Source organism: Miscanthus floridulus, chromosome 1, assembly GCF_019320115.1.
Source record: "Miscanthus floridulus cultivar M001 chromosome 1, ASM1932011v1, whole genome shotgun sequence".
NCBI classification, from domain to species: Eukaryota; Viridiplantae; Streptophyta; class Magnoliopsida; order Poales; family Poaceae; genus Miscanthus; species Miscanthus floridulus.
The window spans coordinates 160,136,660-160,208,163 of NC_089580.1; the positions used below are offsets into that span (position 1 = coordinate 160,136,660).

Consider the following 71,504-nt stretch of genomic DNA (forward strand, 5'->3'; position numbering starts at 1 on the left):
TGATCCTGTCATATTCAAATGCCATTGGTTTAATCCTGAAGTAATGAGACAGACATATTCTAATCTTGGGCTAGTCGAAATTCGACAGGATTCCGTCTTACCAGGAGATGATGTCTATATTATGGCCCAACAGGCCATGCAAGTTTATTATCTCCCATATGCGTGTCAAACCAAAAGCCATCTTAAGGGTTGGGATATTGTGCACAGGGTATCGCCACACGGTAAAGTGCATGTCCCAAACGATGAAGATTACAACTTAGACCCAAACACATATGACGGAGAGTTCTTTCAAGAAGAGGGACTAGAAGGGAGGTTTGAGATAGACTTAACCGAAGCGATCGGAATGGAAGTAGACAATGAAACGGTTATTGAAGAGGACGCTGGAGATGAGGTGCAAAATGTGAAGGACTTACAAATGCTTGAGCGATTACATTTAGACAATGACAATGGCAACATTGCTCATTCGGATACACTAGTATAGAAACAAGCTATACTCCCGGTTGGGAAACCCCTTCAGTCCTGGTTTTCCAACCGGGAGCACGACTCCGGGACTAAAGGGCCCCTCCTTTAGTCCCGGATTCTCGCCCGGGACTAAAGGTCCACCTTTAGTCCCGGTTGGTAATACCAACCAGGGCTAAAGAGGCCTCCCGGCCTGGCCACGTGGGCTGGCCCTTTAGTTCCGGTTAGTATTACCAACCAGGACTAAAGGTTTTCTTTTTTTTCTTTTTTTTTGTTTCTATTTTTAATTGATGATTCGTTTTGGTTTTCGAATAGGTTTTTGAATACACATTCTACGCTGCTAATAATATACATATTCTACACGCTTATAATGTTCGAACATTTTGTACAAACTAAAGTATGAAACTAACGTATATATTATATGCATATACATATATTGTACGTTATTTTATGTACATATAATATGTATATATATATATTACAAATAAAGCTTGCATTGTATATTCTATCATATCATTGGGATAACAAATTCACTCCATCTGGTTTGGCTTCCATGTTTCGTTCATGTCATTGTAGAACTCGTCGGCGAGGTTTAAGACCTGGTCATTAAGAAATCCTGCTATGGTCTCTTGAATTGCTTTCAGTTGGTCACGTCGTATAACTTTTTCCTTCAACCATAGAGTCTTCAATAAAAGTTAAAGGAAAAGTATTAATATATATATATATGTGTGTGTGTTGGTCACGTGATTACTTATATATATGAGCAATAAAAGAAATTGTGAATATATGAATATATTTATATAACGTACTTTGAGGATCTCTTTAGGAGTTCTTTTTTAGTACGCCATGATGAACTCGCAAACATAGTATCCGCAATAGTTGGTTCCCTGTTCTTGCCTCAGAACCCGCTTTTACGAGAAAAAAGATCCGGTGAATTGAAAGCATGCATGGCGTTAATTGAATTATATATATATATATATATAAATGTAGCTAGTACTTACTTTGTGTGCGATTACATCCAGTGGCGCTTTACAATATTTCATGTTGTGTTTCTCAATGAAACTTTTCCAAACACTGCGCCCAATAAAATAAAAAATTAATTTGGCCTTTAATAATTATTGCAGTTAAGAGATCGGGGTATATATAGTTGCTAGAGAGACTAAATTACCCTTGGATAAAATCTATCATGTCTTGGTACTCTGTTTGCTCTTTTCTTAATGAGTCTAAGATGCTCAACTGACTATTGGCCATATCGATGACCATCAATATCCAGTGATTGTTGCATATGTTTTTATACACAAATATGATCAACATTAATTAGAGTCAACATATATATATGGGGGATATAGCTTAGCTAGTAAGCAAATAATTGAACAAATGTCCATATGATCGACATTAATTATTTAACACTTACTTGAAGTTGTAGGGGAAGAGTATGTCCTTGTTTTGTTGGTTCACTAAGAACCTTATGAGATTTTTCTCGAGTTCAGCTTTCCATTCAGACGGGGGATTAGGGTGTTTGAATAAGACATTTGGATCAACGAAACCAACATCATTATCCTTTCTCTTTCTGAGTTCTGTCATCTCATATCTGCATATATAAAAATATAGTGTGAGGATATATAATTTATATATATACATGTAGCTTTATATATATATGCTTTAATAGTAGAAAATAATCACACTTACAGACAATAGCAGCTAATGAGACTTTTGTCGAGAGAGTCCAGATGGCATAGTTGGTGTAATTCTAAAAACTTGACATATATAATGTCATTGCCACGGAAGTAATGTTGGTTTCTAACTCTGACAGAAACAAAGTTCTCTCCCCGTTCACACGCCGCCATGTACCACTTGTTTAGCAGGTACATTTGTGTACCCAGTTCACCTAAGGCCTCAGGGTTGTATAGACTCTTTCCATGTTCAAATTTCTTCCAAGGATCCACTTTTAGAGCAGATGGTCCTTCAGCGAGCACTTGGGTAAGGTCCAAACCAGTATCCTCATAAAACCGAACCAGGTCCACAAAATCGACGTCCAGTAAATCTAAGTTTGAACCATATTCATTATGAATGACAAGAGAGGAGACTGATTGTTGCGATTGTTGTCCGAGTTGTGCAACACCTTTCCCTGCTCTAGTCTTTTTCTACGCCGCCTCAAATGACTTGGTGAGAGAGCGGTCGTAGTCCAATTTTGGCAGGGTCTTTTGAGATTCCCGCTTTTTTTCGTCCACCTTCTTTCTTAGAAGATCTGGAGGTAGGTTGAAGTACGGTTTCTCCGGGTTCTCCCTCGCTTCTCGTTGCTTTCTTATTTTTTCGAAGAAACTGTTCACATCTTTTTGTACTGCAGCATTTAATTCCTTTTCACTTTTCTCATAAGACATTTTTTGGGAAATAATTGGATTAGAGGAGGCTTTCTTCTTTGCCGGCTGGTGGGCCAACGGCTTCATTTGCGGGGTGGACCTCTTAGGAGCTGGCTGCTTCTTGATCATCAAGAGAGGCGGGGCAGCCGTTGGAGACCTCCTTGGAGGCGTTGGAGACCTCATTGGAAGTGGCGGCGATGGCGGCGTTGCATAATCATTGCCTGAAGCACTATGATGATCTAGAGATTGAATAATTGGACTTAGGTTGGCGGAGGCCCTGCTATGTGAGTACAAAAAAGAATAATTAGGTATAAGAAATTGTTATTATTAATCATGCATGTCAATAGAAAATTAGTAAAAAATTTGTTTCATTCACTTTTGTCCGCACCTATTGTCTGGCAGTTGAGGAAGCGGCGGTGGACTAGAGACCCCAGGAATAATGATGTAGCGCTTGCGCCATAATATGAATGTCTTCTCTGCTTCTCCTAGAGTCTTCTCCCCATCACCTCCTGGAATGTCAAGAGCCAGATCACTAAAACCTTTGTTAACTCTATCCACTAAGACGCTAACATATCCAGGTGGTATTATTGCCCCATGGATTCTTGGTGTCTTGGTAGGATCTAGAGGAGAAAAAACACTAAGAGCCACCATGATTGTGGCATTCCCTTTTGGAACATGTAGCTCACATGATGTAAATGGTGCAGTGATGTCATCCACGGGGAAACGTAGCATTACGTCATCTTGATTTGGCAACTCCGTGGAAGCGCAGCTGCTTTTCAACTGATCAGGGGGGCTAATATTAATGTTGATTCCTGGATCTGATGCCTGCCTTTGGGCACTCATTGCTATTTGCACTTGCTTTATGATTTCATCCTGCATTCTAGCATGCATGTCTTTTTCACGCTCCTATGCTTGAAGCAACACCTTCCATGACTCACGAACATATTCCTCCAACCTACTAATCCGCGCTGCTTCCTCATCATTCCTTCTCCGTCGGCTTCTGTAGGTATCTCTATCGTTAGAGAAACCATGCTCCCAAGAAATGTTCTGTCCTAAACCTCTCGTTTGGCCACTGTGTTCAGCAGTCCCGATGGCATACGTCAGTTTATCCTTCTCTCTATTAGGCCTGAACGCACCAATAGCTTTAGCTTGTAGAGCATAAGAAAATCTTTGTGTTGCTCTTTTGAGTTTTGGGCCATGAACCAGCTTTTCGGTCTCTAGGTCCAGTCTTCTCCCATGAGCGAAAAACCAATTCTTTGTGCGTTTGAGCCAATTGAGTGATTCTGGCGTGATACCCTTGGCAAGAATGTCCGCTTCCATTTTTTCCCACTTGGGAATGGTAGTCGCATAGCCACCTGATCCCATGCCATGGTGGTATACCTTCTGTCGGGCATTCTCTTGGTTCCCTCTCACCCGTTTCTCACCCTCTTCTGATGTCTTGTACTGTACAAAATCATTCCAGTAGGGCCTCAACTTCGTGAGCGGGCCCCTAGTATTGAAATTGGGCGTTAGGTTCTTCTTGACGTATTTCGTGTATAGAGATTTCTTCCAAGTCTAGAATTGTGTGGCCATCTTCTTCATAGCCCACTTTTGAACTAGCTCCTTCAATTCATCATCGTTGATAGCATCATAATCATCCACTTGCAACGTGAAATGTTAAAGGATATCATCCCAAATTAAATTCTTATCAAGATCAGAGACAAAACTAACATGAGGCTCGTTGATCTTTTGCTTCCATTCATGGGCACTGATCGGAAGTCTGTCCCTTACAAGGTACCCATAGTATTGCACGAATTTTCTTGCATGTGGACCAAGTGGTTCGCCTGTCTCGATATTGAATTCCGATATTATGTAGCGCCCCTCCAATGGCTTTTTCGGGCCTCGAATATTTTTGCTTTTCGCCGTTGTGGTCGTTAATCCAAAGGGCTACGTATAAAAAAAGAATAAATAAATATCATGTGTACACATAATAGATGATAGATATTCAAATATATATATATATAATATTCAAATATATATATAAATATATATACCTCGCCAGTATTTTCTTACACAATATTTTCTTGATTATTTTAAAGAGCCAGGTATTGACTCCCGTCATCTACATCCTGCTGGTCACCATCGGCAAATTGAGTGCCGGTGTTGATAATATCCATCATTTCTTCATCCATGTTGTCTCTTGGGGCAGCCATCTAGCTTTTACACCACTAGATATATCTATAAAAAATAAAAACCATATATCTATAAAATATTAGAGAGAGGGAGGAGGAAGGCGCAACCTCGGAGGTGCCTCTGTTGGGTAGAGGCATGGACAGGAAGACGCCAAGGTGGAGGAGGCCGGCGAAGGCTTCGAAAGGCGAGGGGAGGTCCGCTACAGGCGCCGCGGGGGCACGCGCACCTTGCGCTACGGCGACCTTGGTGGGAGGAGCGCTGACGGCGGCCGGCAGCGTGTCACTGGCGGGGGCTGCGTCGGAGGAAGGGCAATAACGGAGGCAGGGACGCGGGAGGAAGAAGACGTACGGAAGAAGGTGGCGACCTCGAGGAGAAGGGGCACGACCGGTGGGGCGGCTGGCGTGGGGGGTGTTGGGGGCGCCAGAAGCTGGGTCGGTATGACCATCATCTAGCTTTCTTCTTTTCCAAATGTGAAGCACTTGATCCATCTTTTTGTGACCATCACTTTCACTATGACCATCATCTAGCTCCATCACTTCATTGGACCACCTTTTCTAACTCACACACTTAGATTTACTTTATAAACAAAACAAAAACCTATAAGCTTGATTTATTTTAAATGAGGAAAATAATATGATTTACCAATTCAGATTAGTCAATTTATATTTTCATTTGAAAAGCCGAGTTAAACTAATTATATTTTAATTATACACATGCATGTATTATTTAATCCATTCAAATTTTAACAGCATAAAAGAGAAAAGCATGTGAGTATCTAAACGACTATATCATATATGCAACGTGCTTAAACTAATGAAGTGTAATTAAAACACATTTGAGTTAGCAACTAATCATATTAATGTTTTTATGTAAAATATCGAGGTAATAAACCAATATTGATTTTAGTTATAAAACTAGTTACAAGTATATTAATCAAATTAATATTTAACAATATATGAAAAAATAAATGACATGAAAAGCATTAATACTACTGTGTAGAGCGCGTCAATACGAAACTAACGCAAAAAGAACTACTCAAATCGGAGAGTAAACGGCTGACATTATATGATAATCGTAAATAAGTTGTCTTCTACTTTGATCTTCTTCGATGGTATGCACGTACAGGACAGGGCCACCATGGCCATGGGGACGGAGCTCTAGCCGTGGGGAGGAACAGGCAGGGCTGAGGCAGCGTGCGGCTGCTGCCTGCGGCGCGACATCGGCGCACGCAGGCATGGCCCCACCGTAGCTGGGTTGGGCCCGTCCGGGTGCCATGGCTGGCCGGCGCTGCTACCTGCGCGTGCGCAGCGTAGGGGAACGTGCGAAGGGGCATGCTAGGACGCGGGGAAGGGGAGCTACGGGGCTACAGGTGTGGCCAGGGGCGCATAGCTGAGACAGAGTACAAGATGGCCGGAGACGACGACGATGAAGAAGAGCGTCTATGGAAGAGCTCACCGGAAAAGAATCACATACTTGGGACGAGGGTGGGGTCGGAGAGGCCGATGTTGCGGACGGTGAGGCCACGGGCGACGGTGACGAGGGCAGCGGCGGTGGCAGTGGCGATGGGCGACGAAGACAAAGAGTGAGGAGGAAGAAGAAACGGCCGCCTTATATAGGGGAGGGACCTTTAGTCCCGGCTCCTGTAAACGCCCGGTACGAAAAGACCTTTAGTCCCGGCTGGTAATACAAACCGGGACTAAAGGTGTATTTTGGCAGGCCGCAAAAAATGCAGCCCACTTTTAGTCCCGGGTGGTAGATCTACCCGGAACTAAAGTTGGGCTGTAGTTTCACTTCCCGCCCGTTTCAAGCTCCATTTGTTTTTTTATATATTTCTTTCTATAAAATGTTAAAGTCTTGTTAATTGTACAGTAAATTAAATACAAGGTATACACTTGTTTTAAAAGAATATGGATTTACTTTTGCTTTATTGCACACAGGAAAATTGTGTGACCTAAAGTTTTTGTTTTTTCTTATAAATATTGAAACATAATGTCATTAATAATTACCATTTCATTAATGCAAAAATGTAGTGTTTAATTTAAATCATTAAAACTTTTGTTTTCGATTGGAAATTTGTTTTTACATCATTTTAACGTAAATCTTTTTATTTTTTCATCACTCATTGTCCAAAAGCGACATGGAAATCCCACCATCAAACACAAATTTAATCTGAACATAGAAAAAAAAGGAAACACCTAATAAATATCTCTGAATTCACAATTATTACATAATACCTCTAATACACACTATTAAACATCACTATATATATCAAGCGGACACAGTAGTGAACTTCTTCTTAACGTATATCCCTTGGTTATGATCGCGCCGTAACCATGGAGTGTCCTCATCATTTAGCTGGATGCTTGGGTCTTTGTTCACTATGAAGAGTGGAATTCGGTCATCCTTTTCATAATCTTCTGATATGTCTGACTTGTCTTCAATTCCGACGATGTTTCTTTTCCCTGAAAGAACTATGTGGCGCTTTGGCTCATTGATTGGGTCGTTGTTGGTTTTCCCTCTCTTCAGTTTTGTAGACATGTCCTTGATATAGAACACCTGATTCACATCCTTGGCAAGGATGAATGGTTCGTCTTTGTACCCAATATTTTTGAGGTCCACGGTTGTCATTCCAAACTGGTTGTCGACTGCTACCCCGCCTCCAGTCGTCTTTACCCATTGGCACTTGAACAAAGGTACCTTAAAAGTAAGTGTATAGTTTAGTTCCCATATCTCCTCTATGTGGTCATAATATGTTTGCTTATTTCCATTAGGGTCGGTGGCATCTATGCGGACACCACTGTTTTGGTTGGTGCTCCTTTTATCTTGAGCTACTGTGTAAAATATATTCCCATTTATCTCATACCCTTTGTATGTGAGGATATGCCACGATGGCTGCCTAGCCAACAAATACAGTTGCTCATCAATACTCTCATCACCCTAACATTCTTTTCACAACCAGTCGCTGAAAGTTTCTATGTGCTAAAGCGTAATCCAAGCTTCAGACTTCCCTAGAAACTCGGATCGGAGCAACTCTTTATGTGTCTCGATATACGGATCCACCAAGGAGGAGTTTTACAGAACTATGTAGTGTGCTTTATTAAAATAATTGTCCTATGTACCAATATATGGTTTCTTTCCTAGTGTCCCCTTTCCACTTAGTCTCCCCTCGTGTCGCGATTCAGGAACACCAATCGGGTCAAGGTCAGGAATAAAGTCAACACAAAACTCAATGACCTCCTCTGTTCCATAGCCCTTGGCGATGCTTCCTTCTAGCCGAGCACGGTTGTGAACATATTTCTTTAGGACTCCCATGAACCTCTCAAAGGGGAACATGTTGTGCAGGAACACAGGACCGAGAATGCTAATCTCCTTGACCAGGTGAACTAGGAGGTGTGTCATGATATTAAAGAAGGAAGGAGGGAACACCAACTCAAAGCTGACAAGATATTGAACCACATCATTTTGTAGTTTAGCTAGATCCATTGGATCGATTGCCTTCTGAGAAATTACATTGAGGAATGCACATAGCTTCACGGTGGCTAGACGTACATTTGGAGGTAGAATTCCTCTTAATGCAACTGGAAGCAATTGCATCATGAGCATGTGGTAGTCATGGGACTTTAAGTTTAGGAATTTCTTCTCTGGCACATTTATTATACTCTTTATATTCGAGGAGAATCTAGATGGTACCTTGATGCTTGCTAGGCATTCAAACATGATTTCCTTCTCTTCTTTGCTAAGAGTGTAGCTGGCAGGACTTAAGTAATGGCGTCCATCATATGTCTTCTCTAGATGCAGGTTGTCTCATTCTTTCAAACATCGCAGGTCCTGTCGTGCTTCAAGTGTGTCCTTAGGCTTCTCATACACACCCATGAAGCCTAGTAGGTTCACACAAAGATTCTTCGTCAGGTGCATCACGTCGATCGCGCTATAGACCTCTAGGACTTGCCAATAGGGTAGCTCCCAAAATATGGACTTCTTCTTCCACATGGGTGCGTGACCGTCGGTGTCGTTCGGAACAGGTTCACTGCCATGAGCCTTTCCAAATACTACTTTCACATCCTTGACCATATTGAGTACATCCTCACCAGTTCGGTTGCCCAGCTTGGTCTGGTGGTCTGCCTTACCTTTAAAATGCTTGCCTTTCTTTCTTAGTTGGTGATTCGCAGGAAGAAATCGACGATGGCCAAGGTACACGACCTTTCAACATTTTTTCAAGAATATACCTTTAATGTCATCGAAACAGTGCATGCATTATATCCCTTGTTTGATTGTCCTGAAAGATTACTTAGAACAGGCCAATCATTGATTGTTACGAACAACAATGCTCGTAGGCCAAAGTGCTCCTGTTTGTGCTCATCCCACACACGTACACCTGGTCTATTCCACAAAAGTAGAAGTTCTTCAACTAGTGGCCTCAGGTACACATCGATGTCGTTGCCAGGTTGCCTTGGGCCTTGGATGAGCACTGGCATCGTAATAAACTTACGCTTCATGCATAACCAGGGAGGAAGGTTGTAGATACATAGAGTAACAGGCCAAGTGCTATGACTACTGCTCTGCTCCCCGAAAGGATTCATACCATCCGTACTTAAAGCAAACCTTAAGTTTCTTGCTTTATTTGCAAACTCCAGGAATTCTCTATCGATTGCTCTCCACTGGGACCCATCAGCAGGGTGTCTCAACATATTGTCTACCTTACGGTCTTGTTTGTGCCATCGCAACAACTTTGCATGGCCTTTGTTTCTGAACAGACGTTTCGTACGTGGTATTATAGGAGCATACCACATAATCTTGGAAGGGATTTTCTTCGTGGGACGTTCGCCCTCAACATCACCAGGGTCATCTCGCCTGATCTTATACCGCAATGCATGACATACCAGGAATGCATCTAACTTCTCGTACTCCTCACCGTGGTAGAGGATGCAGTCATTAGGACATGCATGTATCTTCTGGATTTCTAATCCCAAAGGGCAGACTACCTGTTTTGCTTCGTACATAGTGGCAGTCAATTCGTTATCCTTCAGAAGCATCTTCTTTTGGATTTTCAGTAACTTCCCAAATCCCTTGTTAGATACACCATTCTTTGCCTTCCATTGCAGTAATTTTAGTGTGGTACCCAACTTTTTCTGCCCCGCATCACAAGTTGGGTATAGCAATTTCTTGTGGTCCTCTAGCATGCGCTCGAACTTGATCTTCTCCTTTTCACTTTAGCATTCTCTTTGTGCGCCACGAAGCCTGACCAAGATCATCAGTGGGCTCATCTTCTGCCCCTACCTCTTCTTCGGCTTCCCCTATTGCAGTATCATTGAAGGCACCATATTCAGTAATAATGTCATCATCGTCCTATTATTCTTCTTCACCTTCTTCCATTACAACCCTAGTTTCTCCGTGCTTCGTCCAACAAATATAGTTTGGCATGAAACCTGACTTCAACAAGTGTGAATGAAGACTCCTTCAGCTAGCATATTCCTTCAACTTCTTACATATGGCACATGGGCAGCACATGAAACCATCGCATTTGTTTGCCTTGGCCACACGTAAGAAAGAATGCATGCCCTCAATGAACTCTTGGGAGCGGCGATCAGCATTGTACATCCAATACCGGCTCATCTGCATTACATGACATACATACCATATTAAAACCTAGAACATAATTAGTTAATTATACGACATGCATGCCACCACACAAGGTATTAATTTATGAAAGTCTCGCTACAATGTAGACAATCCCAACTACCACTAAAAAAACTAAAGCTAAAATGCACTTCAGCAGCATAAGGATTTCGTGATCAATCCCAACTAAAACAGACAGATCATGCGTTTGTTCAACATCTATGAGCTTCTTCCATAGGATCACTGCCTCATCAGCCGTCGTAGCCACCTGTGTAAGAGAGTTTTGCACGTGTTCAACATACTCTTCCTCCCAGTACCAGCCTAAACATCCAGTGCCATCCCACTGAAATTAAAACAAAAAATTAGAACTTTAATCACAATCATCATAAAAATAAGTATAAATTAACCATAATTATCAAATGCGACAAAATAACTCACATTGCGATCCGGACACTTGTAGAAGATATGGCCCTTGTTGGAACACTCCTTCCTCACCCGGTACTCCATCACAATCTTCTCCTCACACTTGCCACATGCAATGAGAGGGAGGTCCGGCCTCAGTCGCTTTGGGACCCGATGAGAGGCCGAGGACCAGGAAGCAGTTGCCATCTACTCTCTATACTCATTTTTAATATAATATAAATTTCTCATTTTATAAACAAATAAAATTAAAAAACTCTAAAATTCTCTATATCTCTAAACCATGAAGTGTGCTATGCATGCTAGAAATGAAAGTTGAATACTAGTTTTGAATAACTACTTTAACCTTCCTTCATCCAAATATGCAAACTTTAAAGTGATTTTGAGCTTAAATGGCTTACAAATAAAAAAAATCCACCATAAAAAACCACATATATCTAGTCCACAGAATAAGATATGCTACTGATGAAACATGAGAGTATAAAGTTGGTAACCTTTAGAACCGAAGAATCGATGGAGGAATCGAAGAAATCTTGTGATTACCGGCGATGAGGAAGAAGAGAGGCCGGCGATGAAACAAGAACACTGAGCTTGAAGTGGATCGGGCTCGGGGAGGAAGAAGGGGTATATAGGAGGGGACCTTTAGTTCTGGTTGGAGACAGCAACCGGGACTAAAGGTCCCTTTCTAGTCCCGGACGGAGCCTCTAGCCGGGAGTAGACTTTTACTCCCGGTTGGAGGGAGCAACCGGGAGTAAAAGTTAACCTTTAGTCCCGGTTGGTAGCTCCAACCGGGACTAAAGGTCCCCTACAGCAAAAGCCTACCGCAGTAGCCGTTGGGCAGGGACCTTTAGTCCCGGTTGGAGCTATCAACCGGGACTAAAGGTTTCTCTAGTCCCAGGCGCGAAAAATATCAGGACTAAAGCCAAATTTCGAAGTGGATCAAAAGTCATTTCTCTACTAGTGATAGTGTTGATTATTTCAACATGATTGATAGTGATGATAAGACTTATGATCCAGCTAATCCCGATCATGAAGATTATTTCTAATACATGTAATACTATGTTATTTTGTAATTACATTTTGTTTATTTTGCATCTCTTTCTAAGTACTTCTTGTTTATCTGTGCATATTGGTTTACTCTTTTTAATTGCAGGTGATTGAACAAAGATGGTGGGCGGTTGGATGAGGAAGCTAGGTGATGATACTTGTGGTTGTTAATTGTACTTCTATTTGCAATTATGGTTGTAGATGATGGAGCACTTAGATTACTTATGAACTTATTTGTGATATATTGTGAGACATGTGACGTTTGTGATATATATATGGTGTTGGTGATATATATGTGTTGTTGATGATATATATGTGTTGTTTGGTGATGTAAAAAACAAATAAAGAAGGCTGTTTTCAGTCACTTTGTCGAGTGCAATGGCCATGACACTTGGCAAAGTGACGGCCTGAGAACATGCCTGGGAACATGCTTTGCCGAGTGTAAAGGCCATTGCACTCGGCAAACATCACAGATTTACCAAGTGCCACGGGCCAGGCACTCGGCAAAGGTCGCCTCTTTGCCGAGTGCTTGACCTTGACACTCGGCAAAGCCGCCGTCACGGTGGCGCTCGCCGTCAAGGCGACTTTTCTTTGCCGAGTGTCAGATTAGCACTCGGCAGAGGCTTTGCCAAGTGCCCGATAAAGTGTACTCAACAAAGAGGCCTTTGTCGATAAACTGTTTACCGAGCGCCTTTTGCCGAGTGTATATCGGCCTACACTCGGCAAAGAAGCTGAATCCGGTAGTTGATACCTTAATCTAGACAATTGTATGCAATTAGATGGTGTTTGTTCGCCTGTGGCATAGCCCCCTGTGCGTTGTTAAGTCTGTAATTGATTGACTGTGTCACGTGTTACATATATGACACCAGCATAGCTAGATATGGGGAAATCAATTGTTTTGTCAGATATAACTTGGGTCTGCATATGGGTTTATGCAGAACAAAACAAGCAAGAAGGGTAGTATGGTGGCCTGGATAAGAGATAATGCAGGCAGGAAGTGTAGCATATGGTGTAGCACTTTCACTGTCATTTTTTTAGTTGGGAGTGATATTGATACCCCAGGGTATCTGAGTAGAAATTGATTCTGAAGGGATGTTGCGAACCGATTGTAAAGACCATTTCTTTAACAAAGATGCTTATTTCTAGAATAAAGCAGCTTTGCTAACAAAAAAAATGTTTGTATGTACTCTACCTTATTTTTATAGACTCTAGTCAAGAGGTAACGGCTAGAGTGCATTTTTAACCGACCTAACACATCATTAAGCTATTGAGCAATGATTATATCATTTCACCAGATGCCATAACGACGGTTGAACACTAGTACAGAAACAAGCTGTTCCGGTTTCTCGCCCGGGACTAAAGGGGTTGGTAATACCAACCGGGGCTAAAGAGGTCTCCCGGCCTGACCACGTGGGCCGGCCCTTTAGTCCCGGTTGGTATTACCAACCGGGACTAAAGGTTTTTTTTTTCTATTTTCAATTGATGTTTCGGTTTGGTTTTCGAATAGGTTTTCGAATACGCATTCTACGCTGCTAATAATATACGTGTTCTACACGCTTATAATGTTCAAACATTTTGTACAAACTAAAGTATGAAACTAACGTATATATTGCATGCATATACGTATATTGTATGTTATTTTATGTACATATAATATGTATATGTGTGTGTATATATATATATATATATATATTACGAATAAAGCTTGCATTGTATATTCTATCATATCCTTGGGATGACAAATTCACTCCATCTGGTTTGGCTTCCATGTTTCGTTCATGTCATTGTAGAACTCGCTACGACAAATTCACTCCATGCTAGCCGTTGGGCAGGGACCTTTAGTCCCGGTTGGAGCTACCAATCGGGACTAAAGGTTTCTCTAGTCCCGGGCGCGAAAAATACCGGGACTAAAGCTAAATTTCGGAGTGGATCAAAAGTCGTTTCTCTAATAGTGGAAGCTTGTGATCTATGCATAAACAATGAATCCGCCGTCCAAAGTAATATCAAATTGGCAACTCCCGTCTTATGCACCACTTGCTTCCGACCTTGGATGCTACTCCACAACAAGGTGAGGCTAAACCCAACACATAAAAGATCGTTAAAAATTTACCAAGAATTTGTTTATTCTGATAAAAAATCATGGCATGAAAAGTAATCTATTTAAGTCGCAATAATAGTTGAGCTACCAATTTGGCATTCTATATTCTAACAAAGTTTGTCTCCAAAAGTAAACTATTGATGACCAATAGGACTATATATATATATATATATATATATATATATATATATATATATATATATATATATATATATATATATATATAGCCAAATTTTGGAATCAAACCAAGAAGTGAAAAGAAGTTTGGTTGAGCTAGCTTGGACACTCTTAGCATAACAAATAGTGTTTGGTTTATCTGCCCATGGCAAAAAGGCCAAGGGCAATTCATTGTTAAGCATGTTTGTTTCAGTATAAGATTGTTGATTTTATTATAATTCCTAGCTGAAACAAACAGGCAAGTTTTGACCCTAAATTCATAATTCAGTTTTTCCTAGATTCCATAATCTAATAGTTTAATCAAATCAAAGTTTTACTTGACTGTGACACAATATTTAACTCTTATACCCATCACTATCACTAAATAAGGTCAAGGCAAAGCCAAATCTTGGGACCCACCTGTCCCCTCCTGACTCCTGCCTTCTAACACCACATGTGATTTGGACTCTCTTTGGGTGGCTGATAGGAGCATCTGCCCTAAAGAATGCGAGGGGGAGTCCTCACTTTATTTAACATGCATGGTGAAATAGGTACACATCGCTAGATTTTCTTTGTGTTGGATTCATATTAAATTAAGCAGTTAATTTTGGCATGCTTAAACTATAACCATTATTATATACTGATTTTCGTAGGCAAATACCTGAAAGTTGGGTACTCTACTTTGAAGTAACCCTGCAACTAACTTCTGCCTTCCCGCCGGTGACAAGGACAAGACGGTTAATTGGTGGTCCGTGTTGTGGTTGATGTAAAATAAATCGAAGCATATTTCTGTTGTTGATTGTCGACAATTAAATAACAGACATCTTATTATCTTACTATTATAGATTTTTTGAAGCTCCCATGATAATATAATCTTCATAAGATGCATAATGAAAAAGATAAATCCTAGAGATTCTCACAAAAGTTAATGTAAACCCTATTCAATATCTATATCAAAATATCTATTCAATAAACTCTATTTTAAAAAAAATATCCACACCTGCCATCACGAAAAATATAATGTAAGCCCCCTATATTTGTATCTAAATTACTCACCTCTATCGTTATGAAAAAAAACTAAATTTTCCCCTAATATGTATCAAATTACCCACTAGTGTGTATGTACCTTTAGAAAAAAAGAACTTTAATTTATAGGCTTTATGCTTTTATATGCAGAGGTTGGAAGTTGATCTAAAAGTGGTTGTATACTTGTATCTTAACTTGATGTAATTATCCTGAGTTCGATAAAATGCTTCCTTAATAGAAAAAACAAGTGGCTCTGTTAATACTAGTATGCTAGTTGTAAATATAGTTGGTTTACCCTCAAATTAGGATAAGACAATTTGGTGTGACGATAGTGGGAACTGAGGTGCTTCTCTTTCCATCGTTGAACGAGAATTGAAATCACGGATGTCTGTTCTTATTTGTTTACGTATTTGCCGCGTGATTTGATGGCCACGAGCCGAGCTCTTTATGTGATGTTGATCGATGCAACTCACCATTTGATTGGAGAGGAACCTAATCTGTCATGCCATTGATCATGGACGTCAGCTACAAAAAAAACTAATTAAGTGCAGCGTGCAAATTTGTGCGAAATAAAATATTTAAGACGGAAGATGTCGTTGGTTATCTGTTGCAGCTTGGAAACAATCAACTTTTGTCATGCTAGGAAGAACGCTAGTTATACCCAAGTAACGGCTGACGAGAGAATCTCACCAGCTAGCTAACACAGATGAATCAAGGCAATAACCATGCTTGTAAACAAATTTTGCATCTAATATATAATAAGGTGCAAGCTTATATATGACGGGTTGTTAAATAGAAGTATAGCTACACAGATGAGGGTTAGATACGAAGCACCTGCAAGTAAAGATTCTTTTTTCTTTCTTGGGCCATTACGCCATCCTGACAATGTTGCTATCCTAGAAACACTGCACTATCCTATAAAACCAACCAATAGTAATCAGTGGGCATCTTAGTCATCATGCTACCTACTCTCTCCTGGTTCTTCTCCTAAATTAAGGCCTATATCACCTCACAAGCACTCCTAGCCAAGAAGAGCACAATAATAAGCACTAGTTCCATCAAGCTAAATCGATGGTATATGAGATGACATTCTGGTGAATATATATATCTGAAGACACGCCAGCAGTGGGTTCTCCACCAGTTTTGTACCCCTGCAAAAGTAGCAAGGAATTTCCATAGCAATCAAACATCAGGAAAGCTTCACATGGAATGTTCATAGTACATAATTATTCAACTCCCATGTCCTCCAGTGATCTATCCTGAGATAAGAACATGGGAATGTCAAATGTTCCCCATGTAGTATTACTTTTCTTAGTAAATAATATGTACAGAGTTTAATTACTGGGCGTCAATCATCAGACTAGCTAGTAGAGAAAATTAATTAATAAGCTGGTTACCACCTAAGCAACACTAGCAAGCGCTTGCTTCTCCGGTTCTCCTAACCAACATGGAACTTTTTTCCCTTTTACAATGACAACAACCTTGCAGTAAAAAAAAATTGTACCACTCTCCAGTAGAGTAAGATAGCTATGGTTCTATAATGGATAGGAGTTACTCTTCCTCGTCTAGCCCCCCGCCCCTCCTATAAGTACAACCCCACAACAAAGACATGAGTGTGCAAGTGTGGTTGTCTTCTAAACTGGGTGCCTCTAGCTCTTCCTCAAGTTAGCCACTTCACTTCTCTCTCGATCGAAGTCGAAGCACAAACCTACTGCCCTCCCACCTCCCACGTAGTGTGTGTGCTACTCGATCGTGTGTCGCGCGCACACACAACCTTCCAAGAACCAAAGATTCCTTGAACCAACGTTCTTCTTCACCTAACTAGTAACCAGCAGTTCGATCGATCGATGGAGGGGAGCAGCAACAGTCCGGACAGGCAGTCGTCGGGCGGCAGCCCTGTGGAGCGCGGAAACGGTGGTAGCGGAGGCCGGGGCACCGGGGAGCCGGTGCGGTCGCGGTGGACGCCGAAGCCGGAGCAGATACTGATCCTCGAGTCCATCTTCAACAGCGGCATGGTCAACCCGCCCAAGGATGAAACCGTCCGCATCCGCAAGCTGCTCGAGCGCTTCGGCGCCGTCGGGGACGCCAACGTCTTCTACTGGTTCCAGAACCGCCGCTCCCGCTCGCGCCGCCGCCAGCGCCAGATACAGGCCGCCGCCGCGGCGGCGGCGGCGGCAGCGGCAGCGGCCTCCTCCGCGGCCAACAGCTCTCCCGCGGCTAGCGCCACCGTCGGCAGCCTTCCTTCTGGTGCTCTACAATATCCCTTGGCCATGGGCGGGACCGCCTGCCAGTATGAGCAGCAGGCGAGCTCCTCCTCGTCGTCGGGAAGCACTGGGGGCTCTCTTGGGCTGTTCGCGCTCGGGGCCGGGGTGCCCGGCACCGGCGGTGGGTACTTCCAGGCGTCGTGTGGCGCTTCGTCGCCGCTGGCGACAGGGCTGATGGGGGACGTGGACAGCAGCAGTGGCGGCAGCGACGATCTCTTCGCCATCTCCAGGCAGATGGGGTTCGCGGCGAGCGGCCCCGTCGCCTCGGCCTCGGTGGCGCCGAGCACCACTACGGCACACCAGCAGCAGTATTACTCATGCCAATCGCCTGCAGGTGAGTATACTACCGAACACTGATCTAGCTTAATTTTGTGGGTTTGTCTTCGAATTGGATCGGTTGCTTTGTCTATTTCATGCATGTATTTCTCAACTCAACTTTGATGGAAAACGTTGGTTTTCACCGCTACAATTTTGTGCGTTTATTTTCATTGATGAAGTATCAGGGAATTGATGCAGAATTCGAGGAGATCTAGCTTGGTTCTTTTGGACTCGCATGCTTTATTTTGGTCTTCCTTGGTATTAATTAATTGCATCGGTTCTTGTTCTTTAGTTCTTCAGTATTGTTCGGTTACCTCCCATTCCCATGTACATAAGATCATACCACATGATACATATGTTGTCCTCTCTCGCTCCCGCCACCATGTATATCCATACGTATACGTGACTGTTTGTAGAAATTTAATTAAACATCGTGTGGTTGGGAGGCAAAGTTGAACAGTTAGGACTAAAACTAAACCTGAATATTAACACTCATGTACTGAACATAATATGCATGCATGCATCGACCACTACTTGTTTTTGCCTTTTGGTCTACTTAACCCTCGCTCCATGCGACCATGCATGGATCTGAAACTTTTGAGTACCATTAATTCAACCATGTATTTGATACCTAGTATGTTAAACCAGAAGTTCAATTATTTACATATGCCTTTGAAATAGTAATTGGGTTGGCACTTCACCATTTCCTGCATGTATACTTCTGCCTTACATTTAGCATCCTCAATTAACAAAAAAAAAAGTTAGGTATTGCCTCTAGCTAGCTAGCAGGTTAAAGCAAAGGAACTCTGTGCCGTACAACAAAGCTAATGGTGCTGTAATCCAAGCATGCATGCAACTACTACTGATCATATAAATATTTTCATGCATGCTAACCTTGAATTAGTTTGCCCCTCTCTGTCGAGAAAAAACCTAGACCCAAAACGTGAGAATGAAGACCGACTTGAGGAGTATATTATATATACTAGTATATAGCAACGACTAAATGGCATTCATAATCATCTCAAATTCAATCAGAACTCCGCATCCATTTGTTAATTCTGTCGTCAGTTGGCAGCTAGATATAATTCTAAGATGCCGCTATTTGATTTCTTTTGGAGTGGATTCTGAACTAACTGGCTACCTGTGTGGATTGATTGGCTGTGATTGCCTTCTAATTCCAGCGACGATCACGGTGTTCATCAACGGAGTCCCAATGGAGGTTCCCAGGGGTCCAATAGACTTGCGAGCCATGTTGGGCCAGGACGTGATGCTCGTCCATTCCACCGGGGCCCTCCTCCCAGTCAACGACTATGGAATTCTAACGCAGAGCTTGCAGATGGGTGAAAGCTATTTCTTGGTAATCTCCCATATCGCCTCTCTCATCTACTTCCTCTATTCTAAATTGTAAGTGTACATATTTCTAAATACATAGCTTTTGATACGTACATAGATATATAAATTATGTCTAGACACATACTATATTATCTAGAAAAGTCAAAACAACTTACAATTTGGAACGAATGGAATATATATCTAATCTAGTCACCGGTAGTTAATCCACTCAAGCACTCTAATTAGATGCACATTGGCGTACGTTACGTTGTATATATATACGCATACAACATTCATGTGCATGCATATATGAGTATATATATGCATCTATGAGATCAGTTGAAATAATGCATTTACCATTACTGGTAATCATTGTTTATTTTCTTTCTCCTTGCAATATACTTCATTCATTCCAAATTATATATAAGTCGTTCTGTCTTTTTATAGATACATAGCTTTTGCTCCATACTCTCTCATTCCAAATTATAATACATTTTAGCTTTTCTATATACATAGCTTTTAATATATATTTAGAGACATATTATATATCTATGTGCATAGCAAAACCATATATCTACAAAAGTCAGAACGGCTTACAATTTGAAATGAAGGAAGTATAGCATTGTTCATGTACATATATATATATATATATATATATATATACCTTACAAGTTACAACAATTGTTTTGCTGTTATCCACACAGGTAGCAAGGCCAACTTAAAACTGCCCGCACGTAGCTAGATTGTAGCGCAGTCTGCCGGCCGGTCTCTACTCCATATTCATCGGTTCAGAGATGGGATGCAGTTCATGATCAATCAAGATGGGACATCTGCAATCAAATGATATATCTGTCCATCGTCCATATATAGTCCTTCGAGAAGAAAAGTTAGCTAGCACCAAGAAAATATATGTATATTGCACCTCAAGAAAGTACCTACATATGTCCTTAAAACATAAGAAAGAGCGTACGTGGGCGGTTCAGTTTTCCGATTGGATTATGAAGTTGGTGTTCTCTCTCACGCACCATTTTCTTTACAAGATATGCATGTGAATGCATGCATGAATCTCCTTGACAGTCGAGCTACACATGTTCATTTAGCTCGACAGTTGCACCTTTGTAATAATGATTAAATTTATAACTGTTAAAGCTGTATGTCTATATATATGTCGGCTGGTGGACCGTGCTTGGAATGTCTGTCCTTATGTAAGGCCAAATAATGGAGGTCTAAAATATATGATCTTATTGCTACGGCCTCTAGTGCATATGACAATGAAATTTATTATTTTTATATGAATTTTTGCAAAACGAGTTTGAATCTCAAATTTTGTGACAATACACATCTAAAGATGCACTATCGGTGTGCATAGTTTTAATTTTTTGAAAACTCCTAAGTATGGTTTTGCAAAGGGTTTTCACAATTAAACCGAAAATATGGTTTGCACTGAATATTTTGCCCCAGTATCATGCAGGTGTTTCCACTCTCCACATGAAGCTACGCCACCACTGTTTCCCTGCAAACTCTATTTATTTATATATAAGTACTACTCCCTCCGTTCCTTAATATAAGCCATATAGATTTCTAAAGAAAATTCCAAAATATAGGTACGTATCAGCTTCCACGCCGATTAGTTTGGAAATCTTCCCACCGTACATAGCACATGCCCCAACCAATCCCTTAGATTTATGAAGCAATCTGATTGGGAGAGAGAAGATGGTCTGTTTTTCCTTTTTTTTTCTCGGTCTCACATCCTTCCTCAAGTCGTGCGTTAATATTGGTGCTAAAAACTATATGGTTTATATTAAGGAACGGAGGGAGTACTATAAATCGGCTCAAACGCACTAAACTAGTGTGTCTCGCGTTCTTCTAAAATCGCTCGGCTCTTGTTGTTGGTATACGGTGTCGAAGTGTAGCACCAAGCACATGCCTATCGCACATGAGCCCACATGCATGCAGCAGACAAATATATATCTCGTACCGTACCTACGCACGGCCGATTCGTCGCATGAGGTTTAGGAAATTCTCGCAGCACGTAGTGAAACAAAAAAACCCATATATTACACCATATCAGACATCAGACGTGCATGCAGCATGAACATATATATAACGCCATAACAGCAAAGGATGCAATTGAACTGAACATTTGCTTGCCGCAAATAGTGCAGGAACAATGATGGGGGCGGCCGCTCTCGCTCGTGCAGAGGTTCCTGAGCTAGCTGTACCCGAACGGACGTGTCAAGCGTGGCTGAAGCCGGCCGGCTCCGACGCCGGCAGGCGGCACCTGCCCTCCACCGCCCCATGTAGCCTATCCGGGAGAAAAGCGCGTCGATCCCTCGTCATTTTCCCCGAAAAGCGCCCATTCTTACACGGTTTTTTGGGGCGCCCTGCATAAGCACACGGTTTGGAGGCTATAGAGCCTTGGACCCTGTAGCACTATATCTGCGATCCTGCATGCATATGCACCTCGATCGATCGATCCTATATGTACCCTTGATGGGTGCAGGGCTTCAGGCTAAAGTATTTGGAAGTAAAAAAAAAACCGGCCTGCGATGGGTAAACAGCCCCCCGTAGTTTTACGTTAGAAAGGAAACCTCTCACGCAAGCCGAGAAAATCTCCGAACCCCATGCTTTGTCCTCACATAAGGGCCCGTAACCCTATGAGTGGACCAGAACCTTCCTACGTGTACTTTGGAACACGGGACATATGAGAGTTTTTTTTCTACGCAAACTACGCGCATACTGTAGCTGTACCTGCGGCTGCCGGAAGTCAACCTCCCAACCGGGCCTTCCCACGACGGTGACGGAACCACTCGAGCTCACCCTCGCTCTCAAGTATTTGGAAGTACGTCTCTGATCTGGGCGAGTGTAGCCAGGCGTGATGAGTTGTCCTCCCTGACAACGCGGGTAAGATGTCGGTCGGGTGTCGTGTTCTGGCACGTCCCCCTCGAGGGATCGGCGCGTTAATTCCATCCCCCGTCTCGCCAAACCGAGAGTTTGGCGTCGCTCGAGGCAAAGGAATCTGCTCTCTGCCACTGCATGCACACCGAGTCAAATCAAATTATTTAAGACTATATTCACTCTCCTGCGTTGAACTGAAGACTAGTGCGTTCTTCTTGGCCGAAGTGTTCATGCACAGGCTCGATCGCCAGCTGTAGCGAGCTCTTCGACCCTGCCGAATCAACGTGGGGAACAGCGATCGGCGATCTGGCCGACACATAATTTGCGCATCCAGCGGCGATACTCACGTACTGGAGTACTTCGTTCTTCCTCCGCTATTAACCTTCTCCGAATCTAAACGTCGATCATTTTAGAATTTTATTTATTCCGTCAAACTTTTTTAGCTTAGACCATCAATTTATATAAAATAAAATCATATACTGGTTGTGTTATTCATTATATATAGAGAAATACCTTCATATTAGATGGTGGTATATTTTAACAAAATTTCTAGTCAAGCTATCACATATTCACATTGGAGACCATGTTAAAATGTCACAATGATCCATTTTTATAATCAGTTGGAAGTATATGACATCATTATCTTTTTTTCTAAACACCAACAATATTCATTTAATTATTTAGTTAAGTAAAGTCAAATAGGCAACACTTTATTTGGAAAAAACAACTTTAAACTTAACATGTTTGTTTATGACATCATTAGCTTTTTCTCAAACGTTGACCAACAATATTCATTTAATTATTTAGTCAACTTTAAATTTGACTTGTTCGTTTATGATATCATTAAAAACTACTTTGACCAACAATATACATTTAATTATTTAGTTAAGCAAAGTGAAAAGGGCAACACTTGATATGTCAAAAGAAAATTGAACTTGACATGTTTGTTTGACCATTTGCACAAATATTTATAACAAAGATGAATAGTCAAACAAAATGAAAAAGTCAACAATGCCCGTTTAGATATTCTATAAACTATATGCGATAGATTTTACTATTTACTTTATATGTGTTTTTCTTTTCTCTTTCCATTGCAACCATGCACGTGGGTTCTAAATACGTGTATAGTTGATACCTTAGTTGAAGTTATATCAACCCTTATGGCTATTTTTGTGGCATCGTGAATGAAAGGATCAAGATGCCCAAGAGAGGGGTGAATTGGACTAATTCTAAATTTCTTTCAATAATTAAATCATATGGTTAGCCTAATTAACCCTTTGTGCCTAGAAAGTGTTCCTAATTGTTCTATCGCACAAAAGATTTGCAACCTAAGTTCCAATCCTACTCTAGCATGGCAATTCTAAGAATGTAAAGACACGAAATGAATTGCTCAAAGTAAATAGAGAGGAAGGAACGCGACGATGTTTTGCCGAGGTATCAGAGAGTCGCCACTCCCCACTAGTCCTCGTTGGAGCACCCGCACAAGGGTATAGCTCCCCCTTGATCCGCGCAAGGATCAAGTGCTCTCTACGGGTTGATTCTTCGACACTCCATCGCGGTGAATCACCCACAACCGCTCACAACGTGAGTTGGGTCACCCACAAGCTCCGCCGGGTGATCACCGAACTCCCAATCACCACCAAGCCGTCTAGGTGATGGCGATCACCAAGAGTAACAAGCACGAACTCTCACTTGACCACGACAAGCCTAATGAGAAGGTGGATGCACACTTTGCTACTCTTGATCTTCACTAATGAGGGCTCTCTTTGGGATTCTCAAATTTCAATCACCTCACTAGGACCTTGCTCTTCTTGGCACTCTCTAAGGTGTTTCTCAGTTGTTGGAATGAGCAAAAGTACCCCCACACACCAGTGGAGGCTCTATTTATAACATGGGCTGAAAAACGAACCGTTATGTGCCTCTGCGGGGTGACCGGACGCTCCGGTCATGTTGACCGGACGCACCGATCAGTATACCCCGAGCTCCAGTGGTTGCTCGATAGAGAGGGAGTGGGAGGCCGGAGTGGAGAGGGAGAGGGAGGCCGGAGTGGAGAGGGAGAGGCGCCACCGAGAGAGGGAGTAGGGGCCGACCGTCAACGGCGGTGGTCCAGGAGGGGAGGGGCGCACGGGGTGCTCGGGTGGGGACTAGGGAGGGGCGCTGGGGAGGGGACGGGAGGGGGGTATTTGACGAGATTTTTTTTGTTTGCCGAGTGTCCGATCTGGACACTTGGCAAAGTTTCCAGAAAAAAGATTATTTATTTGTTTGCCGAGTGTTTTAGATCTGAGCACTCGGCAAAGTTTTTTTTTAATTTTTTTCTTTTTCTTTTCCAGAAAAAATCTTTTATTTCTTTGCCAAGTGTTCTAGATCTAAGCACTCGGTAAAGTTTTTTCCCCATTTTTTATTCTTCTTCTTTTTCAAAAAAATGATTTTATTTCTGAGTGTTTTTTTGGACACTTGGCAAACCATATCTTTGTCGAGTGTTTTTTTTTGACACTCGGCAAACCATATATTTGCAGTGTTTTTTTGTTGACACTCGGCAAACTCCCTCTTTGCTGAGTGTTTTTTTTGCCGGGTGTTTTTAGCTCAGCACACGGCAAAGAGCTTCTTTGCCGAGTGTCCGAGGAAATGCACTCGACAAACATAAAAGCACTCGGCAAAGAGCCAGTTTTCGGTAGTGATTTCACTCAAGATGTTGGACTTTCTCTATTAAAGAATTATAAGTGTAGTAGTATTGTTCAAATAAGAGTTATTAACTACCATCATTTATATGCCATAATGTTCCAGTTACATGTATAAAATTATCTAAAGTAATAACTTATAATTTTTCTATCATAGAGTTTTAATATAATTTAAAATGAATTGTCAGTTCATTAGTGTGTAGTTTGTTAAGGGAACATTGTAACGATAAAAAATATAAAAAACTAATGAATACAACATTTTAGCTTATGAAAACGAATGATCGCTAACTTATATATGTATACATGGTGTACATGGTGACACATAGCGTTTAAGATTACTATGAATATAACGATGAAAAAGTGGGTAATTATGCTTTATAAGGCACGTATGGGTAAAGATATTTTGGCTTTCAACATTTGTATCGTATTATTATATTTTAAAAAATATATATTTATGTGTTAAGTTCAAAGTCTAGTGGTCATTTTATCTTTTACTAAAAACATGGAATATTGGTTCTAGAATCCACCCTTGTTTACTACAACGACATAAATGGTCATTTCAGTCTACACCACCATTTCACTCAAGATGTTGGACTTTCTCTATTAAAGAATTATAAGTGTAGTAGTATTGTTCAAATAAGAGTTATTAACTACCATCATTTATATGCCATAATGTTCCAGTTACATGTATAAAATTATCTAAAGTAATAACTTATAATTTTGCTATCATAGAGTTTTAATATAATTTAAAATGAATTGTCAGTTCATTAGTGTGTAGTTTGTTAAGGGAACATTGTAACAATAAAAAATATAAAAAACTAATGAATACAACATTTTAGCTTATGAAAATGAATGATCGCTAACTTATATATGTATACATGGTATACATGGTGACACATAGTGTTTAAGATTACTATGAATATAACGGTGAAAAAGTGGGTAATTATGCTTTATAAGCACATATGGGTAATTTAGATTCAAATTAAAGGAATTACTTTATGTTATCGTTGAAAATAGCATAGATGAGTAATTTAAAAGCAAATTTAGGTTTTCCTTTGAATTATGTTTTATAATAGAAAAGGTTGATAGTTTGGTAGATTTAGGGGTTATTTTTGTTTTTCGTAATAGTAGAAATGGTAACTTCTTTTTGGAAACTGAATAGATCTAATGGCACTTTTATCTATGATGGTTATAGATGGGTGACATGATGACCAGATGTTTCTAATTCTTATGGAAATATCTAGTATTTTTTCTAACACATCTTGTGAAAATTAATGTGGAAACTAAACTTTGTTAAGAGACTCCACTTAGTAATATTAAGATATTTGTTGTCATCCTTTGCAGCTATGTGGATCTTCAATATGTCTTTATAGTTGAAACTTAAGCTTAATAAGTTGTATCGACTTTTGATTCATCCTTTTCTATGACACCATGAATCTATATTTTGACTTTACATTTTAATCTTATTAGTTCTTATATATTATTCTTCTGTTAAGTTCAAACTCTAATATTTGTTGTATCTTTTATTCAAAGTTTTTTCTTTTATATTTTATTAAAAATAGATTCTAGGTCCTAAACTACACTCTTAGCAACTACGGTGGCATAAAGGTCATTTCAGCTTGCACTACAACACTCAAGATGTTTTGCTATATTGAACAATTACTCAGTATTGTTTTATAAAAATATGGAGTGCTTAAGTTTGAATTACCAGCATTGATATGTCATAATAGTTTAGTGTAAATATATACGTATATAAAACAAGAATTTACAAAAATTATTGTTTTATAGTATTACTATAATTTAGAGTGAATTGGTACGTGATTGCTATGGGAACATTTTGTTCATGAATAAGGAACACTAAAATAAACATTTATTCTAATTTATGCATAATTGTAGTTTAACATGATAGAAGTGTGCAATTTAGAAACATATATAGCGTACATAGATTTGAGCGATATTTAGTTTATTTTTATACCTGTAGACGTGGGTGATTAGATACAAATTAAAGGGTTATTTTGTATTATCTTTCATAATGATGGGTGTTGATAGTTTAAAAGCAAATTTAGGGATTATTTTGCATTATTTTTTTATAATGGAAAATGTGGGTTCTTTAGATACAGATTTATGGGTTATGTTGCATTATCTTTCATAATGGCACAAGTGCATACTTTAAATGACATTTACAGAGTTATTTTAAATTATATTTGATAATGACATATGTAGATATTTTAGATGTAATATTAGGGGTTACTTTATGTATTTTTTATAATAGTGTGGGTGGGATCATTCTTTTAGAAAATACTATAGATCCAATGACTATTATTGGTGGATGGTTATAGAGTTTACTAAATTAAAGGCAAGATGCTTAATTTTTTTAGAATTTTTTTCTAGCGTGTGTTGATTTATATTTTTCATAACACGTTTATGAAAATCAACATGGAGGCTGCGCTAGAGAACTGCAAGTGATATTAAGATACACATTCAGCGGCGCAACCAAACACACACGCAAGTCACCGCTAGCATTATTGCCTCGGCCATCTCTCGTCTATCTGCAAACTAATACTACTTCAGTACTTTGCATATAGTGATAGATGAATCATAAAGTTAGCTTTACGACTTCAGCATGCATCGGATAAAAAGAGATGTTGATACGTATAGAATGGGTGGGACAAAGGGAACTTAGGATAAGAGCACTTGACGTACGGGGTAATCGCGATGCAAACCCAAGTCAAGCTTGTAGGATTACTCTATGCAAAGTAGGATTTGAATAAATTGAGAAGCGTCAGATCATCTGTGCCAAGAGTGCAGAATTAGGCAGCCGAATCCTTCAGTAGCGATTGGCTTTGCATGGTACATCTAGCTAGCTTAAAGAGGGCCATAGGCTGTAGCTACTAGCCTGCAGGAGCAATGTTCTGTAGTATAATTACCTAATAAATGGTTTGTAGCAGAACAGAAGGGCACTGCGTGAGGAATGAGGACCAATGAGTTGCGGTCATGGCAATTGCAGGGTCTTTCTCGGACCAGACCAGGTCAGCATATACGGCACTCGGTTTCGCTTTTTGACAAAATAACCATCTGGTCAGCACAATTGTAGAGCAAATCTTACGGCCGGTTGCTGCTCGCATCGACCATCCTCAGCCCTCAGGCCTCAGCTGCAGCGAGGTTTACGGTGGTTTCTCCACAGAGACGGCTCGATGAATGACGATGGGGATGGGCTTGCATTAGACTGTTCGGCGCAGCAGAACGAATAAAATGATGGGCTGCGAAGTAAGCTAAAAAACTGATGGGCCGCGAAGCAATCTAAAAGGGCCGACTGCACATGGGCTTTAGTCCTCGGCAAAGTCCCCCAGAAGAAACGGTCGTTCTTGATGTGACAGCTGCTCCGAGCCTCCGACGGCTTCCCGTTGCACGTTGGCGAATGGCGACCTTCAAATCAAACTGACAAATTGGTCGGAGCAAAACCCAAGTGGAAGTATATAGATAGATTCTCTAATCCCCACCCCCCCTGCTCAGAATTGGCTGAGCCTTTTTTTTTTTACCTTTTGGGAGGGAAGAAGCGGCGGCGTTTGTTTAGCAGGGGAGATCCCCTTCCGCGGTCATCCAACGGGCGCCACCACCCAGATCAGTTTGGAGGTACGATTGATTTATTTACCTTTGCAGCTCAGCGGCTGCTAGATTTATCTGCCTTGTCATCGAAGAGCAATCCTGATATCTTATTGGATTTGCGCATTGGGAGTAAATCTGTTCCATTCCAGCTTCGTGGCCGCATGAAAGTATGAAACCACTGTGTATAATCCCAAAAGGAACACGAAGCAGGTGTTTTCAACGGTGCATCCGCCCCTTTTGTTTTGCGCACCAGTTGCTGTTTGTTGTAGGTTCATCATTTGGCAGCAGAATGTAGGCAAGACGCACGCTTAGCTGATGGCAAAACAGGGGGGCAATTGATGAAGAGAAATCGGTTCCTGGGCACTGTCAGTCCCAGCAGCAATCAGTAACATGGTTTTGTGACAGAAATCGTTGTATTTATATGCTGGTACAGAATCACAATAAGGTATAGCCGGAGAACACTGGGTTCTCTCAAATACACTCTACCGATCTACATGACCTACTTATTGTTAATTCCATCACTTATTTCACTGAACTGTGATGGGCCGACAGCACCGCTGTTCCGAAGGTCACCTAGGTCCTGCCATGCAGGATATGTCAATGCTGCTGATCTTTGAAAGAACTCATTCGGTTTCACTTCCTCTCTTTTTGCTGCTATCTTGGCAGAAGGAGCCAATCTCAAGCTTATAAGCTTGTCACTCTTGATAAATCAAGTCAGATTTAATTTGCAAGGTCTTTTGCTAATTCTTCTTAGGTCCAGTTGAACCCATTCAAGTCAATTTTCTTGCAGTTCTGTGGCCCGTCAGTGGTGTCATTGATATTCAGATCCAATTTTGCTGCCTTGCGTGTCATACTAAAACTGTCTCTCTCACGCCTGTCTAGGTGGCTTGGAGGCCTCATGCTTAGCTTGTCAAGGAACAAATCCTCTCTCCCTCTTTCTTTTGCTTGTATATCGAAGGTCATGCCTCCTATCTCCTTTCCTCTGTGAGCAGAAAGGCTGATTGATAGGATATCTTGATCTTTCTGTGAGCCATCACAAGCAGTTAAGCAGCTGTCAACTGACCCATCGCCAAGTTGGATGGTGTGCCCTTGTAGAATTTGGGAACCTTCAATCTCAAAGCCTGTAAATGCATGCTGGAGGCATTCTGTCGATACCTTTGAGACTAATTCTGACAGTTGCATCTTCGCGGTTTCTACACCGACTGACCCTGCATTCTGCTTTGAAAGTGTCTCCTGTGCCTTTTCTAGCACAGATTGTAGGTACTTCCCTTGTGCTTCAATGCGGAGTTGCAAATGTCTTTGTACCTGTTGAAAGGCATCGTTTATGTGTAAGGTATCACGTTATCAGTACTTGAGCACTGACAGTAAAGAGGTTGCGACATGAAAAGAATAAATTATTGATTTACAATTGGTCAGGTTGTTTGAACTTTTTTTAGCATCATTAGTTTTTACACGTTCTTTTTTAAACCGTGTTCAGTCAAATTATGACAAGAATATATCCATAGACAACCATGACTAGACCCTCTTGCATTGTGAGCCTCTTAGAAGTCATGCTCTGGTGTCCAGCATATACTTTTAGTTGATAAATGAGCTATAGATGTTGCATTGTGTGAAGGACAAGCTATGTGGATGCTCTAAAGCTAAAGATATGCATACATTACATACATTTTTTCTCTTGGATTTTTTACTCTATCAGTAATATAGGAACTAGTGCTTGGCTAAAAAAATTGGGGTGATTGGAGCAATTACAAGTGATGTTTTTTCTTAAAGGAATGGTTATTGAGATGTCATTTATTGACATGTAACATTATACATGATCTGACCATGTCCCGGAAGTTTACCAAATGATGGTTAAGCTACTTAATTTTTCTTTATTTGGATGTCTGTACATCAGGTACTTTCATGGCAAAATAAACCTTCATTCGATGAGTGTCCTAGATCTACTTAAAGCCTGGTTTGGGATACATTTTGCTATATATTTGGCCACACAATCTACTCCAGTTTTGTACACTATAGCTCTCCTAGGGATGCATCAGTTAGAAAATGTAAACATTTGTGTATTCGTAAGGAGTGTTTAAATGGTAACTTAGTTGGTAATATGATTTATTTTCTTCTGCTTCTGTACCTCTAGTTGCTCATGCAGTTGGCGCTGTACTTCAATTTGCATCTGAAGGGCTTCACCTATGTGCACAGATCTGATAAAATGCAAATCCATGTTATCTTATGCAAACATGTTGAAGCAAACATTTATTCATCTCTTACTTGTTTGTCTGGGTTCCAAGGTTTAAGTGGCTAGCTGGTGATCCATTTCCTTCAGGTGGTTTCTCCATTGCCATGGCGCAGCCAACCACTGAAGAGCAGAAAGGAGATTCAGTATGAAGCTTAATTGGAGGCTGATAACTGCTAGGTAATGAGAGAATGCTATAATTACCATTTTTTGCATTTCCACCATTAGCTTGGGCGTGAATGTTTTTGCTTAGCCTGTATTTCTAGTAAAAGACAAATCAACTTAGTTTCTTGCCACAAGGCGTACAAGGGAAAACACGATACTAGAAATTCCATGTCTACCTGAAGATGACTCTTAAGGTGGTATAGTGTTAGTCCAGGGACACCCATGAGTCTCATGATTGTCTTTGGTGTAGCTTCTGCAAATTTCAGAATTTAGATGGTAATCTTCCTTATGTTAGCTTATATGGTAGATATAGGGTTTAAACATGTACTTACTATCAGGCCCACCAAGTTGATTTACCGCCTCCACAAAACGCTCATGTAGTTCAGGTGTCCATTTTAACCTAGGTTTAGCATCAGTCGAAAGCACAAGCCCTGACTCTGCTGGAATGCTCCCTCCTTGCAGAAGCATGTGCCTTTCTGGAGGGAATGTCTGCCTAGAAGACAGGAAATGGCTGTGGCTCTGAAGCTGTTGTTGATGATGATACATCTAGCATGAAGACATTGCAGGCTTAAAGGTTAGGACGTATGAGGAGATCTCCTCTCTTTTTTTCTCCTTTGTTTGAGCAAACCAAATAATATGCACATGATACATCTCATACCTCTTCAATTCTGTTATGTACTGATATCTGGTTGCAGACTCCACAATCCTGATAGGAACTGTCTCTTGCAGTTTATCAGCCCTTTGTTTTGGTGAACTAAGGGTTGTTCGTCACACAATGGCGTTATATTCCTTGGGGTAATGCTCTAACAAACTATGACTACTCATGCCAAGATGTTATGCAGAGTCTGGTTTTATAAGGAAGGCAAGTGAGGAGAGAATATCGAATCGTTAGAACAAACACTCAAGCCTGGCCCAATCTTGGTGGCAACTGAAAAGAGGTATAGAGATATTATCCTTATTCCTTAAGGTACGTGTGGACCCTATGCGCACCTATCTTTTTATTTGTCAATTCTGCAAACACATTTGGATTCTGATTCCAACACTAACAAATATAGTTGATATTGCTTTAACTGGCACAAAGAGGTGTAAGGGGGTTGCAGGCATACATATTTGTTAAGTTTATTCTTCTTGCAGATAAAAGTGGGAACCTTGTTCTCAGGAAGAACATTTGAGATGTAGTTTGTAATAATGCCTTTGCGCTTGTAGGCCTACTATATCTTATATGTTCAGCACTAATTCCACTCTCCACCATACTTGTACCATGAAATCAAAGGGCAACATCTGTGCATAGTCGGCATTGATTAGGATTTAGGATTCTGTATGTTCAGCAACCATGGATTCTAGCAAATGTATGCCTTCAGGTTATACAACCATGGGTCCATGGCATACAGACGATAGGAGAATAATTTTTATCATTCATACGAGAGCGAAGTTTAAATTTCTTTTTGACCAGATGCATCCAGAAGAATTCGATAAAAGTTTTTCATATAAATAAAGTGAAAAGGAACTCATTCCCTTAGTGATGCCTTCCTTGGGACTGCACAAAAGCAAAGCATGGAATATTGGAATAAGCATATGGTTCTCTTTTGTCTCCTCATGTAAGTTTTGTACTTGTTCGGCTATCAGGGAAACGGAAAGTGGATAGACGAATCTGATGGGCTGTGCAACTATATGGAGTCCTCTGAGTTTGGCTACTATTTGTTCTACGTAAGGCGCAGAAAGTCTGGGCTTAAAAATGACGGTTAGTTCCTTTACTTCACTGCTCTATGTTGCTTTTGCTTTGAAAACATGCTTATCTGAACCGACATGGTTAGTCTTGTTTATTCGCCCCTCCATACTTGAGCAAAACTGGCTTAGGTTCAATGTTTGATACCTCTAACTGCCATGAAGTCCAGTCATATGGAATAGGCGGTGCTTACCTTTGTCTTATCTAGAGTGTTTTTTCTGTAAATTGTGAGGTGCTACAATTTTGCGCTGTAAGAGTCCCTTCAGGTTGATTTGTTCTGTAGTCCAGCTTTTCCATAAGAGAATAGTCTAGTTATTTTTTTCCATGATTCCATTTGTTCTGGTTATTGTGAGTTACAAATGCAAGATGTGCCACCTCGTAAGTTGTACCTCAGAAATCAAATCATTAACATGGTAAATCAGATATAACGAATTGCATTAAGATCCTCTCAGGCCTTTTCAAAAATAAAAGCTTGACAGGCATCCTTTGAAAAGCAACTTGTACGAGTGGTCCAACGCATCTTCTTTATAGCTTGCTATTTTGCAAGGTTTGCTTGTTGCCATTTCGTGGTTCAACCAGTCTTCTCTGAAGTACTTATAGGCCCTTGTTCCATCCATTAGGATAAGAAAACCGTCCTCCTGATATGATATAATATGATATGATCTGTACCCCCATTCCTGTTCAAGTGGGGCATGCTGGTGCATTTCTGTCGTTCCAAACCAAAATCACCCTATGCATGATTCCACGAGCATTGGCTGGGGAATTGTGTTCAATTATGGCCGATCATCAGCAGAGCTGAGACCACTGCGCATTAGAACATGGAATAAGCTCTTTCTGGCCGTAGCTTTATCTTTCGCATTGAATCCAACGAAAGCGAGCAAGGGGAGGAGAACGGAGAACTTTCTTTGCGCGGAGGATTACATTCAGTTGTTGCTTGTTAAGTGCTCGGAATCGTATGCTCCTGCTTTCTCTGTAAGCGCTCTTGACAATTATCGTTTTCGCAGGCAGACCGGCGAGCACGCGATCCCGGGGAAGGGAATAAGGAAAAGCGATGTTGACAAAGCTGCTGAAGGGGAATCCTGCGCTTTTTTGGAGGCAAAGATGAGAAGGAATATATCGCCTGTGTCGACCTCGCCTGCTTGGTTCTTCTGTTCCGTGACTTTGTGCTCCGCTGGATCGTGCTCGTGCCAGCCGCCAACAGGATGAGCACGTGTGAACCGTGGCATAGGTATGTTATTGTTTGCTCTACTACGAGTGTTTTGCTCATCAGACGTTCTTTGTTTACTGTATAAACTGATCCATTCGTCTCGGTTGCGGAGTATGGGAACACTTCAAATGATGCGAATTGGAAAGTATATAGAGTAAGACCTCTAGACAAGCTGTTTCTATAGTTTGGTGAAATGAACTAATGATACTTATGCTCGCATAAAAAACTAATGGTTCATGTATCTATTACTAGTACCCTTGTGGATGTTTTTATTTCTCACCTCGTCAGAGAAGAAATATGTTTGCTTCTGCTCGTGTAGAGTTGGCAGAGCAAATATGGGCGTTCCACAGATTAGTTGCCTAGTTGGAGACTTGGAAGTTATTCTGGGCTTAGCAGCTTTGATGAAAATTGATCAAATGAACATGGCGGATTTATCACTAGCAAAGCCGGAGCCTGGCCCAGCAGCATGGCAGCTCTCTGTGGCCCAGCTGAAGCTGCTGAAGTGCTGAACTATCGAAAACAGGCTGCCATCGCTCCTTGCAAGTTGCACCCGACCCGCTTTTTCGGCCGGGCTTCACGTGCGGCGCTCTCCTTCCATTCTCAAATCTGGAGCAAATCAAAACCTTTCTTCATATTTGGGTCCAATAAACTTACAAATTCATTAATAAAGTGCATGCTTACCTTTGTTTCAATGTTACCAGATCATTCTTGTAACATTTGGTTTTGTACTGTAGATTATAAGTGCATGCATACAGATTCATTCACAGGATAGCGTTGAGTATATAAAGCTACCATGTTTTCTTACCGAAGAGTAGCCTTTAATAGATTTATATTTCCTGAAGAATAGGAAAATCAATTTAGCATGATAATGGAAACAAAATGAATCAATACAATAGAAACATACCACTGAAGCTAGCTAATGCTTCGATCTTTTCTGAATACTTAAAAATCTTAGCTTTTGAAATGCTGAAAATATAACAAATTTTCCCTAAACATGCTCTGGTCATTCAAAAATATAAATAAGCAACAGGTGGTCAGTTTAACAAGGATTTTTCTGGAAGCAGGTTAATTTAGTACTTTTGAGTCAAGAAAAGGTTATGTTGTTAATGATAATAAGTCCATCAATCTAAGTCTTATTTTTTTTGGGGTCATCACAGGCAACAATTCTCATCTTGCATTTGCATAAAGGATATGAAACATGCACTTTGCAGCTTCTAGGAATCAACTCCAGCACCTTCTGGTTGAGCAGCGACGTCATCCATGCAGTCCCTAAATCCACCATGTGAAAAAAAAACAAATAAATCTTTCATGCAAAAAGACGCTCAAAAATAAAAAATCGCATCATTGAACAAGAGAGGCTGAGCAAACAAAAAGCAAATACACCTGCTTGGTGGAGCCTGAAAATAGCAGTACTTTACTTGGTGCAGCAGCAGAAGAACTTTGCATTTGCATTGGCGCCCAGTACTTCACTGCACTGCAGCGTTGCTCCTGGCTTTGCTGCTTGCTGCTCAGGCGCACCACAGGGAGAGTGAGCAGCGGCTGCCCGATGACCCTTTGTGCAGGAGCTCGACCAGGCACAGCACGGCATACACCAGCACGACGAGCTTGAGCAGGAGCGGCAGGTACTGCGAGAGCTCCAAGCTCGACGACTGCAGCACCTGGCAGAGAAGGAACAGAGACAAACGCGATCAGAGAAATGAGGAAAAAATTAACCTTCCCGTCCGAGGGCGAGTAGTGGCAGCCGGCGCGACGTACGTACCATGGCGACTCCGGCGAGGTTCGCTCGCCGTCCCGACGGCGACGTGGCACCGGCGGTGACGGCGGCGTCGGAGGGCGGCAGCACCAGGGGCTTGTTATTCCGCTTGTCCACGACGGCCTCGCACTCGCACGGCGCGGCGCCCTTGCTGGGCCTCGTGGCGGTGGAGCAGTTCCAGAGGCGCTGCACATCCTTTCTCTGGAGGGGCTTCACGATGAAGTCCTCGGCGCCGGCGTTCAGGCATCTGCTCCGAGCAAGCAGCAGATCGTGGAGACGGGGACGGAAGACCGCCGTCGTCGCGGGGCCAGAAGAAGGGGACGGAGGCGCGATCGTGGGCCGCGGGGACTGGATTTTGGAGACGGTCACGATCGGGAGAGGCGAGGCCTGGAGACGGTGACGCCGCCACCTGATCCTGGGCGCGGTCCTGGGGCGGCTGGGCCTGCAGACCGCGAGCGCGAGCGGGGTTCGGAGGCGGGAAGCGCCGGCCGCCGGAGACGGTGACGCTGGACGTGGTGTAGTCGAGGCGGTACGTCAATCGCGGATGTGTTGCCTTGGGCGCGGATACGGCGGATGTCGCGCGGATGTCGCGCGGATGATGACAGGGGGCTGAGGAGTACCATACATGCGATCCTGGCCGTCAGATCTGAGTGAGTGAGTAAAGAGAAAGAATAGTGAAAAACAATCTGGATGGTTTATTTGTACGGAGTTGCGTTTCTGGGTATACTTTGTAGGGTGCGTGGAGCAAGGCCATCTCAGTGGAAGAGGTTTTTTGGGTGGACTTAGCATAGAAAAAATAGTACTTTAGTAGGGTAGACTCTTGCTGATCTAACCATGTGTCGTTCTACTTTCTCCGCCTAAAAAATATAAATCACGCTTTTCAAAGAGTCCATCAATCTCAAATTCGTTTAGGTATATAGAAAATATTGTCAATTTTGTATCTCTAAGTATATTTATTGTTAAAATATTTTTCATAATTAATCTAATGTCACGGTAACTAGGACACTTGATATATACTCCATTTGTCCCAAAATAAATGTCATTCTCACTTTACGAGAAGTAAAACACTTTTAACTTTGATCAAATATATATTAAAAAATATTAATATTTATATTTATAATATATAATTAGCATCATTAGGTAGATCGTTGAATATAGTTTCATAATAAACTTATTTGAAGATATAAATGTTGCACGCATTTTGTATAAACCTAATTAAAGTTGAGAAAGTTTGATCTGCACGTGTCATATAATAACTTCTATTTTTGGAACGGAGAACCTCACTGGATGATCCGTTAGGTGACACAAACTAGGGTGTTTTGTTGAGTGTCTAGCGAGAGCCTGGATGGAAACGAGGACCATCCCATAGTGGTCAGCATCTCTGCGTACATGCATGACTTGTTTGGTTGGTTGTTCTATTCTAGCCAGGTTGCGTTGATCCTTTGAATGGTTGGATGACTTTTTCGCCCGATTTAGAGACAACAGATGTACCACAAGCCCCCAACTTGCACCACGCCAGCCAAGCTCGGCAGAAACAGTTTCAATTTCGTTTCTACAGAGCCAAGCCGACGGGAGAATCTTGCATCAGCTGGTCCTGTCTCAAGTCCATGTACAGACATCCAAACAACTTTTTCTTGCATCCCATGGGCCAGGCTAACCCATATGCACCCATCCAAACACGCTAGAAGTTACCACCAGATCGTACGGTGCACATGAGTGTTAGGCCACTTGACAAGTTGGTCCTCGGTGAATGATCCATCACGTGACCATTCAGCAGGGTCTAAGTCTAAAACTGAAACATACACAGTGTCACCGAATGATATACCAGTCATGTCTCAATCATCTAGTACACTCTCCGACATTGAGGCCTAGATATGTTCAACCTTCCTCAACCTCCAACATTTCTTATATAGTTGGGTAGGGTCTCAATCATCTAGTATACTCTAAGACATTGAGGTCTAGATGTGTTGAACCTTCCTCAACCTCCAACAATTCTTATATAGTTGTGCACTTGAATGCCACTATGTCAAGTGTTATCATCACCATCACATTAGGTCACATGGATAAAATTGTCTTCCACGTGGCCACTCTGTGATTCTCATGGCAACTTTAACGTTTGGTCTAAGGGCAACTTTAGGAGTCTCTTTATACCCTTCTTATTAATAGAAATGGAGATTTTAGTAAAAAAATCTCCAACACTTTTTTTAATTAGATCTTCAAATATTGTCATCTTTTATTTTGGATTTTGTTCATTTGCCAAAGATGGAGAGCAAAATTTGTTCTCTAGAGTGAGCACAAGAGAGAGAAAAAATTGTTGGAGAGTGAAAAAATATAAAGAATAACCTTTATTTAAACTAGTGGAAATGCACGTGTACGAAATATTCATATATAAATAAAAGAATAACAATAATAGACTTAGATCTTAAAATAAATATATAGACTAATAAAAGTTATCAGTCTAATATATATCAAATCATGCTAAGACGAACAGTCAATTTCACATAAAATTCCAAGATGCATTACTTATAATCGTGAATAAATTTTTTTATTAATATAATGCAAACTATTGATACAACACAACATAGAGTATATTTCTCTTCTACATAGCCTTACATGTTCAACGCAGTCCAAATTATCATGCTTGGAATAGTTGTCGTGTCTTGCATAAAATCAAGAAACATATAGATTACCGGTAGTATTATTGCTTTCGCCAAATCATAATCTTCACTCTAAACCTCATGAATGACAACTCACATCTGAAGCAACCACCTGGTTGCAGAGATTCAATAAAATCAGCTCCGAATGATTAATATACCGTTACAAATAATAGAAGCAATGGCCAGCCCTACGTCATCCACTCATGATAGCCAATAATGCAAAAATTAAACAGGAGAAGAAAGGAAGCAACCAACCCAATATTAAGTGATGTTGGCGATGCTTTGCTGGGGGTCGAAACTCGGTCACTTGTCTCTTGCCCCTTGTTTAACCGGCGATCCGATGTCCCGTTCCATCCACAACGCATAGCAAGCATACAATAGTGGCTCTCCTGAAAACCATTAGAAATTACTTAGTATTTATTCAATATAGAAATCGATCAAGCATTACTTTTTTAATCATAGCACAGGTCAGAAACATGTAGATTATCGGTAGTATTGTTGCTTTTGCCAAATCACAATCTTCACTTGGTAGCCTCATGAATGTCAACTCAAATCCGAAGCAACCACCTAGTTGCAAAGATTCAACAAAATCAGCTCCGAATAATTAATATGCCAAACCAGTTAGCATATAATTACAAATAATTTAAGCAATGGCGAGCCCTACGTCATCCTCCCGGTGATAGCCAATTGAAAGTGCAATCAAGCCCTAATTATGGGTCTCGGTGATAATGATCACGCAATTAGAGAACTAATGAGATTTATCGAGATGACAAGCAGAAAAATTATATTCGACGATGCTACACGAAACGGAGGAGCCCCTAATTACAAATGTAGATGCCTTCAAACTCAAATGAGGTTTAAATTCTTTTATATTTTGAATTTGAGTATAGGAAAAACCGTACTATAAAGTGGAACACAATGCTTAAGCTAATATGTGCTACCAAGTGCTCAAACAACCACATGCAACCTCAGATTCACAGCCAAGATAATCCATACTTCACTATTACCCTTGTTGTCTTGCGTGGTGCGGCACTGCCGCACTTGAAGAAAGGCACTGCTACACTTGAGTTGTGGCACAAGGAAGTTAGTGCCCATGCTGACTTCCCTGGATGGCTCGAGACGTATTAAAAGGTCTTGTCCGACCCCAAGGTCGCGGGCTCTGTCTCGCCAGACCTCAAGGTCGCGGGCTCCATTTCGCCCAACCCTTTGGGTGCGGGCTCTGTCTCGCCCGACCCCAAGGACGCGGGTTCTGTCTTGCCCGTCCCCAAGGACACGGGTTCCGTCTCGCCCAAAGTCACGGGCTTCATCTCGCCCGACCTCGAGGCTGAGGGCTTCGTCTCGCCCAACCCCTTGGGTGCGATGACCATTGGAGGCTGGGGGTATATATACCTTTCCCCTTCCTCCCCAATGGCACTCTGCATCTTCTTTCTCACTTTAGCACACCCAAAGCAGAGCAGGAGCTCTCTCTCTCCCTCCATTATTGACCTCAAAGCTCCTAAGCAAATCCATTGATTTTCCCATCAATCCTTGAGGGAAAAGGGTTCTAAACTTGATTAGAGAGCAGCTCCATTGATTCCCCAACTCTAAAGAGCACTTGGTTCATGTTTTGGCTGACGGTTGTGTTTGTTACTCTTGAAGCTTGGCTCCTAGACGGCTAGAGCGTTGCCTGTGGAGCTTGCCAACTTGTGTGGCAGCCCTAGGAGGTTTGTAATCATCTCTTGAAGTTAGTAAACCCACCTCTCATCTCAAGAGTTAAATCTCTTGATTTGAGAACGAGGAAGGGTTGGAAAGCCTAAGCCTTTGATGAGGACATGACATCCATGCTTACGACCATGTTTGGCACATGGTTAGGAGGGGTAGGAGGCCAGCAAGGGTGTCCAAGTCAAGAAGGAGGCCCAAGGCTAATTCAGTTCGAGTCCCCAAGGTGGAGGCCCAAAGCAACTCAAGTTCGAGTCTGCCTCGGCCTCCAGGACCATTCTACCTTAAACTAGTCACTCAGGACGCATCCATACTCCGTTTTTGACGATCCACATATGGTTGGAAAGCTAATTTGATAAGGAAGCCAATGCAAGTGGTCTCACATTAAAATTCCTTCGAAATCAATAGAAATCGTCGAAACAAGTTAATATCTAGAATCTACCAGGGTGCTACGACACCGTCTTTTGGTCCGTTGGACCGTGTATCGTGTTTGGGCCTATTAGGGGGCGCGTCCAGGTGGGTGATGCCCAAGACTCTATAAATAGCAGCCGTCTCTCTCCTTAGGGTTTGGGTTTTGTTTAGTTCTTGATTTACTCGTGAAATAGACATCGTTTTGCTGCAACTGTGCCGCCAAGGCTGCTTGCTGTGAACCAGGGCCCCAGTTCTTGATCTTGTTCGCCTATGGCGATTAGTCCTTTTGAATAAAGACTTGAACTCCTTGTTATCATACGCCTCATATTTATTTGTAATTTCAAATTACGTTCATCCCGTTCTTGCTTGTGTTCTCGATTCGCTTGCAGGAAAGCCTTCTCGATGAGGTCAATCACGTTCGCGTGGTTGATAACCAACGGAGCAGTGGTGTAACAGTTGCGGGGGTCTAAATCAGCCTTGGTTCGAAGCCTAGATCATGAACGTCGAGTCTCCACCAATCGACGCTATCATACCTTTCGGAAGATCGGGCCTTGTCTACATCAAGTGGTATCAGAGACCTTATTGCCCGTTAGGTATAACTTTGTTTTTCCCCTTTAGATTGTTACTATTTTTGCTTTACCTAGAGTCCACAAAAAGCTAAAAAATATATATTGCCACATATTGCTTGTCCTATAGCCCCTTTGTGCCATTGCAATATTATAATTTTAGTTTGCTTTATTGAACGATTGTCCCTTGTTATGTCATTGTATTCGTCATTTTAGGTCTTGTTCTTGGTTTCTAGTGTCAGGTTTTGTTTTCCTTGTGTGACGTCCATCAGATTGATTCTCTCCATCTTTCTAGTGTTTCTGGTGTGCTGTTTCCTATCTTTGGTCAACAAACAAAACAAAACACAAACAAGGGAGAGAATTTCCTTCTACGTGAGAGACAGAAACTATAATCCTTGTGCATGGTCATGTTCCATCCCCATTCTTTCTTTGGGCGATATTGATTTAGAAAGGAAAGTCTAGATATTTGGGATAGCTTGTTCCTGTGTTCTTCTTAGTCATGTTTTCCACAAGAAAGGAAAGTCTAGATTTTGCCATAGCTTGTGTCAGCCATGCATGCGTGTTTTAGACTGATTAGCGCTGAGGTTTTGTGCATCTAAAAAAGAAGATTTGCTGCTTGGTGCATTGAAGGTAGAAGATCTACGAGCACTTGTCTTGCGGCACATTTTGTTATTATAAAAAAGATAAAAACAAGGTAACGCAAAAGGCAAAGAGGTGCAAAAAAAAGAAAAAAAGCCGCACCAAAAGAAAAAGGAAAGAAAAAAAGGAAGGTGAAAAAATTCAGAAGTGCTTGCATCCTGTTTAGTCCTTGTGCTGAGATATTGTTGCTTGTTGAACTAGGTTCAGGACGAGTCTAGGCCAGCGACATAGACTAGCTTGGGACTACTTTTCAATCTTGAAATTTCTGAATTAAATTATTGCTATTTCTTGCTACTATATTATGCCTGTCCAAGCTCCACTTTCTTCTAACCAAGTACAGGTTTGCCTTGCAACTATTACACTCAAGCTACAACGGTATCACAGTCACCGACCGATTGTACCGTCTGTTGCTTTGGTAAGAACACTTGTAAGACTGTGGTAAGACGCTTGAGAGTGTGTGACTTTACTCCTTGACCACATCCTATAGTAGCTGATAGAAAAATACATACTTGTGTGTTTTCTTGTTTGATTCTAACAATGACAGGTTGTTCATATCCACCGACTTATGATGGTATAGGTGTTGATGAGTACATCGAGTGGGAAATTATCATAGATAACATATTTGCTACTCGCTTTATGTGTTCAAGGATGAAGGTAAAAAATACAGCTAGTGTTTTGCGATATTCTGCTTTATCTTGGTGGGAGTCTTTAGATCCTTCTGATAAACCTCAAACTTGGAATGATATAAAACTCCTTATATGAGAAACCTTTGTTAATCCACCTCCTGTTTTAACTTCATATGCTGAGGTGTACTATTTAGAGGAAGAGTCTGTTGTTATTTCTCTTGTTATGACTAACCTTTTGTAGGATAATGTACATAAGCGAGAGGATGACATGGAAGAAAATGAGGAGCTCATAGCCTCATGTGAAAATTCAGAACCATCAACTATTACTCCTGCTGAACATGAGAGCAAAGGTAATGCCTATGATGCTAAACTCATAGAAGGTGAGAGTTCTCTTGATGTGCTGAATTTTTCCACCAATCATGCTATGATAGAGCAAATTTTAGTGGAGCCTTCGCTTGATTTACCTTTGTCACAAGGTGATTTACTTGATGTTTCTTGTGATGAAGATGACTTGCATGATGATATTTATGTTATTCCCATGCAATCATTGAAGAATGATCATGCTATATGTGTGCTGAAATCGAGCACTTGTGCTGAAAATAGACTTGTTATTCATAATGCTAGTGAAGTTGATGAGCTGAAATTGTTGTCTTCTTTAAATACTTTGGGTTACATTGAATTTGATGTTCCATGTAATCTTAGTTCTTTAGAGGAGAAACTTTATGCAAATGCTGATTTGCCATGGTTCTCTAGACATACATATCATGTTTTTGGCAAATATAACAACCAAGGACAATATTTGATACAACGAGTTTACATTTGTACAAATCTAAATTCTCCTTTTGTTGTGCAAAGTAATAATCAACTAGAGGACAGTAAAATCAACACTGTTGTTATGCTATATTCCTCTAGTTTTGGTTTTCGAACACAAGTGGAATCCAAAGAAAGGGAGCATATGTTTTTTGTTAGTACTAATCTTTTGTAGGATAGTATTGGCAAAGATCGTGTGTATTTCAATCGAGCAGACTACATGTCTGTAGGACAAGACATGCTACAAACCTGGACATATGGTCATATTCTTTCTCACAATATTGTCCACTCCCATTATTTTGGAAACCTCGTTTGTCCTCATGTTGTGCAGGATCGACTTCAAATAAAATCGATGCTGAGGACGGCTTTTCATCAAGAAGGGGAGGATGATGAGGACATGACACCCATGCTTACGGCCATGTTTGGCACATGGTTAGGAGGGGTAGGAGGCCAGTAAGGGTGTCCAAGTCAAGAAGGAGGCCCGAGGCTAATTCGGTTCGAGTCCCTAAGGTGGAGGCCCAAAACAACTCAAGTTCGAGTCTGCCTTGGCCTCTAGGACCAGTCTACCTTAAACTGGTCACCTAGGACGCATTCGTACTCCGTTTTTGACGATCCACATATGGTTGGAAAGCTGATTTGATAAGGAAGACAATGCAAGTGGTCTCACATCAAAATCCCTTTGGAATCAATGGAAATCGTCGAAATAAGTCAACATCTAGAATCTGCCAGGGTGCTGCGACACCGTCTTTTGGTCCATTGGACCGTGTATCGTGTTTGGGCCTATTAGGGGGCGCGTCTAGGTGGGTAACGCCCAAGACTCTATAAATAGTAGTCGTCGCTCTCCTTAGAGTCTGGGTTTTGTTTAGTTCTTGATTTCCTCATAAAACAGACATTGTTTTGCTACAACTATGCTGCCAAGGCTGCTTGCTGTGAACCAGAGCCCCAGTTCTTGATCTTGTTCGCCTGTGGTGATTAGTCCTTTTGAATAAAGACTTGAACTCCTTGTTATCATAAGCCTCATATTTATTTGTAATTTTAGATTGAGTTCATCCTGTTCTTGCTTGTGTTCTCGATTCGCTTGCAGGAAAGCCTTCTCGGCGAGATTAATCGCGTTCGCATGGTTGATAACCAATGGAGCAGTGGTGTAATAGTTATGGGGTCCAAATCAGCCTTGGTTCAAAGCCTAGATCATGAACGTTGAGTCTCCATCAATCAACGCTATCATACCTTTCAGAAGATCGAGCCTTATCTACATCAGCCTTAGTGGCTAACCTCAACGGCATGGAGATAGGCAAGCCTTGGTGGTGAGCCAAACCACGGGATAAATCATTGTATCACTTGTGCTTGATTTACATTACTTGCATGACATATTATGGTTGAGGTGATTTCTAGGGTTTCTAGTTGATCTACTTTTGTGTGGTGTTCCTACCACTTCTAACTCTTGATCTGTGATTGTTATATCTGCAGTAAGCTATGACATTTCTCTGATCTAAGTTTTTATTCATAGATTTTGAACTATGATTTAAAGTTGTCTATAGGTACGGCAGTGCTGCTGTTTTGTCCTAGTAGTGCCACAGTCCGATAGTGTCGCCCTAGAGCAGCAGTTCCGTAGGGTGAATTTGATAAAAGTTTGAGTGTTTGTTTTAACAAGCCTATTCACCCCCTCTAGGCTAACCAGAGATCCTACAAGTGGTATAAGAGCAGGTTATCTCATATACGCTTCACCGCGTGAGGTATGGAGCCCAGAGGAGGAACTAGTGGCATGAAGCAGGTGGATGTCGACTCGGACAGTAGCTTGCTAAGCGCGTCGACAGCAAGCAACACCATGCTACCACATCTTGAGGCTACCAATGCCGAAGGAGCTCTCAATGAGAATGAGAGAAGAAGAAGGAAGGAAGAAAGAAAGCTAAAAAGAGAAGCAAGAGATAAGAAGAAGGAGTAGCGATTAGAGAAGAAGAAGCAAAGAAAAGAAGAAAGAAGGCTCAAGAGAGAAGCAAGAATAAAAAGAAGAGAAGCTAGGAAGAAGAAGGAAGAAGAAGAGAAGGCAACAAGTGCATCATCAAGCATATCTAGTAGTTCTAAAGATGGAGATGACGATGAGTCATACCAAGTGTCGAAGGGGAACAAGAAGGAGAAGAAAGAAAAGAGCAATGCCGACAATAACAAATATGATGCGTATCCTTTAACTATTCTTCTATTACTATGACTAACCATAATCGGAGGTCTTTCATCAATGTGCCCGCGGGTAAGTTACCTCATTTCAATGGGACTAACTTTGTCAAGTGAAAGCACTTGATGAGAGCCTATCTTATAGGTCTTCACTTTGGCATTTGAGAGATTGTTTGCAATGGTTTTGAGCCACCGGTTGATCCCAAGAACCCAACACTAGAAGATATGAGACTCATTCACCTTAATGGTCAAGCCACAAGTGTGTTGCTTAGTGCCTTAAATGGTGATGAGTAAAATAGAGTGATTGGAGTTAATGTTGCCAAGCAAATATAGGACACTTTGCACCTAGCACATGAAGGGGTTGACAAAGTGAGAAAGACAAGAATTGACTTGTTGATGTCAAAGCTCAACCGGTTTGTAATCTTGGATGGAGAGGGGCCACAAGAGATGTTTGATAGGTTGATAACAATGGTGGGCAAGATTAGAGGCTATGGTTGTGATGAGCTAGATGATCATAAAGTTGTCAAGATTATGTTGGAGGCTTATTCACCTAGAAATGAGACCGTAGTGACTCTAATTAGAGACAAGAAGAAGTTTGAGTACTTCACACCAAATGATGTACTTGGGAGGATCTTGACCTTTGACATGCAAAGAGAAGAAGCAAATGAGAGGAAGAAACTTGGAGAATTGCAAGCAAAGTTAGAGGGCATCAAGATCAAAGATGTAGCTCTCAAGGCCAACAAATCAAGTAAGCAGGGCTCTATAAGCAAGTCCAAGTTTAACCAACAAGGTTCAACTAGCAAGCCCAAAGCAAGCAAGCAAGTTTAAGATAGAGTAGAGACCACATCATCTTTAAGTGAGCATGAAAATGATGATGATCAATATGAGAAAGTTGATGATGTTGCTCTCTTTATGAAGAGGTATCACAAGGGGCTAAAGAAGCAAGGCTACAAGGTAGTGAAGAGAAGCTTTTCAAACAAGAAAAAGAGGACATGCTACAATTGTGGAAGCACCAATCACTTTATTATCAAGTGTCCAAATGAGATCAAGGACAACAAATACAAGAAGGACAAGGAAGAGGAGAAGGCTAACCGTAGAAAGAGCAAGAAGTACATGGGAGAGGCTCACATTGGATATGAATGGGACTCAACTAAGGAGAGCATAAGTGAAGAGGATGAGAAGGTTGCAACTATTGCTATTCACAAGTCATCCCCTACACCAAGACTCTTCAATGGCATGTCCGATGATGACTACTACTCTCCTCACATTTGTCTTATGACAAAGCGTGAGAAGGTAAAATCCAAATCAAAGGCCAAATCTCGTCCACCTCCTAGTGATATCTCTAGTAGTGACATTAGTGATAGCTCTAGTGATGATGAATCTAGTGATGAAGAAATAAACATAATAACTAAAAATTTGGATGGAAAGACCAAATTATTCATCACTAAGCTAATGGAGGATCTAGAGAGTGTCTAAGCCAAGCTAGAATCTAGAGAAGAGACTCTTATCCAACAAGAGGATCTCTATATTGCTAGCAAAGAAGCTCTTGCATTAGAGAGAAGTGAGGTGGAATCCTTGCGCAAGGCCTTGGCTAAAGAGCAAGAGGACCATGCTATCACAAAGAAAGCAAATAAAGCTCTTAAGAAAAAGTATTGTGACTTAGATGAAAAGCACAAAGAACTTGAGATGCAATATAGCATTCTTTGGGATAGCAACTCACATCTCACTAAGGCAAAGGAAACCTCTACTCCCTCTACTAGTCAAGGTTGTGGAAAATATTTTAATCTTGATTTGAGTGCCTATTCCACTAACCTTGCAAACATGGAGGCTATGAGAAAGGAGATTGCTAGGCTCAATAAAATTATTAAAAAAGGTGGATGGGTGAGACTCAATCCAATGACAAGAAGAATGATAAATCAAAAGGGCCACAATTCAAGCAAGGAAGGCATCCCTCAATCAAGCATGGGCTTGGACACACAAACGGAGCCAAGACAAATGGAAGAAGGATGGTGAATGGCTATGAGTGTGTGCAGTTTGAGAGGAAGGGTAAAATTGGTACAGTCAGCCTACATAGATTACGACAGTGCAGCATCCCTAAGCGGCAGTGTCGTGGTAAAGGGTGGCAGTGTCGCACCCTGCAAAAATAGGAAGGCTATCAATTCTGCTCCTGATCAAACTAAGCCCATGAAGAAGGTATACCGGGAGAAACATGTTTTATAGAAAGCCTAAGGAATCAGTGTGGGCCACCAAGAATAAGTGTGCCTATCAACCGAAGACTTATGCACCTCAATAAAGCTTGACATCATGCTTTGTTTTGAGGAACAACAGCAGTGGGAAAGTGGTTACAAAATATGTTGGAAAGGAAACCAACATATATAGGAATACTTATATTTGGGTTCCTAAGATTCTTGTGACTAACATGCAAGGCCCAAGTCAAATTGGGGACCTTAATCTAGCAACTAAACTTGTTTTGTAGGCATACTCCTCCAGTGGATCAAGTTGGGTGCTTGATAGTGGATGTACAAATCATATGAACAGAGAAAGGAGTATGTTCTCATCATATTCCCCGATGACACACTCAAATAAAAATATTGTCTTTGGAGACAATTCAAAGGTGGGTGTGATTGGTCTAACCCTTGAGCATTCAATTACAAATGTATTACATGTTGATTCGTTGAGTTATAATTTGTTGTCCATTTCTCAATTGTCTGAGATGGGCTACAATTGTCTCTTTTCGGATAAGGGTGTGGAAGTCTTTAGAAGAGAGGATTCCTCTATTATCTTTATGGGTCAATTAAAGAACAAGCTTTACTTAGTAGATTTCAACAAAAGTAAAGCTAAGCTTGAGACTTGTTTAGTGGCAAAATCTAGCATGGATTGGCTTTGGTATCGCCGACCAGCCCATGTTGGGATGAGAAACTTGGCCAAACTTTTAAAAGATGAACACATCCTTCGACTAACAAATGTTCACTTTGAGAAAGATATGATTTATAGCGCTTGTCAAGCTGGAAAGCAAGTTGGCGTACCTCACCCACCAAAGAGCATCATGACCACCAAGCAACCATTGGAGCTAATATATATGGATCTCTTTGGATTGGTCGCCTACCTAAGTATTGGGGGTTAACAAATATGGTCTTGTTATTGTTGATGACTATTCCTATTTTACTTGGATATTTTTCTTGCATGACAAGTGCCAAGTTCAAGAGAAGGTGAAGATATTTGTTAGAAGAGCTCAAAAGGAGTTTGGTCTTCCCATCAAGAAAGTGAGAAGCGACAATGGGACTGAATTCAAGAATACTCTAGTTGAGGAGTTTCTTGATGAAGAGGGCATCAAGCATGAGTTTTCAACTCCATACACCCCTCAACAAAATGGTGTAGTAGAGAGGAAGAACCGTACACTCATGGACATGGCAAGAACAATGCTAGATGAGTACAAGACACCAGACATCTTTTGGTGTGACGCTGTCAACACCGCTTGACATGCCATCAACCGCCTCTACCTACACAAGAAGTTGAAGAAAACTTCATATGAGCTTCTAACCGGTAACAAGCCTAAGGTGTCCTACTTTAGAGTGTTTGGGTGCAAGTGTTTTATACTTAACAAGAAACCAAAAATCTCTAAGTTTGCACCTAAAGTTGATGAAGGTTTTCTTCTTGGTTATGGATCAAATGAGCATGCCTATCGTGTCTTCAACAAAACCTCCAGAAGAGTTAAGATTGTGATAGACGTGACATTTGATGAATCTAATGGCTCTCAAGTGGAGCAAGTTGATTCAAGTGTTGTAGGAAAGGAGGATCCACCATGTGAATTAATCAAGCAATTGGCTATTGGTGATATTAGACCACAAGAAGAAGAAGTCACTGAAGTGGAGGTTCCTCAAGTTGCTGCTACATCCATTTCACTGACGTACCTGATGCTACACTACAGCAAACACCTGCTGCAACTCTAGAGCGCAGCAGTGCCGCACCTACACTGTCAGTAGCAGCTGATTCAACTCTAGCTTGTGGACAAAACCTATAACCCATATTTGAGCAAGATGATGATAAAGATCTAGAAAGATGAACAAGAGTCCATTGAGCATCCAAGGCTAAGGCAAACCATACAACGGGATCATCCCATTGATAATATCCTTAGGAGTCTTTGAAAGGGGGTAATAACTCATTCACATTTAGTAAACTTTTATCAACATTACTCATTTGTTTCCTCTTTGGAGCCTCTTAAGGTAGAACAAGCACTTGGAGACCCAGATTGGGTGATGGCCATGCAAGAAGAACTCAATAACTTCGAAAGAAACCAAGTGTGGACTTTGGTGGAATGACCTAATACCAATGTCATTAACACCAAGTGGGTCTTCCGCAACAAGCAAGAGGAGAATGGTGTGATAATAAGGAACAAGGCAAGGTTGGTTGCTCAAGGTTTCACTAAAGTAGAGGGCTTGGACTTTGAAGAAACATATGCACCGATGGCAAGACTTGAAGCAATTCGAATGCTTCTAGTCTATGCTGCTCATCACAACTTCAAGCTATATCAAATAGATATGAAGAGTGCATTTCTCAATGGCCCTATTCAAGAACTTGTCTATGTTGAGCAACCACCGGGCTTTGAAGATCACAAGTTTCCCAACTATGTCTACAAACTCCAAAAGGCACTCTATGGGCTTAAGCAAGCACCAAGAGCATAGTATGAATGCCTTAAGGAATTCTTGCTTAAATAAGGCTTTGAAATATGCAAAGCCGATCCTACCCTTTTCACTCATAAAGTTGGTAAAGATATATTTGTGTGCCAAATATATGTCAATGATATAATATTTGGTAGTACTAATCATTTTTTTGCGAGGAATTTAGTAGGATCATGACCAAGAGATTTGAGATGTTCATGATGGGTGAATTGAAGTTCTTTCTTAGATTTCAAATCAAGCAAGTGAATGATAGAACTTTTATTAGCCAAACAAAGTACACCCATGATATGCTCAAGAAGTTTGACATGATGAATACCAAGATGAAAGGTCCTAATGGCTAGAGGGGGGTGAATAGCCTATTAAAAATTTATACAACAACACTTAGCAAACCGGTTAGATAATTATGAGGCAAAGCAAGTGTTGCGCTAGACTACTAAAAATGTAAGCCACCTACCACAATTCTAGTTTCTTTAGTTTCTAACCACACAATGACTATATCACTACACTAAATTAGTGTGCTCTCAAAGGCTAACTAAAGAGCCACACTAACCAAACTAACAAGCTCTCACAACTAGCTACACTAAAGAGCTTGATAACTAGTTTGCGGTAATGTAAAGAGAGAGAGCAAGATAGTTATACCGATGTGTTGAGGAATGAACCAATCAATCACAAGAATAAAAATCAATGAAGACCAATCACCTCGGAATCAAATGATGGCACAATGACTTTTTACTGAGGTTCACTTGCTTGCCAGCAAGCTAGTCCTCATTGTGGCGATTCACTCACTTGGAGGTTCACGCGCTAATTGGCATCACATGCCAAACCCTCAAAAGGGTGTCTCACAACCAACACAAGATGAGGATCACATAAGCCACGAGTAATTTACTAGAGTACCTTTTGGCTCTCCACCGAGGAAAGGTCAAGAACCCCTCACAATCACCACGATCGGAGCCGGAGACAATCATCAACCTCCGCTCGATGATCCTCGCTGCTCCAAGCCATCTAGGTGGCGGCAACCACCAAGAGTAACAAGTGAATCCCGCAGCGAAACATGAACTCCAAGTGCCTCTAGATGCAAACACCCAAGCAATGCACTTGGATTCTCTCCCAATCTCACAAAGATGATGAATCAATGATGGAGATGAGTGGGAGGGCTTTGGCTAAGCTCACAAGGTTGCTATGTCAATGTAAATAGCCAAGAGGGTGAGCTAGAGCCAGCCATGGGGCTTAACTAGAAGTCCCCACGAAATAGAGCCATTGTACCCCTTCACTAGGCACAACAAGGGGTGTCCGGACGGTCCAATCAGATCGATCGGACGCTGGACCTCAGCGTCCGGTCGTGCGATGCACGTCATGTATCCCCTCTCTTCTAATATAGAGCGCCTGATCCTAATGGTCAAGTGATGACTAGATGCTCTATTGTGAAGTGACCGAACGCTGGACCTCAGCGTCCAGTCGTTTCCAGTAAGGTCACGACTGTGACCGGACACGTCAGTTGGATCATGACCAAACGCTGGATCTTAGCGTCCAGTCAGTTACAGTAAGCTTCTAGAAGCGAGAAATCATGACCGAACGCATCTAGTCATGCTCGACCAAACTCACCCAGCGTCCGGTCACTCTACGTCATCATACGTCAGACTGACCGGACTCAGGCCCTGAGCGTCCGGTCAGTTTTCGCACCTACGTCCGGTCATGAGACCGAAACAGCGCACCCTCAGCTATCACTGACTAGACGCGCCAGTCCTTCAAAGATCAGCGTTCGGTCACTTATAGTGACCACGTTTACCTGAGTTTAGGGCGCCAGTGGCACCGTCAGACTGTCCGCACTCTACGGGAGGACACTCCACCGGTGAAGTTTCTAACACTTGCTCAAATATGCCAACCACCAAGTGTATCACCTTATGCACATGTGTTAGTATATTTTCACAAACATTTTCAAGGGTGTTAGCACTCTACTAGATCCTAAATACATATGCAATGAGTTAGAGCATCTAGTGGCACTTTGATAACCGCATTTTGATACGAGTTTCATACCTCTTAATAGTACAACTATCGAACCTAAATATGATCACACTCTCTAAGTGTCTCGATCATAAAAACAAAATGGCTCCTACCATTTATATCTCTGCATTGAGCCTTTTGTTTTTCTCTTTCTTCTTTTCAAGTCTAAGCACTTGATCATCACCATGGCATCACCATCATCATGTTATGCTCTTCATTTGCTTCACCACTTGGAATGTGCTACCTATCTCATGATCACTTGATAAACTAGGTTAGCACTTAGGGTTTCATCAATTCACCAAAACCAAACTAGAGCTTTCAATCTCTCCATTTTTGGTAATTGATGACAACCCTTTCATAAAGATATGAATTAAAATTCAATTGAATCCATGTTGCTTGTCCAAGCATATTTACTATGTGTAAAAGTATATGGATAAGTTTCATGAACCCCATATGGTAGCAATTGCTCCCCTACATATGTGCTAAGAGTTTGGATTAAAGCTTGCACATATGCTTAGATAAGAAATATAGGAGACAATGTCTACCAAATGATGCTAATGTATAAAAGATGGACCTTTGAAGCGTGATACCAATCAGAGTGCACCATTATACCATCCTTAGCACCATGGTTAGCTCGATACCACTTGGAAACACTTGGAAATGAAATCACTAGATAAACTAATGCATGCTAGATTTTCATTTTATCATTTAAACCTACAACTAGAATACACCACACAAGCATGGATATTGAAATTTAAAACTTGTGCCATGCAAGTAAACATATGAAATGCACATTCAAATGCACCATAAAAGTTCATAAGCTTGCTCCTCCTACTTGTGTGCTCAAAATTTTAATTGATCCCTTTCCTTTGTCATATTTCTCCCCTTATGTCAAGTTCTCCCCCTGTCACTTCTTCGGAGATTCTTCGGTTTGCAAGCATCGTACGTGACAACTTGCGCGAAACCTTCTCAATTTTTTATCACAACCTCCACATATGATATCATGACATCTCGACAAGTTTCAAGATTTTTGGTCTTCGTTTGCTTTTTATAGAATTTAAAAACAACTCGACCGCAAGTTCGTGATCATGTTTCGTGAACAAGATGTTCGAAATTAGTGGTATGTTTCTGGATACGGCCTCACATTATACTAAATAACATGAATATCATTTTTCCATTCATTTTTTCATTATTCGAATGACTAGCAGCTATAATTTGAATTATCCAAGAAAATTCAATTAAATGAAATAAATGAAAGAAATATAGAAAAAATCCGAGAAATGTGTCACATTAGAACATGGAGTACCAGGTACTGTATGAGGACTGCAGAAAAAGTTTGGAGGTCAAAAGTAAAAAAAATTTGGTTTGCCGAGTGTCAGGAGAAGACACTCGGCAAACAGAAAAAAAATTTAAAAAAACCCTCTTTGTCGAGTGTAAGTCCGAATGGCACTCGGTAAAGAATTAAAAAAATACTTTGTCAAGTGCTAGATCAGGGGCACTCGGCAAAGGGGGGATTTAACCCGCCGGCCCAGCCAGCCCACACACACCGCACACACACACACGTAGGCACGCCCGCGCCACCACCACCGCCGCCCTTACCCACGCGCACCTATGCCACCCGCAACAGTGCCCCCCTCCGCCCACGCCCACGTCGTGCCATTGGAGGAGGAGGAGAAAGAGAGGAGGAGGAGGAGGAGAGGAGGAGGAAGAAGGAGGAAGAGAAGTAGGAGGAGGAAGGAGGAAGAAGAAGGAGGAGGAGGAGGAGGCGCCCCGACCGCCGTTGCTATGTCCTCGGCGCTTCCCCATCCATCGCCTTGTCCATTGGCACCCTAGCCCCTTCACCCTTCGCCGCCCTACGACGCCCACTAGGTATGCCCTACTGTCATCGTCATCATAGTATTACTAGTAGTTGCGGTAGTAGTAGTGGTAGAGTAGCAGTGGTGGTAGTCGTAGGAGTCGTAGTAGTGGTTGTGACATTGTTATATATATGTGGTTGGATATAATCTTATGCATGTTGGCCATCGTGCCGTTCATATATATGTGCATGTCGGCCATTGTGCCGTTGGTTTTCTTGTAGGTTTTAGAAACCTCACCGTGCAGGGGAGGTGCTGTCGAAATTTTGTATTGATAGTTTTATGTTTCTTTTTTTGTAGAGAAGAGCCCGTCGGAGCGGAGCCAGAGTACCTCGGTGACCCCGATCGCCTTCCTCGCCGTTGTGGGTCTGCCTGCACCGCGTCGTCTCACCATTGCACTGACCCGCCACAGCCCCGCTAGCCTAACTCCACCACCACCCTTGGTATAACCCCTCTTTCCGTATCATGGTCGTAGATCATGTAACCCGGTTAGGCATCTCCTGTTCGAAAGTGATACGGTTGGAAATATGCAGATATTTCCATATCTAAAACTGTATATGTTTCGAATTGTCCACGTTTTTTTACAGCCCACGGATGCGTAGGTGGGGTTAGTTTCCATGGTCTGCTCTGATCCGAGATAGAGTTTCGGCATCATCTCCCTATTGTTCTCCAGATACACACTCTCCCTAGCAAGACGTGTATTTGGAGAACAGCGGGGAGGTGCTGCCGAAATTCTATCTCGGATAGGAGTAGAGCATGGAAACAAACCTTATCTATGGATCTACGGGTGGGATTAGGACCTATCCTCACCTATTAGATAGTAGGAACATCGTGTAGATGGAATTGATGTTTATATTACTCGCCGCTATATATGTTAGAGGATAGAGGACCGTGAGTGGATGTACACGGGCTACGCAAGTCAGGGTCAAGTCACCAATGAATGGATCGACAAGACCGATGCTTTCTTAGAATGTGCATTTGGCATGGTTGCTAAAGGAGCAAGTAAAATTTGCTGTCCCTACAACAAATGTGCAAACAGGAAAAGACAAACGAAGAAGGTCATGGGGGAATATCTTTGGAAGAATGGATTTACGGCAGACTATACCCGGTGGGTCTACCATAGTGAAGCCAATCGTATGAGAGAGGAGGTGGTGAGACCATGCATCAAGGATTATGATGCTGATGCCGGGGTAGCAGACATGTTAAATGACTATCACGAGTCACAGTTTGCTGAACGACGTACGGAGGAGGAGCCAAAGGCAACCGCAAAGGTGTTCTACGACATGTTTGCTGTGGCATAGAAACCCCTTCATGGCCAGACAAAGGTTTCTCAATTGGATGTCATTAGATGCATAATGGCGTTAAAGTCCTAGTATAGCCTGAGTCACGACGCCTTCGATGGTATGTTGACAGTTATTGGCAGCCTGCTTCCAGAGGGTCACCTTCTGCCAAGGAGCATGCACGAGTCACAGAAACTCCTTCGTGCACTTAAGTTGTTGTATGAGCAGATACATGCTTGCCCAAAGGGGTGTATCCTATTTAGGAAAGAATACGTGGAAGCAAAGCACTATCCAAAGTGTAAATCCTCTAGGTTCCTAGAGGAAGATTCTAGTGATGGCCAAAAGAGGCAGCTTGACATTCCCGCGACAATCCTATGGCACCTTTGAAAGGTCCTTGTTTGGTTTTGGTAATTGAGTGACAACCTAAGTGGACTAATTATGTTTATATGAGATACACAGGTGATTAGTCCATAGGTACATGTGTGTGAGCAACATATGCCATGAAGGTGAAAATGGCTTGGAGATGTTGCAAAGCTCACACATGTGATGATGAAGGAGCTTAAATGCACATGAAACATGACATTGAGTCATGTGATCAAGGTGGAGAAGATCAAGATAAGACTTGGCTTGATGGGCCAGTTGCAAGCGTGAAGGGCAAGTCGAAGGCTTTAGAGTGATGGACCGCGTGGCGGTGAAGCTTGAGCAAGACTTGGCGCCGATGGACGATGGCAACGGTGAAGAGCAAGTGAAGTCAAGATCGATGAACCAATATGATCACATGATGATATGAAGTGGATCATATCATTGTTGATCGTGTTGGTGCATGTGTTGCATCGACGTTGGAGGAGATGGAATGGAATACGCAAGGCAAAGGTATAACCTAGGGCATTTCATTTCACCGGTCATAGGTGTGTAGAGAAGTTTATGACCGGGTTTAGGATAGATGGCCGTACTATCAAGAGGGGCAAACTTGTTTGCATATCGGTCATCTAGTGCCACTCAAGTGATCTAACTTTGCATCGTCGCTAGGATCAAGTGGCGTGGCAAGTTGAGTGGCTAACATCCTTTGGGAAATGATTGTGAAAATGCTAACACACATACACATGGTGGTGTACACTTGGTGGTGTTGGCACATTTACAAAGGTAGTGGTGTTTGCAGGGGTGAGATGGGTTTGGGTCCTCGGTGGGATTCAGCGCTTTCGGGAAAATAGAATGCCTATTTTCTATTGCGCCGGATGCAAGTTCTTGTGGTTAGCATATTGGAGCAAGGGTGAAAAAGTTAGAAGTCAAAACGAGTTGATCGCGAAGACGCTGGTGTCGGTCAACTGACCGGACGCCGGGTCTAAAAGCATCGGACGCTGGTAGGCTGCGTCTGGTCAGGCTAACATACGATGACACAGAAGCTGGAGTGTGACTGGACGCTGGCTGCGTCCGATCAAGTGTGTCCGGACACGTCCGGTCGAGGTCGGTACCTTACTGGAAACGACCGGACGCTGGGGGTTCAGCGTCCGATCAGTTGAAAGCTGCTGCATCCGGTCAAGTCAAGTGATCGTTGGAACCGGGACACGTGGCCGTCTGCAGGCGACCGGACGCTGAGGTCCAGCGTCCGGTCAACATGACCGGAGCATCCGGTCGGCCCGACCGTTGCCCAGTGAAGGGGTAACGGCTAGTTTAGCCCTTGGGGCTATAAATAAAAGTGGCCTTCGGCCATGGCTAGGTGGGAGCACCTCAAGGGACTTAGTGTCCATGCTTGTGAGTGCTTGGGAGCCCTCCATCACACATATACTTGATAGTGATCATTCGATTGTGTGAGTGAGCGATTCTAGTGCGATTGCATTGTGAGGTTGCATCAAGTGGCACTAGGTGATCGAGTTGCAAGCCAGTGGTGCTTGTTACTCTTGGAGGTTGCCACCTCCTAGACGGCTTGGTGGTGGTCTCCGTCGAAGCGCGCAAGAAGCTTGTGCGGTGCTCCGGAGAAGTGCTTGTGAGGGGCATTGTGCTCGCCCTGCGGGAGCCACGAAGAACAACTCTAGTAAAGCATGTCATTGAGCTACCCTCACTTCCGGGGTAGGTTCTTGTGGCTCCCGACGTGCGGGCTTGGCGGGTGATGCCAATTAGCCACCAAACCACCAAGTGAGCGGTCGACACAACGGGGACTAGCGTGTTGGCAAACACGTGAACCTTGGGAGAAAAATCATCGTGTCAACCTTGTTCTTCCCGTTGGTTTGCATCCCCATTACACAAAGCTTGCAATTACTTTTATACATATTAAGCTTGTGTAGTTGCTCTTGTAATTAGATAGCTTGTGTAGCTTGCTAATTACCTTCTTGCTTGTGTAGCATAGAAGTAGCTCCCGTGCGTGGCTAATTTGGTTTGTGTAACCTTATTAGTCACATTACTTAGTTTGTGTAGTTAAGTATTTGCGCTCTCTAATTAGGCATTGGTTGCCTTGTTATTAAGCATTGCTAGCGAGCTTTGTTAGCTTTGTGCTTTTGCTTACTAGCATGTGTAGGAGCTCTCTTGTTGCTTAAAATACTAGTGGCATAGGTTTGTGTAACCTTGCTCCTAGAATTGTTTAGGAGAGCTCTAACTAGCCCGGCACCTTTGTTGCATAATTGTTATCTTTGCAAGGTGCTAGTGAACATATATAGTGGGGTATAGTCTTGGCTAGACCGATAGTTTTAATTCCGCATTTGTATCAGTTAGCCGACGCGATTAAGTTTTAGAAAAGATTATTTACCCCTCCTCTAGTCCGCCATCTCGACCCTTCAACCTTCCGTTCATACCGAGGATCCAACGGCTATACATGACCGAGGAATCCACAAAACAGATGACATGTCACAAAAATGGTAAACGATATAATCCTGATAGGATGGTACATGCATCCGATGGTGAAGCATGGACCCACTTTGATGGCATTCATCATGAGAAAGCTAAAGAGGCTCGTAATGTATGTGTTGCGCTAGCAACAGATGGGTTCAATCCTTATGGAATGATGGCTACCCCATACACATGTTGGTCCATGTTCGTTATCTCCCTCAATCCCCCCCCCCGGCGTATGCTTTCAACGACAGAACGTATTCTTATCGTTGATAATTTCTTGACACTCGAGGAATAATATGGGCGTGTTCATTGAGCCTGTGATTGATGAATTGGTCCATGCTTCGGAGGAAGGGGTATGGACATACGATCGAGCTATAAAGAAAAACTTCAAAATTCATGTTTGGTACCATTACTCCCTGCATGACTTCTCGGAGTTTTTACGCCCGACATTGATGAGGTCGAGTATTATGGAAGAATTGAAGAAATATACGAACTCAAGTTTTATGGTTCCAAACCTTTTAATCCTGTCATATTCAAATGCCATTGGTTTGATCCTGAAGTAACGAGATGGACATATTCTAATCTTGGGCTAGTCGAAATTTGATAGGATTTTGTCTTACCAGGAGACGATGTCTATATTGTGGCCCAACTGGCCACGTAAGTTTATTATCTCTCATATGTGTGTCAAACCAAAAGGCATCTTAAGGGTTGGGATATTGTGCATAGGGTATCGCCACCCGGTAAAGTGCCTGTCCCAAACGATAAAGATTATAACTTAGACCCAAACACATATGATGGAGCGTTCTTTCAAGAAGAGCGACTAGAAGGGAGGTTTGTGATAGACTTAACCGAAGCTATCAGAATGAAAGTAGACAATGAAACGGTTATTGAAGAGGACGCTAGAGATGAGGTACAAAATGTGAAGGACTTATAAATGCTCGAGCGATTACATTTAGACAATGACAATGGCAACATTGCTCATTCGGATAGTGTTGATTATTTCGACATGATTGATAGTGATGATGAGACTTATGATCCAGCTAATCTCGATCATGAAGATTATTTCTAATACATGTAATACTATGTTATTTTGTAATTACGTTTTATTTATTTTGCATCTCTTTCTAAGTACTTCTTGTTTATCTGTGCTTATTGGTTTACTCTTTTTAATTGCAGGTGATTGAACAAAGATGGTGGGCGGTGGGATGAGGAAGCTAGCGTCCTTGTACAGAAGGACAACGACCGCTGCACCGGGGGAGAGTAGGAGGAGGAGCAGCCATAGGAGGGAGCCGTCGTCTGCTGCCCCATCGTATGAGGAGGAGGAGGAGCAGCAGGTACCCTAGGAGGAAGCCGAGGAGGCACAGGAGGAGGTGTAGGAGGAGGCGCAGGAGGAGGCGTAGGAGAAGGCGTAGGAGGATGTGCAGGAGGACGACGATACAGCAGGGGGACCCGCTTCCTCTAGTTCGTCGAGCGTCTAGTTGTGAGGTCCTGCGAGCCTCCCTCAGCGACCGATACCTCGTGAGAGACGCCCGCTGATTTGACCCGAGGGGAAAAAGTAAGTAACTTTAGATGTTATCACTACTTTATATGATATGTTGAAAATTAAAATAGAAACTAATAAATTTTCTTAATCACTTGGGTAGGAACTGGACGATTGTGGCGAGTGGAGGTGCTCACACACGCCAAGTCAATGACATCCTCGGTCTTCTGTGCAAGGAGCACTTCCCTGGTCTGGTTGAGTACGCTAGAGTGACGGGGCCAGCCTACTCGTTTGACCACTATGCCATCGCCCCTGATGTTGTAGATCGAGACCGCAGGGTATTCAACAACAAGGCAAAGCGGGTGAAGCAAGAGATGTGGGTAAGTCTTTCTCGCACTACATTGCTCAATACATCGTATTCATTGGACATTCTTAAAATAATGAATGGATACATCGTGTTTGTATGCAGGATTTCTTTAGATGCCAGGACGGACATGAGGCCAGGGCAGATGTGGTGGCTACCAAATGCTGCAAAAAACTGGTCGTGGACATGCATTATGAGGCGCGCATCCAGGCCATCGTAACTTACCACGAGACCGTCCTTGGAACGAAGGTCACCAAAAGGGACGCAAGAACCATGATGCTAACCCAGGGACCAGTACCTGCAGGTAAATATAGAACATTAATACTTGATTTCTTTTGAGATTAAAGTAGGCTTAATTTCATCTTCTGATATGTCATGTACTTGATGGCATGTAGATGATTCCTTATTGGTAGAGCTGTGCATCCCTAGTGTTGGGTATAGATGGTGGACAAGTGGTGCTCACACGTGAGTGGGAGGAGACTCACAACTTATGCTGGGAGTGACGTTTGATGATGCCAGGTGTAGCACACCATCAAGGCAGCCGTAGCCTCAGCGGATACGTAGAAACATGGGTACGCTGAATTCATTTATTTATTCTAACTCTCAATTCTGTATGATTTCTAATCATCTTGCTATTTTTCTCAGTAGTCGGCTGTCATATGGTGGCCTAGCCTTGCTCCATCTTCAAGGCATTTGCTATGGCCCACAAGGGCAAGGCGACAGTCCGACGTCGACTACAACCCAAGGATGACGGCCCAAGGCGTACAGCAATGCGATCGTCCACAATCGCCTCAGTGAGTACACATCGATGGCAAGGAAGGTCCATGGACCAGAGTACGATCCGAGCACTGAGGACCTTGATAGAGAAGTCATCATGAGGATGGGAGGAGGCAAGAAGCATGGGCGGTACTGGATTGACGACGATGCAATCGACTTGGCTGCTACTCCCAGTCTCTCCTAGATTGGAGCAAGAAGCACGAGCACGAGCCCGGCCATACAACCTCGACAGGACACTTCACACCACCGAGTGGAGGCACTCGAGGTTATTCCTAGGTTTATTCGTCGTTCATTAGTTTTTTCATACCTTTCCTTTGTATTATTATAACATTAGGGGTGAATATATTGTAGGCCCAGCTGGAACAAGAGAGGAGGATACGGGAGCAGATGCAGGCGAAGATGGAGAGGGTGGAGGCCGAGCGGGAGGCCGAGCAGCGGAGGATGACGGACATTCTTCAGTACATGCAAAGTCTTGGCGCCGCTACGGGTGTAGTTCCGCCACCTTCGCTATTCGCTCCACCCCCACCTCCATCTCCTCACTATTCTACTCCTATGAGTATAAATGTTTTAGTTTGTATGTTTATGCTTACGGTCAAACCTAGTAGAGTATGAAAGTTTTATTCATGTATGGTATATATTTATCTTGTCTCACACATGCAATCTCTTCTCCGTTGTGCAGAATCAATCGGCGGCATCGAACGATCCTCATGCTTCAGCGAATCCTTCACCAAATCAGTCTCATTGACCATCTTGATGATGATACTTATGGTTGTTAATGGTATTCTATTTGCAATTGTGGTTGTAGATGATGGAGCACTTGGATTACTTGTGAACTTATTTATGTTATATTGTGAGACATGTGACGTTTGTGATATATATATGGTGTTGGTGATATATATGTGTTGTTGATGATATATATGTGATGTTGATGATGTTTGTTATATATATCTTCTGTTTGTTTGGATGGGATATAAAAAATAAATAAAAAGGTTGTTTTCAGTCACTTTGCCGAGTGCAATGGCCATGACACTCGGCAAAGTGACTACCTGGGAACATGCTTTGCCGAGTGTAAAGGCCATTGCACTCGGTAAAAATTACATATTTGTCGAGTGTCACGTGCAAGGCACTCGGCAAAGGTCGCCTGTTTGCCGAGTGTCTTGCCGGTGGCACTCGGCACAACGACCACCTTTGCCGAGTGTCTGAGTTAACGGTGCTCGGTAAAGTGGCGACCTTTGCCGAGTGCTTAACCTTGACACTCGGTAAAGCCGCCGTTACGGTGGCGCTCGCCGTCACGGCGACTTTTCTTTGTCGAGTGTCTGATTAGCACTCGGCAAAGGCTTTATCGAGTGCCCGATAAAGTACACTCGGTAAAGAGATTTTTGCCGATAAATTGTTTACCGAGCGCCCTTTGACGAATGTAACACTTGACAAAGGTTTTGCCGAGTGTATATCAGCCTGGCACTTGGTAAAGAAGTTGAAATCCGGATAGCGATAGAGAATTAGCTAAAAAGACGCGAACGTTGAATTAGCGAATCGACGTAGTTGTACTGTCCAATATTTTAATGTAATCTATCTAACGCGTACTCCGTGCGTATACTCATAATTAATTATCTTCGTGCTCAGAAAGGAAGAAAGCAAACCCTTTCTTCGAGACAAGAAAAACGATAGAATACTCGTATGGTACGCGAGCTCCGAGCGAGAGCATTTTAATACCACAATTAACCTAGCCAATTTCCGAAGGGCCCACGACGTGGCCCACTTCCATCGCCCTTTATATAATACTCGTTTCCTCTCCGACCCATCCGCCTTGCCTCTACTGTTCCCCTCCCTCTCCTCGCCGCTCCGCGCCGCCTGATCAATCGCCCAACGCCCCCAACCCTAGGCGGCAATGTCCCTCCGGGCGGCATTGGCGGACGTGGACATGGAATGCGTCGCAACGGGGCCGGAGGAGATATGGCGGCGCCGGCCCAAGACCAAGATCGTCTGCACCCTAGGTCCGGCCTCGCGCTCCGTCGAGATGTGCGCGCGTCTGCTGCGCGCCGGCATGTGCGTCGCGCGCTTCAACTTCTCGCACGGCTCCCACGAATACCACCAGGAGACCCTGGACAATCTCCGAAAGGCCATGGACCTCACCGGCCTCATCTGCGCCGTCATGCTCGACACTAAGGTCCACCCTGCCTTCAACTCGCTTCATGTGCTTCCCCGCCTTCGCGCGCCGTCGTTTATCTCGTCAACCTTTTTTTTAGAAAAAAATATTGTTATGGCCGATTTTGTTTTCCGTTGTAGGCTGTTGATCCGATCTTGTACGTTGTTTCCCCATGTTGATTTGCGATTATATGTTTTGAGTTTCACACGTGAACGATTAGTTCAGATGAGCGTCAAAATTGTCACTTGTTGGTAATGATCGACCCCCTAATTAAGTACAATTTTGGAAGTTAGCTTCTGTCGGATGTCACATGTTTGTTCTTTATTGTTTGACATGTGCCTTGTCCGTACTGGTTGAGGCAAGTGTAAGATTGCGTCTTCTTCTGCCGTGCCGTTATTTATTAATAACCTTCAATTTTTAGTTTGGTACCTGACATTTTTCCAGGTATATATTGTGTCAATGGCATTTATAATCAGCATTAGGATTTCTTGTTGATTGTTTGCATCTGATTTGTTTATGTAAATCACGGTGGTATCTGGTTAGTGGGTTGGTTAGACGTGTGTATGTGGTTGACATTTGTGGCGTGGCCAATTGGAATTTGTGTGGCTGACCCAGATATAATTTTGTTGCGTGCAACTTGCATTGTCCATGCGCTTAAGGCGTCCCAGCAGCTTGTATAAATCGCTAGCTGATGTGGATGCTAGAAACAATTAAAAAAGCGAACACTCAGATATCATAGCACGGCAGTTAATATGTCAGTGACCCAGAAAGTTTTGAGAGGCGTGCCAGCTAGCCTCTTGAGCAAGCGCTAGCGAGGAAAATTTTCTTCTTCTCTATCCGTTTGATTGGATGAGTGTTCCTCCTAGCTAGCGCTTGGGACACCTGTTTGGGAAGCCATTATCAATATCAATGCAGTCATGGTATGATGGCTGGAGGGCCTACAGAATTTGGATGTCATATTAAACTTTTTTTATTATACTAGTTGATAGCTCTAAGGTACCTAATGGGCTATTGGCCCTCCCCAGTCCCTTTTGACGTCTGGGTTCTCTTGTATGATGTACTCATATTTTTTTTGGATTGCTGTCAAATTAATTAGCCATGTGAAAGCTAATTTCTTTGTGAAGTCTTGAGTGGTTGATTATGATATGACGGGCATTGACATATCATTACTCTTTGTTTGAAATGTCCACATCATTCTTTATATATGATATATGATCAGTTCATTCACCCATAGACTACAGCTTTCAACATAAATGATTAGTTGATATTAGCTTGAAAGCTGGCTTTTCACATATACAATGGGCTAGATGGTTCCATTCACTTATTCGTGAATGACATATTCTCATGTGCCTTATTAATAGTTATTGTTTTTATTATTCTCTTAGAAAGACAGCAGTGTAGCATGGGAAGAGGATAAATAATACTTAGAATCAATGCTGTTGTAGTAAATAATGATTTTTTTTTATATCTGGAGGGATCGATGCATTGTTTCTTATCATATGATATGACAGGATTATTTCAGCAATGTATTGTTCTATGGTGCCATAAGGATGACATTCTCATGGGCCCTATTATTGTCGTTGTTTTTATTCTCTTATTAGATTATTAGATAGAATAGGTAGCAGTGGAGCGTGGAAAGAGGATAAACAATACTTAAAATCAATGCTGTCGTACTAATTAACGAACCAGTGTTTACCAAGAGGGGTAGATGCATTGGTTATTTCAGGAATGCATTGTTCTGTGGTTCCATAAGACACTATTTTTATTCAGGAGATAGATGGCCTTGCTGCTCGTCATGAAGAGCCTTGAAAGTGAACTTTTATGCTGCATTAGTTGTACTGTGATTTGGTCCATGCTATTCTGATGAAATATGTTTTGTATGATTATCTTCTTTTGATCGTTTTAATGATAGACAAGATTGTAATGTTGTAGCACAAATGTCAGCATGGAGTTATGGTTCATGGCTAAATATACTGCGTGGTTGATATCTAATAACATGAAGATGCAATTACTTTTGATGATTATTAGAGGTTCATCAATTATCTATTTTGCTTGTGATGGATTTGACTAGCTCTGCATACTGTTTGCCACAAATTTATTTAATGCTAAGAATATTTTTCATGCATATTTCCTGTCAAACTGTTTGAATATCTTATGGAACTTAATGCATGGAAAGAAGAATGCATCAACTGATTTAGTTTGCACCTTGTAATTTTCTATTTTTGTACAGGGACCAGAGATCCGCACAGGTTTTTTGAAAGATGGCAAGCCTGTAAAGCTGACACGGGGGCACGAAATCACCATCACCACTGATTATTCCATTAAGGGTGATGAAAATATGATTTCCATGAGCTACAACAAGATTGCTGTAGACCTGAAGCCTGGGAGCACAATACTATGTGCTGATGGCACCATCACATTCACTGTGCTTTCTTGTGATCCTGTGCAAGGCCTGGTTCGTTGCCGTTGTGAGAACTCAGCGCTCCTGGGGGAGAGAAAGAATGTCAATCTTCCTGGGGTGATCGTGGATCTCCCAACCTTAACAGAAAAGGACAAAGAGGATATCCTTCAGTGGGGTGTCCCAAACAACATTGACATGATTGCACTATCCTTTGTACGCAAAGGATCAGATCTTCAGATGGTCCGAGGTGTGCTCGGTGAGCATGCCAAGTCAATACTACTTATGTCCAAGGTATTCTCATGAGCTCATCTCCTGTCTATATGTCTGTATGAATTTGTGTTTTTTTAATGCTGCCATTTGCTTACGTGCCATCAAACGCTTATGCAGGTTGAGAATCAAGAAGGTGTTGCCAATTTTGATGAGATACTTGCAAACTCAGATGCTTTCATGGTTGCCCGAGGGGATTTGGGAATGGAGATACCCATCGAGAAGATATTCTATGCTCAGAAGGTGATGATCTTCAAATGTAATGTGCAAGGAAAGCCTGTTGTTACTGCCACCCAGATGCTGGAGTCAATGATTAAATCTCCCCGCCCTACAAGAGCAGAAGCAACTGATGTCGCCAATGCTGTCCTGGATGGCACTGATTGTGTTATGCTTAGCGGTGAGACTGCAGCTGGGGCATATCCAGAGCTTGCGGTGCAAACAATGTCAAGGATTTGCCTACAAGCAGAGTCACATACAGATTATGGAGCAGTTTTCAAGTTAATCAGTAGTGCCGCCCCAATCCCTATGAGTCCACTGGAGAGCTTGGCGTCATCAGCAGTTCGAACCGCCAACATCTGTAATGCATCACTCATCTTGGTCCTCACAAGGGGAGGCACAACCGCAAAGCTCGTGGCAAAGTACAGGCCAGCAATTCCAGTGATAACCGCTGTGGTCCCAGAAATGAAGACGGATGATAATTTTAACTGGACTTGCAGTGATGAGCGCCCTGCCAGGCACAGCATGATTGTGAGGGGCCTGATCCCGATGCTTAGCGCCGCTACAGCGAAGGCATCTGATACTGAGTCGACTGAGGAAGCCATTAGCTTTGCCATAGATCATGCGAAGAAGCTCAAGATCTGCAAGTCAGGGGATTCAGTCGTCGCCTTGCATCGTATTGGTGCATCATCTGTCATCAAGATCTTGACAGTCAATTAGTGGTGGTGACGTGGGTGGGTCTTCCACTGGGGCAAATTTTGTTAGGCTATGAATGGACCCTTGCTAGTTACATTTTGTTGGCTCATTTGCATGTCTTAGAGTGAGCTTCGGAGGTAAAATTTGGCTTTTTAGTAATGAAAAAGCCTTTTACTGTAGGGAACTACGCAATGCTTTTGAGCATTTTTATGTTTGGGAACTTAAATAAAACATTATATACACTATATCTATGCTATAATGTGTTTTGTGACATGTTGATATCGTATTTTCATGTTATTTGGTGATTCAGTTCTTATGCTACGCACGGTAGTCCATAAACTGAATTTTCAGTCTTTTAATCCGAGCTGCTGAATTAGTTCTGAGAGCCTCAGCAACGCGGTGGGAAACGCGTGCAAACACGGTGGGAAACGCCTTACATGGATTCCAGATACCAACCATAGCAAGACTACAGCCAAAGAACACAAATGCAGCTTTACACTGGCCAAACAAAAAAAAAGAACTCCACCCAATCGTCAAGTACAAGACAGGCCCTTACATGGTGGCTACACCAACGCATATTATCATCATGACGACGACGAGGAGGAGTTGCCGTTGGATCTTTGCGAGAACAGCCCGCCAAAGGGCCACGAGAACCAATGCCTCCTCCCGCCGCCGCTTGCCCCGTCTCCGCCGCGCGCGTTGCCACTGGACTCAACACCAGCGCCTCTGCCGCTGCCAGTTGCCTCAGCCGAGGGCTCCTCCGTGGGCAGCTGGTGCCTGCACACGGGGCAGGAGCTGTGCATCTCCAGCCACGGTAGGATGCACTGGTCGTGGAACCGGTGCGTGCACGGCATCTCGCGCGCCTCGCCGCCGCCCGCGACCTCGTCCAGGCACACGGGGCAGGTGAAGGCCTCGCGCACCCGGACCGTCGGCAGCGCGGCCACGGCCTCCTTCCTGGCCGGCGGCGTGCCCTGCCGGCTCGGGTCGGTCTCGGCCAGGTACTCCAGCAGCAGGTCCAGCCCCGGGCCGAGGAATAGGTCCCCGAGCGTCAGGCCGCCGGGACCCAGGGCGGCGGCGCCGCCGCGGTCCCCGTCCCTTCGCTCTTGTCCCATGAGCATGGCGCGCGCGTCCGCGGGGCTCATGAGCACGACCCGCTCGCGCCCGCCGTCGGCGTCGCCTTCCTGGAGCGCGTTGAGCAGCTGCAGGAGGGCGATGTTGCGGTACTGCCTTCGCGCCAGAGCAGCGAGGTCCCCTCCGCCTCTGCCGCCGCCGTCGAGGCCGTGGCGGCCGGACGAGGCGGCGATGAAGTCCATGAGGACAGGCGCCCAGAGCGAAACCTCGCGCTCCAGTGCCGCGTCCGAGGCGTTGACGCTCGCCTCGCCGGCAGCACGGCCTCGGATGTTCTCGTCGCCGCTGCCTCGCCGGTCGCCCGCCATCTCCTCCACGAAGCCGGTGTGGCAGTGGGGGCACTCCACCTCCTCGATGCCCAGTTCGGGCCGTATGATTAGTGAGCACATGTGGCAGTAGTACCTTGAAGCTGCACCGGATTCCTCTTCCATGTCTTTCCTTTCCTCCGCCTCCTTGCTCAAGAAGACAAGAACTACACCCCAAGACGAGAATTCGATCAGAGCTATATTCTGAACAGATGATTCGGATCAGATGGGCATTCTTCCATGACAAACAACCAGAAACTAATGATTCTTGGCAGTTTCTAACAGAAAGCGCACGAAGAACACCGAACCATGTCGCAGAACATTACAACAAGATCAATTTCGAAACGAGAACAAATACAATTAGATGAATGGTTAGAACATTACCAGCCAAGAGAGACGCAGACTATGCTTCTCCAAGAACAACCACTTGTAGGCTCCACACGATCTCCAAATCTGATTCGTCTTCCTCGGTCAGGGAGACAGAACGAGAGCAAGCAACAAGAGGGAAAACAAGCCAGAAGAAGAATCCAGAACAGCAAGGAAGACGATTTATCCACACCAAGACCGGGCGAGGCGACCGAGCAAGAGAGGATGGCGACGCACGCAACTCGGATATTTTAAAACCGATGGGCGCCTTGGGATAATTAGCGACTTCTTGTTTCGTATCATCAGCCGATTGCTCGGTGATTATGTAATGAGCTTTGTTGGTTGCGCAACGCCAGCGGAGAGCTCCATCTGCGGAAACTCTGAAGACTGAAATTTTTTTGTATGGGTTCTCGATTGCTGTCACAAGGAAGTCGTGCGATGCGATACGGCCAAACCGAAGAACGAGACTAGCCTCGTTTAGATTGCAAAGTTTTTTCAATGGTGCCGATGTGAGGATTGTGTTCTGTGGTAAAAAAAAATTCTATGGCGTATCCGAGACGTTAGCCTAATGTAATCAGTTTTGACTGGATCAACGATAGAGTGCCGTGACAGAATGACAGCTATCTAACCATCTATGCATTCTGCTTGATTACTTGAGGCTTTTTGAGAAAGTATTAAGGAGAATTGTTCATATCAAATCACACTTTACAGAAAATCTAGCAACAAGTTTCAACAACAAATTTCAAAGTATTTGTACGTAATAGTCCCCCGAATCGGGAACGGCTCCGGTACTCCTCTGTCTAAAAAGTGCACACATCTCAAAGCAATCAATTTAATGAATTAATATTTTTATTATTTTGCAACGGTGTCCCGCATGGGCCCAGCCCGAGGGCAGCCCTGATCCAGAGGTGAAGTCACGTTTGTCCAAGCTCTCCGTCTTCACGCCTCCGATTCCCTCGCGTGCGGGCCCATGCCACCGAGCACGCCCGCAACACTGGCGACGGAGACGATGCTCCCGGCCCGGCGCCATGGCGAGCGCCGCGTACTTCATCCTATTCCCTAGCGCGGCGCCCACGGCTTTGTCTGCGGCATCCTCAAAGGGACGCCGGCCTCCATCCGCTGCTTCAGGAACGACACGGCTGCCCCGATCGTTGCCGGCGCCCCCATGGACGGGAGCTTCAACGTCGTGGCCGCGTGTGGCCACCGCACGTGCGCGCCGTCCACGACGAGGGTGCTCACGTGCTGGGGCCTCGACCCACCGAGGGTCGCCTCGGCAGCCACCCGGTACGCGCCGCCCGTGGTGGCCCGGGCGGAGCTCGCTCACGCGATCGTCTGCGGTGGACGGGACGGAGCATGCCCGCGCACAGCCCGCCGAGGCCACTGCTACCTGTGCGGCCGTCCGAGCCCACCCATGCACGGCCAAGCACCACTAGTCACATGAGCCGAGCCCACCCCTACGCGGTCGGAGCATCACCTCTACTGCATGAGTGCACAATCGGCCATGGCTAAAGGTCGAAGAAGATCTCTTTACAGTTTAGCCCTACCCTATCTTATAAATTCGTTGTATAACGTGTCTTGTGAATCTTCCCGATAGCCCCTTGTTAAACTTTACACATCTCGTTTGGTCAGCGAGGTGAGGGCATTTGGGATTTTTTCTAACGCAGATTGACACCGTTAGATGGAAAAGTGAACCAAATGATTTGGAAGGTAAAAAAAAATAAAGTGTCGTAGTGTCTGGGCACGCCTAAACTTTTTAGTGGCACGTAAAAAAATGGGTAGAGAGGTAAAACTCTCGCAGAAGAAGCCTTCCTCCTCCGGTCCCTTGTGGCCGCCATTCTCGAGCAGCGGCGGCCGGCGGACCGAGCCAAGTGTCGCACCTCCGTCCCCCTCCACCCCGATCCCATTTGCTAACAGCTAGCAGATTCCCGTGGCGCAGGGCACACTAGATGGGGGAGGCATGGGCCTCGCCCCTGTGAGCTGAGAGCCGGTAGGTTCGGCGGCTGCATTCGATTCGGCGTCAAATCTCCTACAACTAAAAAGTAAAAAGAAAAAGAAAAAAGAAAAAAAAAGAAAGTAAGACCACCATTTCGTGCGACATTCGATCGGGTCACCTTTCTGCCTAGGACGTGCGATCCCGCGAGCCTGCCTCTCCTGAAATCGTTTCCGGCAGTCCTGCGCTGATCACAGTAATCACGGCACCTCCCTATCCCACCTTCCTAAATTCCCTCCCATCTCGCCTCTTAATTCCTAAATCGCGCATCCCACGTCTGCCGCCGCCATCTGCCCTCCCCTCCCCGAGGGTCTTTCAGTAGGAGAACGCCTCGTCCTCGAGCAGTCCAAGCAGACCGGTAAGCTCATCAACCACCTCGGCCGATCCTTCTTCCTGATCCCAGTTCCCACCCACAGTCCGCAGCAGCGGCCAACAGCGAGAGACGCCCGACGAGGCGCGGTTCGTTCCCAATTCCCACCCGCACCGGGGGATGCAGTCGCAGCAAGGTGATCCCCGATCCCAAAGACAGTCACAGCCTTTCTGATCGCTCTCCATCCCCAATGAATCAGTTATTTTGGTTTAGTTAAATTTCACCGCAAACCTTCTCTCAGTCTACACACCGGCGTGGTGCAGTCTACTATCACATGCCCACATCCCACACTGTTAGCACGCTGACTTCATTGTCGTCAGTGTTTCCATCCGAGAATCATCCGTGTCGACAGGTACATTTCATTTACTTATGATTTTCGTCTTGTGATCCATTTCTTTTCGAGGACGTTCCTTTATAGATCTCAGTAATTGCATTTAGATTTCATCATGTGCGATCTCTAAGCTATTTGGATTCGAATGGTTTTATAACTGAAGGAATCCTCGTTTATCTAAACATTGCATTCCGTGTAATCTGTCTTCTATTATTTGTATTGCCATTCGGTTCAGGACTTTAGAGACATAGCCCCTCTCGTCTTCTTCGCCCTCTACAGGTGGCATCTTTGGAGCAGTACAAGTGTTGGGTGAAATAATCACACAAACACCAGGTTTGAGCACAAGTGTAAAGTTATATTCATTTTCTGGTCCTACATGTCAGGGGGTATTTATAGAGGTCCTAGTCTTCGTGTTTACATACAAATGACCATTTTACCCCTCTCTTTAATCATTACAACCCCTTTAAACCTAGAGGGACGAAGTTGTCCTTTTTGCTATTCTAGGCTTCATTCTTCAACTTGTACTTGCCAATCTTTCTGAAGAATCAGACTTGCCGATTCTTATTTTATCTTCTCTTGGACTTCGCTTGTCAAGGGTAGTCAAAATCTTGTCTTCGCTTCCGACTTGTTCCAATCTTTTCTTTATTTGTAGCGAAGTTGAATCTTTTTGGGCGAAGTCAAAATATCATCTTCGCTTTTTTACTTTCCTGCAGGCAAACTTTGTCCTAGAAATTACAAATATGACTCCAAAGTTCGGGGGCTGAGTTTTATGACTGAAGTCAAATCCCCAACAGCACGCCATACTTCAGTATTGCTCATCTACTAAGAATGGTCATTTTACTTGTAGATCATTTAAATTTACTTATGCTTTCTTTTTTTTTAATTTGAAGATCTTTTCTACAATGGCAGTGATCCATTTGCTTTCTG

At 42.9% G+C, this 71,504-nt stretch overlaps 5 protein-coding genes and 1 long non-coding RNA gene across 11 annotated transcripts; 3 read left to right on the forward strand and 3 right to left on the reverse strand.

Moving 5' to 3' along the window:
• Positions 1–16,986: 16,986 nt before the first annotated feature.
• Positions 16,987–20,448, forward strand: LOC136499760 (WUSCHEL-related homeobox 6-like). Its single transcript, XM_066495299.1, has 3 exons — positions 16,987–17,952; positions 19,118–19,293; positions 19,973–20,448. The coding sequence occupies exons 1-3, from the start codon at positions 17,202–17,204 to the stop codon at positions 19,988–19,990; spliced, it is 945 nt and encodes a 314-aa protein (XP_066351396.1). The 5' UTR covers positions 16,987–17,201; the 3' UTR covers positions 19,991–20,448.
• Positions 20,449–28,293: 7,845 nt separating this feature from the next.
• On the forward strand, positions 28,294–34,585 carry LOC136545507 (uncharacterized). 6 transcript variants are annotated; one of them, XR_010781061.1, is made up of 5 exons: positions 28,294–28,477; positions 30,768–30,857; positions 31,305–32,583; positions 33,573–33,796; positions 34,095–34,584. It is a non-coding gene; the product is annotated as an uncharacterized lncRNA (long non-coding RNA). The 6 variants fall into 6 exon arrangements; XR_010781063.1 differs by having other exon boundaries at positions 31,305–31,809; positions 32,469–32,583; positions 33,573–34,583; XR_010781071.1 differs by having other exon boundaries at positions 31,305–31,809; positions 32,469–32,583; positions 33,577–34,583.
• On the reverse strand, positions 28,852–31,637 carry LOC136545496 (myb-related protein 2-like). Its single transcript, XM_066537516.1, has 7 exons — positions 31,501–31,637; positions 31,175–31,388; positions 31,019–31,095; positions 30,882–30,939; positions 30,713–30,800; positions 30,576–30,645; positions 28,852–29,755 (listed from the first exon to the last, which is right to left on the reverse strand). Exons 2-7 carry the CDS (start codon positions 31,386–31,388, stop codon positions 29,201–29,203), a joined length of 1,062 nt encoding a protein of 353 aa, XP_066393613.1. The 5' UTR covers positions 31,501–31,637; the 3' UTR covers positions 28,852–29,200.
• Positions 34,586–34,905: 320 nt separating the features above from the next.
• On the reverse strand, positions 34,906–36,038 carry LOC136466281 (two-component response regulator ORR1-like; the record flags this gene model as incomplete). Its single annotated transcript, XM_066464676.1, has 2 exons — positions 34,906–35,433; positions 35,535–36,038. Coding segments are annotated over 2 exons (654 nt in total), but the record flags the coding sequence as incomplete, so codon positions are not given.
• A 26,142-nt stretch (positions 36,039–62,180) lies between these two features.
• LOC136499768 (pyruvate kinase, cytosolic isozyme-like) lies at positions 62,181–66,360 on the forward strand. Its single transcript, XM_066495302.1, has 3 exons — positions 62,181–62,528; positions 64,738–65,199; positions 65,296–66,360. Exons 1-3 carry the CDS (start codon positions 62,250–62,252, stop codon positions 66,109–66,111), a joined length of 1,557 nt encoding a protein of 518 aa, XP_066351399.1. The 5' UTR covers positions 62,181–62,249; the 3' UTR covers positions 66,112–66,360.
• Positions 66,361–66,491: 131 nt separating this feature from the next.
• LOC136499774 (E3 ubiquitin-protein ligase SIRP1-like) lies at positions 66,492–68,286 on the reverse strand. Its single transcript, XM_066495309.1, has 2 exons — positions 67,905–68,286; positions 66,492–67,687 (listed from the first exon to the last, which is right to left on the reverse strand). Exon 2 carries the CDS (start codon positions 67,644–67,646, stop codon positions 66,672–66,674), a length of 975 nt encoding a protein of 324 aa, XP_066351406.1. The 5' UTR covers positions 67,647–67,687; positions 67,905–68,286; the 3' UTR covers positions 66,492–66,671.
• Positions 68,287–71,504: the final 3,218 nt, after the last annotated feature.

What these genes read in the sequence shown, in the direction of transcription:
- LOC136545496 (XM_066537516.1), bottom strand. Translation starts at nt 31,388, where the DNA reads ATGTATCATCATCAACAACAGCTTCAGAGCCACAGCCATTTCCTGTCT. An exon ending in TCAACTTGGTGGGCCTGATA is followed by an intron (nt 31,096 to 31,174) that starts GTAAGTACATGT and finishes TGAAATTTGCAG; the next exon opens with AAGCTACACCAAAGACAATC. An exon ending in AACTGCATGAGCAACTAGAG is followed by an intron (nt 29,756 to 30,575) that starts GTACAGAAGCAG and finishes GCCTTTCAACAG; the next exon opens with GTACAAAGACATTTGCAACT.
- LOC136499774 (XM_066495309.1), bottom strand. Translation starts at nt 67,646, where the DNA reads ATGGAAGAGGAATCCGGTGCAGCTTCAAGGTACTACTGCCACATGTGC.
- LOC136499768 (XM_066495302.1), top strand. Translation starts at nt 62,250, where the DNA reads ATGTCCCTCCGGGCGGCATTGGCGGACGTGGACATGGAATGCGTCGCA. An exon ending in CCGTCATGCTCGACACTAAG is followed by an intron (nt 62,529 to 64,737) that starts GTCCACCCTGCC and finishes ATTTTTGTACAG; the next exon opens with GGACCAGAGATCCGCACAGG. An exon ending in CAATACTACTTATGTCCAAG is followed by an intron (nt 65,200 to 65,295) that starts GTATTCTCATGA and finishes ACGCTTATGCAG; the next exon opens with GTTGAGAATCAAGAAGGTGT.
- LOC136499760 (XM_066495299.1), top strand. Translation starts at nt 17,202, where the DNA reads ATGGAGGGGAGCAGCAACAGTCCGGACAGGCAGTCGTCGGGCGGCAGC. An exon ending in CTCATGCCAATCGCCTGCAG is followed by an intron (nt 17,953 to 19,117) that starts GTGAGTATACTA and finishes TTCTAATTCCAG; the next exon opens with CGACGATCACGGTGTTCATC.